Genomic DNA, 71,433 nt, shown 5'->3' with positions numbered 1-71,433 from the left:
TACTGTGCTGTGTTATTAGGCAACTTTATTAATCTTCTTAATTCYAAAGATATTTATTAGATCCAAGCCTCCAGAGGTGCTCCATGGACATAGCCCCTGGCAACATAATCCTGATTAATGCAGGAGATGGACCTTCTTAAGAGGCAGTCCAAGGCTCTCCTGGAATTAAAGATCAGTATAAAGCTCACCRCCATCTACAAAGGTGAGGCTGACTTCTTCCACTTTTTATTCTTGCTAATGTAAACAAATATTACAGCATGAATGTACCTAAACAATGCAGCCTTCCCCCTCAAAAATATGTCACACAAACATTTTTTGCTAGAGTAGATCAAGAGACGAAGAAGAAAATGCAGACAGCAGTTGTGAGCTGCATCATGTAGGGTTCCCTAAGACCAGGAGAGAAGAGAACAGAATTCAAAGCAGAGTCTCTTGATCTTGAAATTGCAGTGTCTAAGCTGAGACTGCACAGTATTCAGCTCTGAATGGAAGTAGCCCAGTTTGGGCTTGTTTAAATTACTGCTATCTCCATGTGTACGCTAGCAAGGCCTGGTTTATAGTGATTCTAAACCAACAACATAACTATAATTACAACCTAAACTAATCAACAGGGGGGAAATGGCTGTTCCTTTATTGCCACGTCTGCAGAAACCATTTTTAGTGTGTTATACTGAGACAATAAACTATAAAATAGATCTGCTCTGCTGGCTGGCTSTGCTGCGTTGGATTCAGCACTAATGGATGATTATGTTGTGTAGTCAGATGGGGACTTTTGTATGCAGGCTGACTGCGTGCTCTGAAAGGGATGCACATGCTGCTTTAGCCAGGTTCAGTTTTCAGCTCTGAATGGTAAGTAGTGGCATGATCTTGCATATCCAGTCTCCTGAGAGAAATTTCCTTCTCCCAGAAGACCTCATTAAAGTGAGTTGGTTGAGCAATGACCAAAAGTAGGCCTTGTCCTGTTTCGAAGGACGTGCTCCTGGCGATGGGTGTGCTCTGTTACAGGCCTGGATGTTCTCTCTTCAAGGGACGTGCCCTGCAGAGTAGATGTGCCATCCTCTCCAATTTGATTTTCATCCTAGTTTGCAAAGCACATGACTGTAATATGACAGGGCAAGCATCTGGTTTTACAGAACCTTGGATGAGAGGAAAATGCAAAAACCCAAGCTTGTCCAGGATTTTCCTTGTGTTAATTGGGTACAAAATACTAGATTTACTCCTCCGTATTCTGAATGAATCRCAGTTGCAGCCCAGAAGGAGACTGTTTTCCATGTACAAACGTAGCCTAAGGACTCAGGATTTCCACTCGTCTTTCCAGCACTGGCCAGTTTTGTTCTTGAGATAGAAACTGATGGAGAAAGGAAATGTTAAATTTGTGTGGGAGGTGACTAGGACCTATTGAGAGTTGGGCTGGGAGTTTTTCAAGCAAAGCCATAACTGCAGCTCCAGTGATAACAAGAAACCTTAAGCACATCACTGTCTTATTGGTTTAAAACCCAGTTAAAAATAAAGCTTGTTCTAAAGAGCTCCATTTCATCTAAGCTACTTTGTGGCCTTTACCTTGCCAAGAGCAGGATGGTTCCAGCTCACCTTCATGCTATATATTCATGTTTTCACCATGACAAGTTTCATRTAGGTGATAAATACCAAAGTGACCACCCAGGAAAGCTGGATATGGTGTTGCAAGCTTCTCCCACACTGTCAGCATGCCTCTGACGTGTTCTGGCAAGGCCCTTTCATTTGGCAAGCGGAGAACATGGCAGAGTCTCTTGCAGTTCAGTGTGGGAGATGCAATCTATTCTTCTGGTTTGAGATCAACTGAAGTAAGTATCTGACCAGATATTCGCATGATTTTCTTTAATGCAAGTATGAGGTTTTTGTGAGCATTGGTGGGTGTTAGCTCCCAACGGTTGGGCGAAGCAGGGAAACCTTGTTCTGCAGATGTAGAGCCAAGGCCAGAGCTGCATGTGTGCTCACCTATTGCTCCCCGCCTGCCCAGGGCACYGTCTCGCCCCCGGCTCGTGCAGGACGTAGCAGGGCTGTGCACCCGGAGCAGGGGGCACTCYGATCCCGCGGTGTGGGCACAGCCAGAGAGCAGACACGGCCACCCGGGACGTCTCCACTTGCCTGGAGCACTGCAGACGAGTTACTGCGTCCCGGTCCAGCCCCATCTGCCAGACCGTTCTTCAAAATCATTTCAACAAGACAAAGTGTTGGACGGCCCCAGAGRGAAATGGGTTTGGGAGCCTGCCTGCCTCTGCAGGGCTTCTTGGCAGCGGGGCTGGCTCTGGGCAGACGTCGGCCGGGGCCGTCCTTCCCTCCCACGCAGCGGGCCGAAGGCGTGCTGGTGCCGGGGAGAGCGCCGGGTGCGCGCCCGTCCGCTGCCCCCCCTCTGCCTTGGGCACGACGGGCCGCTGCCAGGGCTGCTGCCTCACGTCACTCCCAGCTCCGCTTAAACACGTGCTTCCCTTAACACATTTCAAACATGTCGAATGAGCTATTGAGAGATGACTCCGGTAATCTGACTACAGGGCACCGCTGCTCTCGGGATGTTCTGCACAGATCTGCTGAAATGGCCTCATCTGTCACCAAAATGCACGTGCCCAGCCTTCTAGCTTTCATCTGGGGCTTTGTACAGCGGTAACGACTGACGTGGGGCTCTTCCGCGGAGGAGCTGATGACCCACTCAGGTGCAGGCAGGGCCCTCACCTCTTCTCCTCTCTTCTTTGGGAGCTGTTCATGCCTAGGAGATGCTCTGCACCTCAGCCATTATTGCTTAAATGCTCTCAACGTTATCTAGGGTTGTACTACACATTCTAAAAAACATTTAAGTCAGTTGAGTGTGTGGTACAGTAACCACAACTATATATATCACATATATCTATAAATATAAATGTGTGTACATATATATAAAGAAAGAGAAAGAGAGAGAGAGAATAGACTTGGTGAGAAAGAGTACAAACAGCAGTGGGAGAGTATTTAAAATCCACTATATTGAAATCGATTTAAACCATGAAGCGCAACAGGAGGAATTATAAATATAACAATTAGCTATCACAGCCAGCTTTGAACAGAGCTTTGGGAAACCTTGCCCCAATTTCTATATGTGTGTGCCATGCAGCTTAGGAAACGTATATTCGTTTCCCTGAAATGCCTCGATATTTTTTCCATGTGTTCCCGTAGCAGAGCGGGGATGCAGTGCCGGAGAAGCAGGCCTGGCACCGTATTAGATTACTAAAGCATTCCAGCCCTGTTCTCACCCACAGAAATGGTCTGGTTCCTTGAAAAATTAAAACCACTTTATTTTATTTCTTCTCTTACGTTCCCCCTTCTTCCCCCCTCCGCCTGCCTCGGCTCTGCCACTGGGACGTGTGGGTTTGCAATATTGCTGCCGATTATCCATGCTCACTAATGACACAATAGGCAAATTACACGTCTCTCTTCCTAATGAATTGGAATTGATGGCTATGGTGAGCTAAGAGCTCAAAAGCAGCAAGAACCTGTCAGGGTTACTAGACTTCTGCTGTCACCAGGACAACATAACACGGCAACGACCTGTGGCCTTTTGGGTAACCCGGTGACACCTGACATCATTTTTCAAGCGCTTACAGTTCCTGAGACCTCATTCCTCTCATTCCCTCAGTCCCTTCTCCTCCTTCCCCCCCCCGCCCCCCAACCAAGCCTAACTCTCCTGCCTAAGTGCTCTTCTACATGAAGGTGCTACACGGATTTTGCTGCAGAGCTATTAAGTTCTTTTAGTTTCCCTGTGGATCCTATTAGCCAAAGAATTTGCTCCTTTTTCAGGGCTCTTTTTATTATTTTAAGTGAACACACTTCAAAATATGTATATATATATATATACTTTTGCTTTGAGATGAAAATTTCTGAGTTGAGGCGATATGCACACACACTTCTGCCTCTTTCTCCCTCATACACTTATATATGTGTGTGCATATGTGTATATATATATATATATATATATATATATAAATATATATAAAAATAAAATCGTTTATTCAATTAAATTCCCTTTATGCACTGAGCTCCCTGGAACAGGCTGTTCCCAGTGGAGTCAGGGCTGTGGTTCCTTCCCCAACATCAGAAGCCGTGTTTCATGTCCGTTCTCCTTTATCTGCTGTTTCTCCCCAGGTCCTCTAGAGGAAATGCCARCTGATGACACGAGTTGGCCTGAGCTTTGCAGAGGAGCGCGGGCGGCTGCGGGGCTGGGCTCAGCCGGCCGGCTCCTCGCGCAGCCGGAGGGGGTTGACGAGAGCGTTGTCGCGCCTTGCTCTGGACGAGCCTGCTGTTTGCAACTGGATGTTCCTCTTCCCCCACTGAGAAGCCAAACACATGTCCATCTCTGAGGCACTGTCTGTAAAGCACAAACAGATTTATTTTTGTGGCTGTTAAATCTCAGCCTACRTRCAGGGGGCTCTTGGGATGGCTGYGTGAGCTCCATCCAAAAAACCAGCRTCCTACCATCGTGCACCTTGTATTTTTCTGGTCCAGTTCCTCTCCCGTCTTCTGCTCTGCCCCTGTGCATCATTACATATGTCCCGATTCCTTGCATGGTCCAGGTCTGAGAAAGATGTTCTCCAAACAGCCACCCTGTAGACCACACGCCTGGATCTCACAAGCTAAAGGCAATGCTTCCACTGGGATGGAGGCTCTGAGCAGGACGGCAGAGACTTCGGGCCTCGAGGAAATTCCCGCTTGTTGGCCAGACTTAGAAACTTCCTGGGAGGGGAAACCTTCCGCTTCCCGAGGAGGGTAGAGAAATAATCTGGGAAGGATGCGAGAGAAGGCTGGAGAATCCACACCAGGCTTTGCGTACAGCTCGGCATAGGCTGGGAGAGGACTGCAGGAGTTCAGCCAAGGCAGACACCCAGACGGGGCAGCCATCATCAGTAAAACTCACAGCTCAGTCTCTCTGTCTTGATTTAAAAATTTTCCACATAGCCAAGAGCTAAAATATTGAAGTGCTCTCACGTGAACGCAGCTAGTAGGATCCTAACTGCGTCCAGTAAGGGGTTAATGGAAGGTTACAGTCAGAGATCCATCTCCTTTTCAATGCTTCATTAATAACTTTGTGGTGAAACAAAGCAAAACCATCCACGTTTGGTGACAATTTTCCCACAGCATTATGCAGCTCTGATTCATTTTCATCCACAGATTTAAGTGGTAATGGCCTGACCACAGAACATTTCCTGGGGATTAATCATGGCTGGGAAAGGGCTGCAGTGCTGAACTGTGGTCCAGGTGCCCCCAAATTCTCGTTCGCTGTCAAGAATTAGCCGGTAGTGAGGTCGCTATGCTCTGACTTGGCTGGTGCAATTATAAAACTAATATACGCTAATTTAACAACGATGTTCAGACGTCAAGGTGGCTTAATCACAGTGAAAGTCCATCTCTTGACCTGTCTCCAGGCTGTGAGTTACTTGCTCCTCTTTGTTCCTAAGATGCCCCAAGGTGACTGCTGGATTGACTGGCTGATGGATGGGTCGTTCTTTCTTTTTGAGAACCCCTGCTTTCAGACACCCCACTTTCCTTCCAGCGAATGAGTCAATACTGGAAAATAAATTCCGAGAACATCATTCAACCAAAAGTGCCCTTTTCCCACACATGAACAAGAAAYTCCCCGTCAGAGGGGGTAGGGCAAGGTGCGGCTGCCCGAGGCTGCCGGCCGCGCTGGGGTGCYCTGCGGGGAGCCTGCACATTGCTCCCTGCGAGGGGACAAAGCTGTGCAGGGCAGGAGCCGCTGTCCCTGCTTGCCACCGCAACKGGCTGGGGTTTCTCTCTGCACGCCGGGCGATAACGGGTTGTTAGGGCTGGTTTGGAGCCAGTCCGCTGGCTCCGTATGGGCTGAACGGGACTGAAGATGTTGCCTCTGGTTCTCCAAAAGCGCCAAAAGCGGGTGAGGTCTCCCACCGCCCTCCTGCTCCTCGGCTCGCAGGTGTGCTTGGTTTCAAAGCGCAAGGAGATGGCCTTGCTCGCGGGCCGGCCCCCGCACGCCCTGCGCCTCCGCTCCCCGGGCCCCTCGCCTGCCACCTCCGTGAACTCACAAGAACTTCAGCTGGACAGGCAGCTGGGGCCCTGTTTTCCGGCTGCGAAATGAAATGCGTGTCTCCGGCTCAGAGAAATATTCATCGAGGTTCCAGTCCGGTTAATGATGGAAAGAGCAGCCACCAGCACAGGCGCTTGCTGAGCGCTCTCCGTCTGGGTGACAGGCGCTCCTGGGACCCTTTGCTCCGCCGCTGCAGCGCGGCATTTCTGCCTGGCACGAGCAGACCAGGGCATGAGGGTGCAATCAAGGAGCCTGATTTGCCACGCTTCCTTGCCCTGCCTCCAACTGGACGCGAAGTGCAGAAGTATCCCAAGAAAGGGAGCCYGCAGGGTATTTCTGAGCTTCTTTCAGGCTCCTATCGTAACGCATAAATGCCAGGRGAACAAGCCAATTTCTGCAGGTTTCTGGCCGCGGCGATCCGAGCGCGAGCAGCCGCAGACAATAGCCGCGCCGCTGCCGCCGCGGCCGAGGCCAGCGCCGGCTGGGGTTCCCCACTGCCGTTCCCATTGCCGGTGCCACATGCAGGCGGCTGGCGGCCAGCCACCCTGTCTGAGGGGAATGAATGCGGCCGAGTTTCCGCACCCCGGCCCTGCCAAATAGCCGGGGAAGGGAGGGGAGCCGAGGAGCCTCCGCCGCGGCCCCCAGACCCGGCAGCCGATACGCCTCGCGCCGGCGCTGCCCGGCTGCTGCGGGCGCTCGCGGGCTGCAGGACGGAGGAGGCTCGTTTGCGCCTCGTTGCGCGGCTTTTCCTACCCGTGCAGGGCTGTTTTACCTGTTCTGTGCAGTCTAGAATTAAACGTCTCACCTGTCCCTTTGAAGGCACTTTCCCACTGCCTAGAAGATACCCCGAGCTCGTATCCYGTTTTAATTTCCACAGGTGCTGTTGCCTCAGAGCATCCTTTAAAATTGCGCGGCATCCTGGAACAAGAGTACGTGCGCTCGTCTCTTGTGCAGCGTTTTTGAAATCGGTACTCCAACACCCTGCGTGATCAAATCTTTTATTTCTGATTAGAGCTGTCAACGTTTCCTGCCCTGGTGAAAATTTCAATTAAAACAAAACAAAACAAGAGRGAAAATTCTTTCCTGCATTGCGCTAAAAAAATAAAAATATCAACATTTTGATTGACTTAAATATAGGAAAACAGTGTTAGTACAGGCTGGTCCCAGCTTTTCATTTCTGCTTCAGCCTTTGCCTTTCCTCTTTCTACTTTTTTATTATGATTGGCATATTTTTGGAAACACAAGCCCATGTTAAGCAGGAAGACCAGGAAATTTTCATTTTGAAAGTGTCGAAACAAAAACCCTCCTGGCAGATTCAAAGGCAATTTTCCCCCCAACTTTTGTAGTTGAAATGGCCCGTCCAAACCAATCCCTTCCTAGAAAAAAAGAAAAAAAAGGAAAGTTTCTGTTTCAGTGAACTAGCATTTTCCAGCAACAACAAAAATCATCATGAAATTCCCAACCAGCTTCACATCACTCACRATATCAATTATCGACACCTTGGCAGAGAGCACCCTCCTGCTTTGCACATTCTTAATAGTACAGACTTCTCCGTGAACAATAGGACTAAAAGGGAAAGAGGAAAGGACAAATTAAAAAAGCATGCTGTGAGCTTAAACTAAAAGCTTGACACTGTCAGCACGGCCCATATGGAAAAAATAGACCTTTTCCATGGCGTGGCAACATGTTTCTTCATAAAAGGGATTGCACACACATGTAAAATATATGTGAGGATGAGGAAAGTGCACATGTAATAGATACGGCATCGCTACAGTGCCAGGTAGTTTCAAAATTATGAAAGCTGGGCAATTTGGTACGGATATTTTATAGACTGTTGCTTGGAATAGCTTAAATATATTGTGTAAGAGAAGATAGCCAAGGCAGTAATGTTTGCAGCCAATCTTGTTAAGGTAATGAGGAGGGTAACTGAATCTGTAAGTTTTAAGGGGTAAGTTGTTTGTCGGGGGGTTGAAAAGGGATATTTTTTTCCAAAGACGGCTGGCACGGGTGGCTGTGTGAGTTATGGAGTGGGAATGGTTGGCTCCTACGAGGTAGCCACCGCCAGTGGCAGGATACCAGAAACAATGCCGTAATGGTCTGAACTGGTAAATGCAGTAAAACTTGCATTCCTGTTACAATTATATGACCTCCAGTATGGCACATGGTCCCTCTGCAGCGGAGAAGTGTCCTGTTGGGGGATGTACGTGCGCAGGCACACGCTCCTCTGCAGGGCAGAGAGCAATGCGCTAGCGCATTCGAACCGGTGCGGTCGGGAGGCCGCAGCAAGCAGCGAGAACGTGGGAGCTGCGATGGTCCCTCAGAGCGTTTCTGCTGGCTGGCCCAGTGCCGTCTGCCCGCCGCCCTGGCTCAGGTAAACGGTCTTATAAAGCCATTTGTCTGTCCCCAGCAGCAATCAGGAGCAAACGCTTTGAGGAAAGCAAAGTAAAACCCTAATGCACCTGGCCGGTCGTCCAACTGTTTGTATACGGAGGGGGAAGATTAATCCTTTTCTGAGACTCTGTGGCATTTAAAGGTGAATGACACAATTTTCATTCCAATGCAAATGTTTCCGAGCAGGAAGGGAAAGGACTGGAGGGCAGGTACTGTGTGGGAAGGCTGCTCYGGTCCCTTTGCACTACAGCGCACGGTGCAGATTTCAGGGTAGGAAAATATGAGGCAGTTTGTTCTCCCCGCTGACCTCGGTGTCATAGACAGAGTGGCTGTCAGGGAACGTCAACCCCATCAGCAGCTCTGTCTTGTCATGTTTCTTGACCCAGGTGACCGCAAAGCAGCATTCACGACTTCTGGGTTTAATATACATATTTATAGTACATGTGCATTTATTTAACAGGTCTGGCCCAAAGAACCAGCATTTGCCAAAAAGAGACAATCATCCTTCATTTCACAGCTGTGACATCATCAGGTCATATTTCACGGATATGATGTCACTACTGCGCAATACGACTTTTTATTTTCAAAAGGTTTTTATTAATGCTGAGGTTTTTGGGTTTTTTTTTTTTCCTCTGGTCTGGCCAGAACATCTGGAGCCGGGAAACTTCAGAGTCCAGAAATATTCACAAGATGTAGCAGACAGAATTACAACCCACAATATTTCTCTGAGAGAAAGAGAACAGATAACAATGTGGGGAACCAGTAGTCACAAGCAACTGTTAAAAATCAAAGCACAATGTAACATGGGAGGGAGAGGGAGGCAGGGAGATATATCAGGCCAAGGAACTGTCTTGCAAGGGCACTTGGAAGAAGCCAGGGCAATCCTGCTCCTTTAGAGATGGAGCGCCAGCCGTTTATGACCAGATTTATAGGACGCGTTTGGCTGCAGTAGTGGGGTGGGACTCGGTGACCCGGGAGGTCCCTTCCAGCCTGATTCCCACCATGTAGACACTTAACGCCAAGCAGACCCGGCGCTACGAAATTTGCAAGAGGGAACATTTCTTTCTAGGCACCTAGGGACTAAGCAGATCCGCGGGTGCTTGTCCCTGGTGTGTCCACACTGGGGACCTGTGCAAAGTCCTGGCGCACCTCCTCCCCCATGGCTTCCCAGATAACCGTGAAGCCCAGGAAAGTAGGAGCAAGGAGGGAAAAGGATGCTGAGGAGAATAGGATGTCTGGGCAGAAAGGATCCACTGGAGCCAACAGATGGAACTGGGGGTGTTCCCGGGAGTAGGTGGGACAAAAGCTTTTGCCCAGCGAGGTGAAGGAGGGCAGGATGCTACTCCAGGGAGGCCCCCACAGCCAGACGCAGGAGCGAGGCGGCGAGTCCTTGAGACATCGCAGTCTGCACCCTTGCCGGGGCCGTAGCCTGCAACCTCTGGGGTTCGCGGCGGCTGCACGACGTGCGTGCGTTGCTCCTGCACAACCTTCGGTCCGCAGCGAAAGCTGTGCGACGTGCAGAGCTGAAACAAGGTGGTAAAAGGACTTGGGTGACTATTCATCTGGAATCTCTAATTAATATATTTCAGCTGCATCCCTTTTGGGTTCTCTTTCCAACAGTGCTCATGCAAGCAAGCATGAAGAGTCCCAGACAATAGATTTTAAATGCTTTTTCCATAAGCCCTCRCAGCAGAAGCCGGAACGCAAAGGCCTTACTGTCAGGGGAAAATACCATGCAACTATGTGACCACTTGCAGCACATCTCAGATTCCAAGCAGTGGGTCACCTACCACGTGCCAATCCCGATAAATGTCATCATTGCCTAATTTTGAACAATGAATAACGTTCTGAAAATGGCAGTCTTTGTGCTGCTCTGTTCCGTTTTGTTTTGTCAGCAGATGGGCTTGTTACAAACGCTTTGGTCAGCCGCAACRGTGGTCTCCAAACTTTGCTCAGTGGGAAAGTGTTTGCTACCTTGGGGAAGACCCATGCTAAATACCCCAGGAGCTGTAAAGGATGCTAAGCAAATCCCGTTCTAGGAGGGCTCAGTGCCTTCTCTGGCAGAGCCAGGGCAACTTAGGTGGCTTCCATCTACTCAAGAGGAGAGAAGGGTTCCAGAATTAAGACTGACAAGCTGATGAGATAAACCGGTCAGATAAAAGGATGACAGAAATAATTTTACACGGCATTACTGTGAAAAGCTAATTTATACACAGATGAGTCCATGACAGACTCAGTGGAGGGTGGCAGACGAGCAAGGAATGAAGAGCACTTCATTTATTCTCAGAAACAGGAGGGGGAGTATTGGGAGCTGGCTGCCTGGGACATCTTTTCTCCTCCCTCTCTCTCTTTCTCTTTTCAAAGTTATCAAACTTTATCTGGTTGCTCTTCTGCAAATTGGCAAGGCCAGAAGAGAAAGAAAAACACTAAATCTGCCAACATTAGTACTTTTTTCCAAGACCATGGGTGAGAGCCCTGATTTTCTCCTGCAAAACAAAACAAAAAACAGGAAAGGCAACCATATTTTTGCTCCACATGGGGCTTTTGCTCTGCTTTTAAATGGAGCCAGCATCACTCTTTCCCCCTCTTCAGCTTTTTTTGGCTTGCTGGGTTACTAGGAATTGAATGGGTCTCTTCTTCTGGCTATGTCCAGGCTAGGTCTGCAGCTGCTTCTGGATGCCTTCAGGGCCAACAAAGAAAATCTTTCTCCATTCCTGCATTTGCTCTCCTCTCTTTCCTTCCCCTTTTCCAACAGTGCGTCCCCGTCAGACAGGAGCCTGCAGGATCCTGAGCGCTGGGCCTGGAGCAGCCCCTGCCAGGCCCGTTCGGTCCAGGCCGCCGCAAGCTGCAAACCCACCTGTTTGGCCTCGGCGCAGCTTGCGACTGATCTACGGCAGCGCCTGCCAGCAAAGCGCGGCAGCCAGCAGGCCCCTGGGACCTCGGGGGCTACCTGTGATTGCCGTTTTCTGGATGTGACCGTTTCACGTTGCCTGGCAGGGCRACAGCTCCGAGGGAGCCAGCACAGCTCCAAGAGCTGCAGCCTCCGGCAGCCAGAATAAGGCCGGGGAACATCTGGCACAGGCTTGGTGGGGTGGTCCTGGCTGACAGCGACTGACTCCAGCCGGGGCAGACGGAAACCAACCCCTTGCTCAGGATTGCAGACACGAGCCCTGCCATGAGGAGGAGACGCGAACCCGGGTCCCATCTACTCCGTGCACGTCCTGCATCGCCAGGACAGGCTGCACCGAGCGTGACTGGTCCGTGTGCCTGTCCCAAGCATCCCTGCACCCTCCTCCTTCCTGCACCCTCCTGAGCAATGCCCCGGTGTCGCTGCCACCTGCGGAGGCAGCCGGGCCGCCCCTGCTGCCCCACGACCCGGGCTCACGCGTCGGGGCCAGCGGCAAGGCGAGCTGCCCCGAGGCAGCGAGGAGGTGAAGCCGGAGCCTTGTCCACTCAGCTCTGTGCCATGCCCACGCTCCCCGCACCCCRCGGGATCGTCCCGGGGCTCCTTTTAGGGGGCTCCAGACATGATAACGGGGAGAAATTGAGTGAGCTGTTTCTGCGTATCCTAAAAAAAAAAAAAAAAGCCAGTTTGTAGTGAAATGGAAGGGGGAGATTTCATTTCGTGTTTTATCCAAACCTGGCAATTTCAGCCCTCTTGCTTTTCTCCCAGGGAAAAAAGCTGTATCCAGCCCTCATCTACGACAGGGACGGGGGGGAGCAGGAAAGACCCCCCTCCTACGAGGGAGGTCCTGGCTCCAGCGAGCCGCAGAGCTGCTTGTCCCCCTGCTCCTCCCCGGCTCGCGCGGTCTCGCGGGCGGGAGCGCAGCCGCGGTGCTCGGGAGCTGCCTGGCACGGGGACCTGGTCTGCTGCGCCGCGCTAGCTTTCCTCGGCCGTCACCAAACAGGCTCGCTGCTCTGCAGCTGCCAGAACAATAGTAATAATACTAATAAACCCCCTTCACGCTGAATACTGCGGGCTGTTGGCAGGTCCTTCTCACACAATTAGCATTTCTCGTCAAGCAGGGGGGTTCGCAGATTGCACACGCTGGTTAGTGTTTTGCAGAACAGACTGAAATCAATATGGCCCTCCCTGTACTCTCAGCTAAAAGCGGCTTCCCACCAAGAGCGGCACGGCACCGCTTCCAGCAGCCCGGCCGGAGGGAGGGAGACGCCTCCTGGCCGCGCTCCGCTCGCCGGCACCCCTCGGGACCCAGCCTGCGGCAGCGGCCACGGGCAAGCCGGGAGCTCTCTCGTCTCCCCGGAGCACGCAGAGACGTCTTAGAGCGGCTGGCGCGCGCAGGTGGCGCGTACGGAGCGCTGGGGAACGCTGCCGGCYGGGCAGAGCCCCAAGCGGCGCGGTTGCACCTCCCCAGCGCTGGGACGCCGCGAGCCTTGCGTGCAAAGTAATTCCTCTGCCTGGGCAGTGAAACAAGGGGCATTTCGCAGGACTGACTTTCACCTGTTTGGGGACAAAGACGGGCTTGCAGGTGGCAGCAAAACTGCTGAGCARATGACAAAAAAATGACTTCCTCTGCTTAAGGCCATGGGCTGACCCTTTCCTTCCTTAGGAAGGAAAGAAGCTAATATTGGTGGGATGCGGAGACTGGAAAGAGGGCTGTGACTTACTGAGAGCCGTGAGGTCAGGTCTCCACGCACGACTGTCCAGGTTTRAAGAGGGCAGAGCAGGTGTCTGCAAGTTACCACTGCTTATAATATTACTGCTCATATGTTTAACGAGGATAACTAATCCTGCGTGGACTCTGAGCCTGCTGCAAATGCTGACTCAAACAGGTAAACCAGGCCCGTGACTTGCATGCCTTTGACCCCACAGCTGCAATGGGCTAGACATGTGCATCCAGTTAGTTAATGCAGCTCAGCTGATGTGTAGTAACTCGTTAAACCAGAATAACCCAAAGTCACACTACATTCTCAAAGTGCAACTCAAAATGGATCTCAAACCTGCGTCTATCTGTGTAGGCTGAACCTGTAAATTTAGCAGTAGATGCTACACCAATATCCCTGCTGCTAAACCAATATAAGCCCATCCAGACGGTAGCGTGCACCATGATTAATTGCCTTGCTTTAAAATTCCTATTTATAGACAAGCGCTACAAGCGCTGCGCAAGTGATAATGTGGTCTGAGAGTCTCCTCCTCTGGCAGATCAGCAAAGCTCAGCAGCTAATCCCATTAGCCTCAGGCTGTCCCCGGGGTTCCTGAGCAGCTTCAATTCACTTGCCCACACCGCAGTTTTCTGTCTTTTAACTCACCTCCCTGCCTTGTCTCACTGCGCAGACTGATGGGGGGGACCCAGAACAGCCTCCCCGGAGCTTAGCTGGGGCCTGGGAGAAGCCGGGGGCGGCTGCGTGAGTCAGGTCTCCGCAGGGCCAGGAGCTTTGATCGGAGGGCAGCACCCCGTGAGCGGGACCCAGGGCACGTGCGATCTTTAACCCTGCGTCAGCGCGGAGCCAACGCTGGCGTCCGCCCGYGTTTGATTTCCTGGGAGGTTCAAGCACCAGCCCCGTCCTTCTCTTTGGCTTGTCTCATCCTTCTCTTTGGCTTGCCTTGAGTCGGTGCTGGGGAAATAAGCTTGCAGAGATGCTGGAGACCCGCTAAAGAAGCAGATTTCAGTAAGTGGCTAGGCGTGCTGTTCAGAGAACAATGTGTTTGGGCAGCAATGTTCCACATCAAACAGGTTTCTACCCTACAGACATTTTTCTTTACCCTACGTTTTTCTTTAAAATAAAAAAAAAAAAAGGAGAAGAAAGAAATCCATTCCACCCTCTGCTTTTATTTTCTCTCAAGCCCCAGATCTTATCAACAAAGCCTCCTTCCTTTCTGGCCCGCCTGCGGGACGCTGAGTGACAGCGCCGGGGATGAAAAGGACAGGTCCCTTTGAATGCCAGCAGCTGAAACGCGCCACGCTCACTCCCGAGTTGATTTGCGCAATATGGGTTTCTCCTTCCTTTCTCACCGCGGTGGATCCCACTCCGGTGAGCAGCGCCCGACGCGGCGGAGGATGCTGAGGACTGCGCTGGCGCCCTTCCTCCCGCCAGCCCCAGGGCTGCCGCCGCCGGGACGGCCAAAACCCCTGAGCAAAGCAGCGGCTCTCGGGCAGGAGGGAGCGCGGGAGGGACGGGACGGGACGGGGAGCAGAGGGTCTGCTYGGACACTCGGAGCTGGTCGAGGTGGCGCAAAGACGTACCTGCCGCTTGCGGCTCCGTTCGCCGGCAGCCCCCGGCAGCGGCCCCCCGTGCGCCCCGGCAGGTCGGGAGCAGCTCTCGGGGCACCGGCGAGGGCCCCGAACCGGGTTCGGCAGCCCGAGCCCCGAACGGCGCAGGGTGTCCCACGAACCCCTCTGACAGCCGCACCCGCGGCTGCGTTTCCACCCCGTGGGTTTGTGGGGAATAAATACCCTGTGTTGGTGCTGCTTGGCTGCAGTGGGATACGAATGTGTCCAGTGGGGAATAATCCCCCCCTCCCATACGCACACACGCAGGCTGAGGAGGACGGGGCGGGGGGGGAGGGACCCGTTCACACACGCACAAAACAATCCCTATTTGTCTCCTAAGACAGACCCCACCGCTGGGTTTCCTGGGGTCACGCAGCTGCACGAACATGTGGAAAAGAAATGTATCTCTCCTTAGCACTGGACATACATGTAATTCAATATATTGCTCCCATGTGCAAAAAAATCCACCAAACTGGCCCCACTTCAAATCACAGGGAAATACAGAGTATGAGGGATGGAGGCAAATCCACTCCTAATTCAATTTTTTATTTTGCTTTAATTAGATTGGAATTTGACCAAGGCGACGGAGCTAGCTCCAGGACACCGAGGGAACCCGGCACAGCGGCGCTCTGAAAACGCAGGTAGCCAGAGGTGAGGGGCAGGAGCAGCTTATGCCCCTTCCAGTGACGGCTCCGTTGCGCGCAGGGCTGCGCCGTGCCTGCTGTTCAGCCACGGGTTCAATGCTGCCTGCAAGGCACCACGGGGACCTAAAACGAGGTCTCTTGGACACTGGAGCGGGAACCCGCTCACAGGCTGGTGAGGGACTCCCGTGCCTCATTTCGTGCAATTCGGACACCTCCGTCTAGAGCACCGCGTGTCGGATCGGGGCTGCACAGGGAGGGAGACCAAGGGGCGAATACCCAGAGAGGCCACCGCGTCCTTGCTGTTTCCGGAGGGGCCTGGGTGAGCGCAGCGACCAAATCCGCCCTGCCGACAGCCAGTCTTTTCTATGGAAAGAAAAGGGTTCAATCTGACTATCAGTGTAGCGTCTCCCRCAAGTGCTAAAAAGCCTCCCGCTGCAGTTTGGTACCTGAAGATAACCTTCCCCCTGCACCCTGGTKCCTGGACACCTCTGCCTCGCACAGCGGCACGTCCCTCGGACGAGGCTGGGCTCCGCTCRGCAAGCCGGCGAGGAAAACCTATTTGACTTCCAATAACGACACGATGAGGACATGAACTGCAGTTACCTCATCTGAACGTTAAATGGATTTTTCCATTAAGAGAGGATTTTTTTGTCTTGTTTTATTGAAAAGGAATTTGCAGTAATTAGCTCTTACGGGGGATTTCACTGTTCTCTCTACTCCTCTAAAGCATAAAACACTTATTACAACACATTGTTTAACATGATATCCACTCCYAGAGATTTTTCTTTCCTTGTGTGACGATCAAACTCTGCCTTTGGACTTCAAGGCCCTAAATCTTCCTGCAGACATGAGCCATGCCCTGGTCCCCTCTGCCTGGATCTGCGTTTATCTCCCCCCTGCAGCCTTCTGTGTAGCTCGAAACGAGTGAGCTTGTAAAATGAGGCTTTTTTTTTTTTTTCTTTTTCCCCCTCTGCTTTGTTGAATTACTGTTAGTAGGAACTTTCCATGTCCGCTTCCACTGTCACCAGGAATGCAGCCCGCCCATCGCTGAGGCACGGGCGCTTTCCCGGCGAGCACCCACCCCTCCCACCTCCTTCGCCTTTGCCACACTACCCTATATTTAGGTTGTTGGGCTTCGTTTTCCTCCTKAGAGAATGCACTGGGAATGGAGCAATAAATCCATGCCCGCTGGCTCCTGCAGCCGGTGTCGCAGAGGGGAGGGATGCAGCTGGCACAGGCTAGCCTGCGTTTGGGGAGGAAAGGGCTGAAAGGGGTTGGGTGTAACATAGCACGGAAGGGGTCACAGCTGGAAGGCCGTGACGCAGCCACCTCCTGGATCTGGCTCTGTAAAAGCAGCATGTTTGGAGAGCAGAAGCCAAGAGTTTGGATTGCATCGCTTGCGGTCCCCAGGACCGCAGACCCCGTGGTCTCTGCCTCCCTCTCCTGAAGCCGGTTGGCACGAAAGGCAAGAGAACTGTTCCCCCCACACACACACTTTCTCTCAGTTTAGTACAAGAGATTTCCAGCACAGTTTAGTAACTCTTTTGCTTCCATCAGCCCCCTTCATCGCTGCAGCCAATGCAACCGAGCAGCATGGAGCAAGAGGGAAAAACTGGTGAAAGAAAGTAGATGGACTTTTCACCATAGACACAGTCCCGTCATGCCCTCCCCTGAATTTGGCCCMTGAGGGAATGAGAAGAGGGACTGCTCTCAGTGGTCAGAGCAAACCTATCCGAGAGATGCCTGTGCCACGAACACAAGCAGATCAAACCTCTCGGAGCCACCTTGGAGAAGGGGCCGGTCACCCCTCGTAGGAGTAGCCCGCGGGACAGGCTGCCTGGGGTTAGCCCAAGCATCCCTGGCCCTGCCAGCGCTGGAGAGCACAGGCTGCACCCTCGCTGAGGGTAACGCGGACACGGCCCCGGGCACACCGCTTGCAGGCGGTCAGGCTGACAGAAATGACCTGGSTCGGGGCTGCTGAGATGACACAACATAGGGACAGTCCTGTTTTTAACTCTGTGTATGTTTCCRTAACTCTTTTGGAGTTCTTCCATTTCTCTTAATTAACTTAAAAATAGGAGGCCTTGGAGAACGCGGGACGCTTCACATGAAAGGGCTTTCTTCTCTTGCTCCAGCTCTGGCTGCGGTTTGCCAGCCCTCAGCTTCTCGCCCAAGGTTGCCTTTAGCTGGTACTGAAATTCGCTTTGGAAGGAAGAGGTTGGTTGTGCTGGCTGTAATTGCAGCCACGGATATTCCTTGCTTACAGTCCACAGCCAAGAAGACAGGAGACACCACGCATATCCCGAGASCCTAGCCGCTGAACCCCTGCCAGGGGTGTGCCGATGGGTCTACTGGAGCCCAGTGACGCAGGATGACCATCAGCACCCTTTCAGGGCATCAGCGGGGTAAACCGGGTGCCCAGACGTCAGTGATACCTTCACATCATCACAGGCACCTTCTCTGCACTGTCAGCGCTCATCCAGCAAGACCCAAACCTTCTCTCTCTCTCTCCAGCAGCCCCGGGGAACTTGTAACCAGCCGCCCATCCCACACCAACGCTCACGTCCCAAAGCCCTTGAGGAGACCAGTCCTCCTAGAAACCTGCATGTTACCACAAGCCGTCCTGTCCCTCCTGCTCCAGGTCTCCATGATGTCAACAGTCCCTCATTTATTACATTGCACTGCCGGCAAAATTTCCCTCATATTCAGCCTACGTTTTCCTTTTCTCATTTCCATGCCTTTATATTACTCGTTATAGCCCCTTGGGCTAACCTAAACAATTCCCCTCCCTCCTTGGCATTTACGCTCTAAGGAGACTTGCAGATGGTTCTCATATCCACTGCTGCTATCGGCTGGCCATGCTAGATGTAGTTAAGTTGTTAATGCAGTTGGGCGTAGTATACGTTAGCTTCGTTTGAGTGCAGAGATGAAAAACACTATGTGCTGCGAGCGCTTATTATTGTTGCTATTATGCAGCCCTTTTAATCTTGCCATATAAATCATGCCCTCCAGCTCCTTGATTATGTTCCTGGTTCTCGTCTGAACTCTCTCCAATCCATCAATATCGTTCCAGGAGCGAACACAATATCACAGGTGCAGGTGGGGGGAGCTTTTCGGAAAGAGTCTCTCATCCTCCTCAAATCCCGGTGCGATGCCTCCGGCACGCAGGCCCAAAGCACGCRCGTGGGGTGGCGAGAGGCCCTTGCCAAGAGGTGAATCCACCGGCTGCAGGAAGGCGCCCGGTCCCACGCACCACGCCTGCGAAATGATATTGTTTCTAAGGCAATTTCAGACAATGCTTTGACGTTAACAGCTTCTCTGGTTGCACTGTCATTTCCCATTAGAGGCCTCGGTAACTAGCACTTCATGAAGCTTTGCAGAATAATTTGTATGTTTAATACACCTCGAAAGCCCATGTTGGGCTGCAATTAAGACGGGGGGGGAGGGAGAAGAAAGGAGAGGAAAAGTCTACCTCCCGCTGATTGCAAAGAACCTGCTGCTTTTTGCAGAGGGCTGTTTCAATTGAGGATGCCAGGGAAGCTGGAATTAGAGGCAAAAGCATAATTTGTCATTTGCAAGTGTAAGCCAAAGGCTGGGCTGGTGAGAAGAGAAATGAGAGACCTGGGAGCTCCTCATGGGAAATTACCATTTAAAGAACTGAGTTGTCCTGGCCTACTGTCAACTGCACAATAACTCTAGTGGCCAGGAGCCTGGGAGACGGGAGGGCAGCGCGAGAAGGTGAGACAGGGAATAACCAGCTGGATAGAAAGTTCTCAAAGGTCACTGCCGAAGAGATGCTGCAGCCTGTCCCTAAAACCAGCCCTGCGCTCAGTACAGGGAAGAGGAAATGCATTTTTCTTAGCACTGCTGGGCAGCTTTCCTGTGCTTCTTTTTTTGCTTTTGTTATATACAAACATTAGAGAGAGTGGGGGGAAAAAAAAAGAAAAAAAAAAGAAAAAAGCCAATGGCGAAGCCCAGCCTCCCTCCCCCTACTCCACTTCTCACAGATGCCAAATTTCAGATGTGCGCACCAGCATTTATTAGCACACCCAATCAGCGAGCAGAGGAGTGCCGGGAGATGCAATCACAGGGAACCCGCACAACTCTTACTGTTATCAGTTATTTCAATAAATGCAAATACTGCTTCACACGAGGAATTATGAACTGCTGCGAGTAGAAAAGTCTTGAGTGAATTATTCAGTGCAAATTATTCTCTTAGTTCTACACCAATCCAGATCTATACTACGACAGAAGGGAATTTCCGCTAATTCCAGCTAGACCAGGCCGGGAGCCGTGGCTTGAAGGCGGTGATGCCGAGAGCGCCCTGCCCGGCGCCGCAGCCAGAACCGCCCCCACCTCCCGCTTTCTTCCCGTCCGCTCGGAAGCCCCTCGGCCACGCCACGAGCTCCCTTTGCGCGCCCAGAYTGCAAGCGGTCGTCGCGTGCAGACCCGCTGGGTGCCCGTGGTGCAGCAGCACGGACAAGACCAGGGATAGCCACCTCGGGTGACGGGGATGCTACMGGTCACCAGGAGAGATTGCTGCAGGAATAAAGTTAAACCCTCATTGCAAAACTGTGCAGGTGAAATATTTTTAGAACCTAATCAGCGGTAGTGGATTGTGGGAGCCAGGCGTCCTCAAAAGCAGCCAGAAACTTTCCCTTTATTCCTTCAGGGCTATTGGCATTGCACCGACGTAAAGGTAATGCTGCCGTTATCTCCTCAACGCGCTTGGCGTATGGTCACRTGTCAAACTGGGACTCGTCAGCCAGAGACCTCGGGTTCTTCCCTCCCTTGCCAGGGTCCTGTGCTAGCGGTCCCGCTGGTTGCAAGGTGTCTGCTCGCGAGTAGGCACCGCTCCAGGGGTTCAAGGGAAGCAACTCGGGTTTCAGCGGAGGTTTCACCGTGGAAAACAGCAGTGGATGTTTTCACTTTGCTCGCTTTCATTGTGCCTCCATCATAGCTCAGATCTTGTACCTGGCACCTGGGTGTAGCAAGTGTCGTTTCCACAGTTCGTATTTTCTTTTGTTTTGCTGTGGACCAAAACCAAACAGACCATATTCAGGGAGCGAGTACCATCCCTCCTGGAACGAGTCGTGCTGAGAGAGCAGGTGAAGTTGTGTATATTCCACTATGGCTGCTTGAGAAACACAAAGCTCTCTTCTTCTGGGAGCGTATTTTACTGACACAAGAATGAATCCCCTTCTTGGCCAAATTTCCAGCTCTGCAATCAAATTTCTAGGCCTTTTTCGGAAGTTGAAAGGAGAGCTAAATATCTCAGGTCTCGTCTAGTCGCGGCTCCCCATCCACTGTCGGGGTTGCTCCCCGCAGACTGTTCCCAAGGCTGTGGAACGGCTCCTGCCATTTCTCAGAGGAGTCTTTCCTTCTCTAGCCCAGGAGTCTTCACCAGGTCTTTTCTACATGATTTTTTTCTCCTTTGCTTTACTTATGTCTGTTCCTCCCAGTTAATCTCCCAGGACTGCCCCACACAAATCCCCCAAGCTGTGATTTATACCCCTCATATTCTTGTAGATGGTTATCATGTCTTGCCATAGTTGCCGGTTAGCCTAGSTAGGCAGATTTAGCTCTTTTAATCTCTCTTCATAAGTCAATCCCTTCAGCCGTTTAATCATTTTTGTTGTTTTCCTCCAAATTCCCAACGAGATGGTTTGTCTTGCAAGCGCCTGATGCGTAGTCATATATTTACCAAAACTTTAGCAGCTTAACATAAAAATAATACTGCACAGAGCAGGTTGTTTACTTGCCTGTAACCCAAAGAATCGTTAAGTTCCTGATGAAATGCCAAGTGGCAACACACTCCACTGCTGTAGGTCAAAGTGTCTTACCAGCTTTCTGGCGAAGGCTCAGCTGCCAGCATGTGGAAGCAGGACAAAGTTCAGGAAAGTAAAATAGCACTTACGGGAAACTGGGCCTACTCAGTCCTTGCAGACAAAAGATCTGCCTAGCAAACAGCAGTTCGTGGCTACAAAACCTCCCCCACTGCAAACATCCTTGAAGACGTCTCAACAGCATGCCCAGGGCTCGTGGAGCCGTCAGCACCAAGCTCTGCTCTCCACTGCCTCCGAGATGGGGCACCTGGGGCAGGCAGCAAGGGCCTGGCATGTGCTTGTGCAGGCAGGATGGCAGCACCCAACCCAGCAAAAACCATGACCCAAATAACACTGCTGTCTCTGAACCCGAGCCCCGTGCTCTAYGTGACCGGGTTTAGCTGGTGCACTCACTGCTAGGACACCTTGTGAGAGGGTGCGATGGGTGAATTTCTTTCTAATTGCTTTTCTGGCCCAGCATTATTGTGTTTCTTTTAGAAGTGGGAGGTCTGTGGATAGCATTTGAAGGCTGGGGAAAGCCACCTGGCTGAGGGGCCCATCTGATAGGAGAAGGGCATATGGAAAAAGTTCAGGCAGGCTTTGATCCTAATGGAGCCATTTGGAGGAGGACAGACCGGTGGTGGGAGTAGCAAGAGGGGGAGGGAGYGAGGACTGCCTCTATCCTCGCTCCAGCTCCTCGGAAAACATTTTTAAAACTTCGTCATCAAAATATTCCTTCTGCCCCCAAATTCCCCAGTTAGCAAACATGTTAGTACTTGAATTTACAACCAAAAAGTCYGTGGGAAACGGGCTGAGAGCACGTGCACCTGCTCTTGCAGGAAAGTCTTTTTTCAGAGCTCCAAAGCACGATGGGAAAGGTGCAGATTCTAAGAAAAGGTCCCAGCTACCCAGCCTGAATCGCTAAAAGAGTTTAACGCTGTCCCAGGGCACTGGCAGAACGGAGCTTTAATGCACGAGCCTGGAGGGAAGAAAGAGTGAGAAGAGATGTCCAAGTCCTGGAGTTTCCCCTAACAGAGTTTGTTAATCTCAGAGCCTGGAGAAGACTTTAGTCTGCTGCCCCGGTTTCCCAGCCGGAGCATCCTGGGCAGCGGAGGTGCYGAGGCTCTGACACTTGCTTAGAGCAAGGAATCTCTCCAACTCCAGCTCTCAAACACCAGGTCTGCAGGACCCGGAAGACAGGAACTGTCATAAACCGAGAGCRCTGTAAAAAATAAGGCCGAAAGCAAGAGATGAAGTGTGGGTGTGTGGAGGGAGCTCCGGGAGAAGGCGAGCGAGGGAGGCGCAGCGTGGCGGGAGAGGGTCCGGCGCACCGCGAAGAAGTTCTTTCGCAGTTTTATAGGTCACTGTGGCAACCTGCRGGGTGATAAAAGCAGATCTGAGAGCCTGGAAGCGGGAAGAGCAAGAAACCAAAGCTCCCTCTTAACTCCGCTAACGCTCCGGCTCCTTGAGGTCAGGGGGGGAAGAAGATGCAGTGAGAAAAACAGCCCCTTTGCTCCTGCTCCGGGCAGCATTTACGAGGTTTGCAGGTTTAAGGGCCTGTGCGGGGCCGGCCCGGGGGGTCCCCCTGCTCCCCCCGCGGAGCTGCAATCCCGTCCCGGCTCGGGTAACCAGTCCCCGAGGCGTTCCCGCGTTTCGCTCCGCGGGGCCTCCCCGGGGCACGCGCGGAGCCCTTGGCAGCGCCRCGGAGGCGAGCGGAGCTTCTCCCCGTTTCCGCCGGGTGATTGCTTCCGCAGACCGCGGTCCGAGCCGGCGCTCGGCCGGCCGAGTTCACATTTTTCAACAGCATCCCCCTCCCTTTTCCTTCTCTGTTCCATATTTATTATTTCCCCTCATAACGCCTTTTTCATTACGAGATAAAAAAAAAAAAACCTCTCCCACTCCCCCTAATTGGAAACAAGAGCTACCCGGCTGCTCGGGCGCAGCGAGGCCTCGCTTTCGATAAGCTCCTGTTACAGCCAGCGCTCCTGCTTCCCCGCAAAGCCAGCGGCTGCTTTCATGCCTCTCCGGATACGCGGTGGGAGTCGAAGCGGGCGTTTGAGTAGAGACAGGCTGCTTAACGCCRGCGCAGATACCCTGTCTGTCTGTCTGTCTGCCCGCCTGGGGAACCCGCGAGCAGATGCGAAGCATCGCAAAGTCTCCTCAATGACACGAGTCTTGGGATCTCGACTCTTCGCTCTCAAATTCGCCACTAATTTTGAAAGGCAAATTATAGGCAAAGGAAGGAAAAAAGAAGAAGAAGAAGAAGAAGAAAAAAAAAAGCTTCTAGTCTTGGAGGCCCACCTGGGCTTTCTACAGAAAACCTTTAAGTGATGGGTAATTTCCTGTTTTTCTGAGAGGCCAGAGCATGTTAGGAAGAAAACCCTTCCAGGGAAGGTATGCCTGTGTGTAATCCCATAAACCATGTACCATATCCCTTCAGATCTGCTCATTAGCATTCACACCTCCAGACCTCTACAAAGGTCATTGGTGTCATTTAACAGGGTTGGCAACAGAGATCCAGGGAAGAGGAGTGGTTCATCCTGCAGCTGTGGATGCTAGCTAGATCTTCGGGGCCCAATTTGCCCTCTGGACCAGGCTGCGAGCACTAGGATCAGGAATAGTGATTTAGTATTATCCCTCCTCAGCAACGACGCAATGGCGAAAAAACCTTTATGCATGATTAAGAGCAGGCCCCAGCACTTCATACCCTGGGCTGCCGTGACTGCGTTTTCCAGCTCTGATCTCCTTCTCTTGGAGCCATGTTAGGCTGGAATAGAAGGCCCAGAGCAGATTACCGGCAAACCTCTGCACTGATTTTTTCATTTTAGCTGCCGAGTCCTAAGCTTGATTCTCTCCCTTCCAAAAACCAGTTCAAAGGTATTGCTTTCCTGAGGGCAGGAGAGAGCAGCCAAAGCAAAAGCCTGAAATATTGGATGGATCTGACTCAAGTCTGAATAGTTTCATGACAGATGCAACCACTCCTGCCATAAAACACCACCACCACCTCAGCAATAGGTTGTGTTGGCCATACAGACGCCCCCTCCGATTCTCCTAGGACCCCAGCGTGGTGCTCACAGCCAGGAAGGCTGTGGGATCAGTCACCCTTTCTGCCTGAGGAAGGAATCATGTCCTCTACTGGCCGTTTCCTTCCTCTCTAGAGACCTACAGGCTGGGGCGCTGCAGACGATGGAAGGGGACACCGTAGATGAGGAAGGGCCCTTCCCCTCAACTGATGGGCTTGCAGCCAGCATCAGGGTCCTGCTTCCTCCTGCCACAGCATGTGGACATACCTCATGAGATGGTCAGGAATCAGCCTCCCAAATGTTGGCCTGGTGCTGTTGAGATCAGGCCGAGCGCACAGCAGCCGGGCAGGAGGGTGGCCAGACAGGGAGGCCCCAGCTTGGGACCTTTAGGACYGGGCTGGCATGGGAACAGAAGTCCGGGTAACCTTGTGGGGTCCCAATGGCCAAGGCCAAGCTGCATCCAAGCCGGGAGGCTGGTACCAGCACCAACATGGCCCATCGCCATGGGTAGGGCAGGCATCAATGTGCGGTGATGCTCACATCCACACCCACCCAGAGCACGAAAGCACAGGCACACTCCGATTTTGGGATCTCCGACCTGAGCATACAGGGTTAAGTTGCACACTTGGGAGCCAGGGCTTCCTGACAGAGGGGCTAAACCAATACAGTCTCGGACCAATGGTTACCCCATCCGGCTATTCCCTTTCCCAAAGCTGACAGCCCCCATCAAGCAAACCTTCCTGCCCCCTTGGGAATCCAGCAGCCAGACTCCGAAAATCCGGCGAAGGCAGCCTTGGGGAGCTGGGAAGCCCCCGTAGCTCCATGATCTGCTTCTTCTCCATCCTCATCCTAGCACGCACAGGGGACAGCCCCCGCTTCCCCCAAGTCCTCCATCGCATGGAAACTCTATCTCCGCAAACACTTGCTCCCTTTATATCTTTCTCCTCTTTTTATTGGGAGGCCTTGGAGGAGAGGAAAACGGAGAGGGCTGGCACTTTCTCCCCCTCCCCCTTTTCCCTCTAAAATAAAGGGATGCAGCTGGTGAGGCAGCAGTTTCTCTAGCAGTATGGATGGGGTGAGAAAGTCATTACCTGCCTTGGGTTTCACTGTGGGAATGGCGGCACCTTTCACTAGGAAATGCTTGTGTCTGAGGGAACTTCAGAGGGGGAAGAAAGGGAGGGAGAAGGAGGAGGTGGCAGCTCAGGGGAAAAAAAATAAATCTGTAAACAAAAAAAAGAAAGGAAAAGTTTTCTTTTTTTTTTTGCATGTAGACATGTAGAGTCTGAAATAAATTACCTGTCTCCCAAAACAGTGCATTAGGAGGAATAATCGATTGAACACGCCACAAACTCTTATTTTATGGCTCTGTGAGCCTGRCTGGTGCTGGAGAAGTGGAGAAAGAGAAGAGCTGTTTATACACAATAGAAGGCAACAGAAGATACTTCAGGGGGATGATTTTTTCTTTTTCCTTTTCCTCCTTTTTCTTCTTTTTCCCTTTCTCTTCTCTCTCTTTCTTTTTAAACCTGCCCTTGGGGCCTTTCCCTTTGTTCTGTTGTGGGGGGAGAGAACTGGCTTGTGTTTCTTCTGTTCCAAGCAAAAAGAAATGAAATCAGCCCAGTGTATTTAAGCATCTCTTCACTTCTGCGCTCCTTACCCCTTCCCTTCTCTGAGCCGTTTAGTAATTTAGAGTTTAATGAGGGATTTTCCCCCCACCCTATTTTAAGGGATTGTGAAAGATGGAAGCGTGGGCTGGTGATGGGAGAGATGGACACGTGCAGGCTTCCCCCCTCACTTGCAGAGGTCCATCGTGTGCATGCCCAGTCCCTGGCTGTCCCCGCTTTCGGGCCACCCGCGGCACAGCAGCCCAGGAGCGGGGACAGGACTCAGGGTTCCTGCTCCCCCGGGGCAGCATCCCAGGGACCAGATCTGAAGGAGAGCACCCTCRAGCCTCAGCAGGACAGCCCCCACCACCCTGCAGGCGGTGTTTCACAAGCCCTCGCTTGCATCCCCACAAACCTCCGCGTAATGACACGTTTCAGTCTCCTGATGTGAAATGGGGTAGCCACCGAAGCAAGATGGAGCTACAGTCGCAGCTAAACACACGAGTACTGTGGTGCTCGGCCCTGGGGGGCTGCAAAGTGCCCCTGGAGACTTCCCTGGCGAGAGGGCAACGAAACAAGAGTCCTGAGATGGCTCAAGGGCCTGGATTGAGCGTCCCTCACACCCCTACCGCCAGCCTGGGGGGAAGGAGCCCGCCGAGCTGCCGTCAGCCTGGCTGCAACGAGGACCCTCCTGCCCTGGGCAAGGTCCTTGCGTGATGGTCAGCGCAGCCCGGCCGGCTGCAGGCACGCAGTCCTGCTGGGCAAAGCAGTCCCGGGTTCTCAGGGACCAAGCAAAAACCCAGGCCGTAGACCCTGGTGGGCTGGCGGAGGCCTCCCCCGGCTCCCCGCGAGCTGCACGGAAACCTCCCCRTCTCACTGACACGGCGGCGGGAGCATCCTGGCTCCCGCAGAGCCCAGGAGCGGCAGCACATGCGTCTCTCGGCAGATTAGCTCCAGCTTGCCTTGCCCAAAGCACTCCTGCAAACGCCGCTGCCAGCAACTGGGCTCTGCAAGTCTGGTGTCTCCTCCAGGGCCCTCGGCTGAACCGTACCAGCACCGCGGGAGCGGGGCAGAGCCGCCTGCCCGAGGAGCAGGAGGAGGCGGCTCAGCCCTTGCTGCCCCCTCGTCCCACCTCTCCTCCCCGCGCGCACCTTTGAGCCTCCGGCGAGGAAGGCAGGCTGGCGCCGGGCTGCCCTCCCCTCCCCAGCCCCTCGGCTCGGCTCGGCTCAGCTCGGCAGCATCCCGCGACAGCCCAGCCTGGCATCCTCACGAGGAGGGAGCCGTTCCTGCCCCAGCAGGTCTCCGCACCCCCAGAGCGGGGAGCCCAGCAACGGCAGCACGCGGAATAGAGATGAAGACACGCCAGAACAGAAGGGAAGAAATTAAAAGATCAGTTCCAGACCCAAATATAAATACATGGGGAAAAAAAAAAAAAAGAGCACCAACAGCAGCAGCAATCAAGGAAACTCAAGGATTTCTGACACGTTCCCAGCCTAATAGTGATATTCACCAGGAGGGTCATTAACTCCTCAACTGGGAGGAGACATTTAGCTTTTTCGGAAGCCTCTGGGTTATTTCCTACGGTTTTACTGCTTCCCCAGTGCTCCATTAGAGCACCCCAATGGGCCAGGTTTACAACCGCCTCTGCCCCAGGGAGGCAGAAGCTGCCGCGGGCCGTTGCTAGCACTTCTCTGGGCTCTCTCGTCGCAAATTAGGTTAAATGATATCACCCTCGCTCTCGAGGGGGTGGAAATGAAACAAAAGCGCACGAGTAAATGAGACTTTCCGCGTAAGCCCCAGCAACTGCTGCTGAGGGCTGACATTGCTCCACCCCGATGCTGCAGCCCTGTACGTGTAAACCACAGTCTCCGTTTCTCGTTGAGCACCAAGGGAACAAATAGCCATTTTCCTCTGGTACACAAATGGCACAAGCAGATATCTAGACTTTATTGTCCACTTCCCCATGATTTCAAAGTCACCTACCAAGGTTAAGGACCATCATCGTGGAAAAGCGATGGCAGTTCCCCGGCTAACGGGGATTTGGGAGAATTCACAGCTGCAGTGGAAGTGCTAAAAGCAACTGCTAACAGCAAGGGCTCAATAAAGGGCTTCTAGCCACAGGGAGAAACAGGTTTGCAGCAAGCTGACTATGACTTTCTGTAGCAAAGAGCAAAGCGCGCTAAGCAAGTCCTGCCTGAATTTCTTCTCTGGTCTTTGTCAAATCATAAATTTGCCTACTGTTTACTCAGTCCAAAGGCTGCAAAGCTACCAGTATCCAGGGGAACCTGAACGTCAGGCAGCTTCTAGTTACTCACCTAACCACGGATTTAGGGACGTAATTTCGCCTAGTCTGGAAAGTCACTCTTGCTGCCTCTGCAGCAGCGGGGGAGGCAGAAGGGTTTGCCTTCCCCCAGAAGGGGCCACAACCAGGCGACTAGCTAATCCTTTGCAACGCACTACGTATTTGTTAAAACTCACTAGAAGTGCGCAGAATTGCCTTTTGGGGGCCCAAAACCAAGGTCACAGATGAACTGAGTAGTTCACCGAGTAGAGTCAGCTATGCCAGCTGCAGGTCAGTCAGCTGCACTCAGAAAATCCCATGCATTGCCCAAAAGCAGCCCACAGAAGAAATCATTAACCTTAAGGATTCAGCTGACTGGAGTCCCCTCCCCCAGACCTGCTCCTCAGTCCCCTGTTTATGTTATCCATAATTAAAGTTGCACCAAGAAAATAAATCTTGTTCCCCACTAATATGACAGAGGAGCATGTTAAATTATGGCTCAGTTTATCAAATGATTGCCCAATGCAGCTACCTTCTTTAATAACTTATGATAAAACATGTCATAAAATGATYTGGGAATTAATACCTACTGGATGTCGCTGTGACAAACTGCTATAATATGTTTTGCTAGAGAAAGATGTGAGTTCTTGTTTTATTTAAAGAATCTGGAAGCGGATTTAGTATTCATGTAAATAGGGGACTGATTGACAGGCAAAGGCTTAAGAGAGCATAAAAATGGAAGAACCGAATCGCCCTCTGAGCTTTGCCAACGTTACCTTTAGTTACTCCTGACTCGCAGCCCCACACTTTTCCACCAATGCCTAGAGGACCGTTTCTGTCTTGTTCCACCCCTTCCTCCCATTTTCCCCTTGACTCCACACCTACCTCTGACAGCCTCCAGGACAGCAGCGTCCGAGTCAGGTCTGTCCTCACCTGCCGTCAGCGATTCGCAGACTTGGGACAGCACAGAGCTCTGCTAACGGACTGCCGTTACTGCGTGCCCAAGCTCCCCGTGCCCCACGTTGAGCAGCGCTGTGCCGCTTCTGCGGCGACACCTCCCTCCTCGGCCTTTCTGCACCCACTGCAGCCGAGCTGTAGCACAAGGGCGCGTGAGACTTGGCTGCAGCATTGAGGAGGGGAAGGAAGAAGCCCGAAATTCCCTATCTGTGTATCTATAATATATCTATTTCCCTAAGGCAGTTTATGAACAGGGCCCACGCTGCGTCCTCGTCTGGGATTCCCCTGTGTCTGTCTCAGGGAAGAGCAAGTGTTGGGATTAGGTGGGCAGAAGCCTCCTTGCAGCCGACATGGTGCAACAGGGAGTCGCTGGTGGCCGGGGGTGCTGCTGCCTTGGGTGCTTCCGTGGGGACCTTGCTCCCCTGTTCAAGCTGGACAGACTTCATGCTTCGGAGAGAGCTACTTGCACTTGAAGTCAAGTCAACAAATGCAGGTGGACATCTTGGTTTCTATCTCATCCTTGCTTGGAACTATTTACGAGTGGTTTTCGAATCTTTATAAAAATATAACACTTGGGAACCATCAAAGATGCCAAATGGAACTCAAAAGCGAGGAACAAATAAATAAAAAAAAACATGAAAAAACATTCTGTAAAAATAACACTGTTACACAGGTCACACTTGATTATCTCCTCAGAAAATTGAGTTCTCAGCGGGAGATGTAAATTTTTCACAGTGCAAATCTGCTGTCAGACACTGCAGGGATTTCCCCTGAGGAGTCTTAAACGCAGGCCCACTCCGACTCCTTGCTAAACCCATCAACAGCATCCTAAGACTCTGCAAAGGAGCTTACAGCCACTGTGCTCCCTCACAAACACCCAACGTCAGCATGTCTGGGAAAGGCACTTCCCGAGCAAGGGAGATGGAAGCCCTGCATTGACAGTGGCACGGTGCCCACGCAGCCCACGCATGGAGTGGGGGAAGGCAGAAAGGTTTCCTGAGCCGCAGAGAAGTCACAGCATGTGCCCAGGCAGAGGAGGGACACAGGATATGTAGGGGAAGACAGAGAACTTCCTTCCAGATGGAAGAGCTCCATAAGTCACATTCAACTTCTCAGGTAGATGTCACAACCATGTGTTTCACCAGTCATGACCTGTAAACCACGTCCACTTTCTTAAAAAAAGAAAAAAAACAGTAGTGAGGTGCCTGAACTGGAACTGCATCTGTCCTACTAATCAAGTAACTAGTGACCCTGTTCTGCATCTACCGACATCCTGCGCTCCTGAAACACACCTCTGATTTCCCTTCGTGGGTCTCTATGGGGACTCCTGAAAGGGCACAGATCCCCGGGCTGCTGCTCTCTCTGGCTTTGTAGCAGCTGTCACCGATACTAGAAACGTGAAAAAAACAACCAATGGCACAGACAATGGCGTTTCTGCCCCAGAAACCAGCCTCTCCCTCTTCGAGGCRTCGTACTCAACGTCTCTGCTATAAGTCCCTCGCTCGGGCCTCAGAAGAAGCCAGAACGCATATTTCTGAGGTCAGGAAACTCGCTCAAGAGCATCTCGGTGCTGAAGCTGAGGAAACAGCGTTGCACAACAACAGCTCTCAGCAGGACAGTAGTGGCTGCCAGTAGCACCCCTATAAAGCTGCAAAGCAGTTTTCATAATGAGCCCCTGTTTTCCCACTCTCATAAATGTCCAAAGCATTTGCATTTTAGACTGAAATTCCCCATGTTTAATCTCTGCCTAAAGGGGAATGTCTGAGGGAAAAATCTGAGCAAATTTCCTTCATCCATTTGCAATTTACCAGCAAAAAAAAAGGGGGGGGAGGGGGAACCAACTCTTTTTCTAAAGTAAAAAATAGTCTAACCACACTTTTATTTAAAAAAAAAAACAAAAACAAAAAAAAAAANCAAAAACAAAAAAAAAAAAACATGGCTGAAGCAGAACAGCAAGAGCTTGTAACTTGAATCCTGGATAGAACCACAAGCTTTACAAGGTGTGTGGGGGGGGAACGACACACTTGAAAAATAAATAAATAAAAAGSCCTACATTATAAACTAAATTAGATAAATACCACAGAACAAATATTGCATGTACGTGAGTCCTCAAACAATTAGCTTAGACCCTGCCCAGTGTCCTGTTTTGTCTTTGTTACCCATGAAAATTCTAGTAATTGTGCTTACTGCCAGGGATTTTAACAGAAACAGTTAGATTTAAGTAAATATTGCAGAATATCCATAGGAAACACATTTCAAGTTGATAAGCACAAGTATAAGCACTACTAACCTCACTCAACAAGTTGCACTCATCCACAGATGACACAGAAACATGCAACGTGACTTACTTGCCCAGTAAATCTGCTTGAGTTTTAACTGCCAAATACTTGAGGTAAATTGCTTACAAATGGGCCCTAAAAGGATAAAAGGTCTTTGCTACAGTCACTCAGTAAAAAATTTTGAATAACTACTTTAATTAAAATCACACTCTGCAGACAATTCATGGATGAGGGAAAAAAAACCCCAAAGCATGTACTTGCTGAATGAATCAAATGCGTTATTTACCCCAAGCTGGTTATCCAGCTGGAGCAGTCGTTCCTAGGCAAGCTCAGTGAGCATCGGTCATGCACAGGGCTCTTGCTCTGCTGTCTCATTCCCTAGGTCAGGAGATTGCGTCCACCTGCACTGCATGAGGACTGATTTCTCAGGCCATTCCTTTTGATTTGTGTGAGACAGAAGAGAGAGACCTTGACCTGCAGGCTTGCGTTCATACCACCCGGTGATGGGTACCCAGCAGAGGCTGCTGTGTCAGGGTGGTTACAGCCCAATCTTGACTGTCTGTGAACTCTCCCCATCTCCYGGCAGACCCCATGGTGGGAATCCGCCCCCATGATCCAGCAGATAAGTGAGGTCACTGTGATGCCCAGGGCTGCAGAGGGGACCGGAGGAGGGGAGGTCACCATGCACTGCTACTGAAGGAACTGGGGAGAAAACATGATGCTGAAAGCTAAAGGGGGTACAAGAATTGCCAGTACGTTGGCAGGGGAGCAGGAGGCTAGGGTGCAGAAGAAGAAGAAGCAAAAGGCAGATGGGGAAGAAAAGGTGACAACGATGGCAGAAGAAGCCTATGAGCAACCCCTTTGCTGCCCAGATCCACATCTGTGGTCAGGAGCCTCAAAAGAGTCTCTCTCTAGTGGCAGTGTAGCCTCTCCAGGCACGTTCAGGAGGAGCTGTGTTCTGGAGTGACCTGTCACCACTTGCAAGAGTATCTGTACACTGGAAGTAGAGAGGGTCAGACATAAGTTGGCTCTTAATGCAACCATCTCAGTTAAAAGTGTAAATGGGGTGGGAGGGCTGCAGCCCTTCCTCTATAACCATGCAATGTACTCTGAGTGACACCAAGGAAAACTCGCTCGGGAGGAGTTTAAAAATAATTTAAAAATAGCCCTCAGTTGCCAATCCATCTGATCAGGTGGAAGGCGCTGGCGAGCAAAGGCCTACAGTTCTCAGCTCCTGGGTCCTGTGGGGCTCATGGGTGGTGAGCTTGCCCACGGCAGGTGTCCTCTTCCGACGGAGGTGGTCCCCGGTCATCTCTCATGGTAAGCCCCACGCCAGATGGGAGGTGGCAGGCTGGCCACTTGGGCTCTCTTGCCAGCAGTCGACACACAAAACAAAGTCACACTGAAAGAGCAACACAAATGACTGAGGAACTGGAGGGATTGACTTGTGGCACAGGATTAAAAGAGCTAAATAGATATAACTTGGCCAAACTTTAGCCAAGAGCAGATACGATTATTGTCTACAAAGCATATGAGGGTAGTAAAGGAGGGAGAGGGACTGGTGGCCTGGAGGAATATGACTAGGAGTAATAGGATAAAATCAAGTAAAAGAAAATATAGGTTGAGTAACAAGAAACATTTCCTAACAGTGAAATCTAGTAGATGATGGAATAGTCCCCCAGGAGAAATGGGGGAACTCCTCCGCTTTCACTATTTAAGGTAGACTGAAGGATATACTGCAGGGTCGATCTAAAGACACGGCTGGTAGCTGGGGCCTGATTGCTCGCTCTCTTGAAGACTGCTTGCATGACCGTGGCGAAGTCACGCAAGCACAGCTTCACGAAGGCAGCGTGTCCAGGCGCTGCTAGCAAACGGGCAAGCGTGTTTTTGAGAGCTGGCAGCTAGTCTCCAGGTGGCTCAGTTCCCAGTCAGAGGTGTCGCAGGGCCCTTGGATGTTACGGTAACAGAGACCGGATGCAAAGCTGTGTCAATGGAGCAACTCTGCGCCAAGTCTCCTGAGGAAGAACATATTCCTGCATGTGTCTGGGAACATTTTCCAGACCAGGAGAGTGGAAGCAGGGCTGATGTGAGGCCTCTTCTTTCTGCAGGGAGATCCTTACGGCTGGGTGACTGCCCCACGGCAGCTGGAAGGACTGATGGACCACCAGAGCCCTACCGGAGCTCGTCAACCTGATGGAGGGGGAACAGGAGCGGGTCCAGCTGGACCCGCCAGGGGTGAAGGGAGGGGAGAAGCTTCTACCAGGCTGATACATACCTTTCTAGGTGGATTAAGTAGAGGATGTAGGATGCAGTCGTGGAGTTAGAACTATTTGCTGTTTGCTAAGTTAGAAATGAGGAAGAAAATCAGGAACATTTTTTACAACTTCATTTGCCAAAAAATTCTCCCCTCTGTCTTTCATCTGGGGAGAGTTTTGAATTTCCATGCATTCGTTTCCTTTTTACATTCCAGTCCCCTCTCTCTGGTGTGTGCCTCGTTGCCTGGACGCTCTCGCAGATCGCCTAACACATGCAGCACATGCAGTGTCTTCCTGTGGGACACATGGACCTGTCCCCTGTCCCCTGCCCCGCTGCCACCGCTCCCGGCCGCTCGCTGCCTGCCTCTGACTTCGCTCTCCGCRAGCACGAGGGGAAATACCCATCCCGTCTCCTCCTCGGCCCTGGCRATGAAGCAGCACTGGATGCGGGCTGGGTTTCTCTCCCCGGACGAGCTCGTGCCCCCAAGGCTGGCGGAGGCAGAGCCAGCAAGCCGTGTGCAGGGTTACGGCTCCCCGGGAGGCAGCGGGCTGCTGGGACGTGTCTGGGAAGAGTGGGGAAGGAAGGAAAGGAGGTTTGGAGGGGARCGAGTTGGACAATAAATTCCCCACTCATGTAGCAGCGTGTGGGCACTGGGTCCTGGTGGGTGTCAGAAGAGGCGAATTCCCTCGGGAGGAGGTGCTGGCCCCTCYGTGAAATCCCACCAGCTGGAGAGCAAGGGGGAAGGAGAGAAACCCCAGGCACAGCCCTCAAAACCCTTCGAAACCTCGTTTCCCCACCTTTGTGCCTCCCTGCTGCCAGCTGGGGAGTCCCCCCCCCCCAAAAATCCAGCGGCGCCTCGCATGCCCACCTGCCCGGCCAGCACCCCGATGGGGCGATTTGCTCCTGCCACCAGCAAGGGCAAAAACGAGTTACTTTATCCCTTAGCCTCAGGACAGCAGGAGTTCAGCCTCGCCTGGAGCRCTAAGGAGTCTTGCGAGGGTGGACGAGACAGCCAGGGCACCAGCCCCTTAAACCAGCTAATTTCACAAGAGGACATTTGAGCACTGGCTAAGACCATTTAAAACCTGATATGATCCCATAAACTCTGCCTACCTTAACTCACATTAAACTGAATTGGCTGAAACTGTGTTGTAACTGAGCTGTAAGTCAGTTTGTCTAACTCCCTCCCAGTCTCTTCTAAATGGGGGCTTAGGGGAAAGAGAGCCATCAAGGAGCTAAAACTAGTAATAATGGTGTTATGTTGCAGGAGAGAAAATTAAAGTAAAACATTAGGGAAACCTTTATAACTCTAACTAGAGTTCAGATGATAGAACAAGCTGCTCAGGGAGGTTGTTGAATTGCTTTCCCTGGAGATATTCAAGGATAAGGCTAAATACACATCTGACAAGGATGGTTTACCGGCCTGATGCAGAGGATAAAATGGAGCAGGTGACTTGGTAGAGGTTCCTTCCAGCCGTAATAACTCTTGTGCTCTGTGTAATCAATGTAGGGCCCCTCTTCACTAGAACATAATAAAATACACCCTCATTTTTCACAGTCTCTTGCACAGAAATGCATTCTCAGGGAACTTCCCAGCATTAAGCAACACAGAAACAAGTATCAGGCAACCCAAATACTCAGTGGCCAGCGCTCAGGAATTCAAGAGGACTACAGGAAATGTAACCGCTCAGAACAAAAAAATGCATAGTAAAAAATGCGTCTAGGGAAATTSTTGAATGATGGGAATGCCTCCAGGAGGACTTTAAACCTTTCTGTCCAGAAGGCTGCACTGCTGGGACAGCGGAAGCAGAACCAGCAACCCAACATTTTGAATAGCTAAAGATTTTCTCATGAAAGTACTTCAACAAATATATAGTCCATCTGCCTTCCTGTCTCTTTGTTTATAAGCTGCAAATACACAGTGCAGACGGAGGTCTGCTGGAGCCAGGGCTGCAGGGGTCTCCGCTCCTCCAGCCAAAACCGCAGGTCGTCCCTCGTCCAAGCAGCCTCAAGGGCCACCTGCTTCTTGCAGCCGTGAGAGCCACTTTCTGGACATCGGCTGCTCCAGCCACCCCGTCCATCTGCTCAAGAAACCCTCCTCCTGTCCGAACTGGCCACCTCCATGGGCTCAGGAGGAGAACAAGGATGCTGATTTCTCCATAAAACACCAACTGACACACCTGGAGGCCTGTCGTGCTGAACGAGGGCATGTTTGACTGCAAGGAGATGTCATCTATCAACACCAAAAAAGATGTTCTTACATTAAAGAGAGAGGGGAAAGAAGAAGGAGAAAGAGAAYGGGATGCTTCAGAGAAACTTAAAGACACGTCCTGAGCGTGAGTTGAAATGCTCCCAGCTACATCGGGGTAGAAGGCCACATGTACCAGGAGGGGGCCCTAGCTCTCTTCCTCAGGAGGAAATCTTGGGTTACCAGCAGAGAGGATCGGCTGCCGATAAGGTGGGGGCCAGAGGTGGAGGGTGATGGGAAGAGACTGGAACCAGCAGATAATCTCTCAATCAGCCCTAGCTAATTTGTCAGGCATTACTGAAATGTCGACTGTACATATGTTAGTGTTAAGTCAAGTGGAAGGTATGCTCAAAATGTGATAAAGAAGTGGCTCAAGGAAAGGGGAGGAGCATGGAAGATAAAGAGAAGGACCCAGGGCCCTTGCCATGCCATGACTTTAAGTGCCCGCTGACAACGTGATGGGGATTTTGCTCAGGGATGCAGCTGGGATGTCCCAAGGTCCCGTCTGGCTCTCATTCCTGCTGTTTCTGGCATGGGCAGACCCAGGAGGGATCCTTGAATGTTGTTCTTTGCCTGATTCCTCCTGGAGCCAGTAGAGTAGCATAAGGGACAGCCCAAATGTAAGTGAAGCACAGCACAAGCGGCCAAGTGAATAGGAGCATGGCTGAGCTCTTATCTTCCACATTGCTTTTGGAATATTTCCTCCCCTATGAACTTTCTGGTCAATGAGACCCCCAGCGTAGCTAGACAAATCCATGACTGGAGCCAAGGTGCCCTATGTACATTCCCTACGCCGTGGAGCTGCAGGAATCCCTGGTTTGGATTTATCCCAATGCAGCGGCTTTGAAATGCTGGGAGAGAGAAAGGGAGAGCGAGAGAAGGATTTGCCTGGCCAGCAGATCTCCCTCAGGACTTCAAAGCCTCTTGGATTTTTCCCAACACAAAATAAGATTTTTTTATTTTTTTTTAGTTTTCCAGCAGGATAGGGGGAGAAACCTCCTTGCCAATCTCTGCTGAGCACCTTTTCAGAGCCAGGGAGCTGGGTAGCTGCTTGCTGCTCTTTCCCCGCATCTCAGAAAGGGAAAGTGCATGGTCTGCTCCTTCCTCAGCTAAAAGCAGACACAGCAGATTGAATGCCAGAAAGACTGGCAGCAGGAAACTGGATTTCTTCTTCGTTCCAGCAATTTGATATATACACGTGCAGTCTGACTTCGATTTCGGTAGCGCCGAGATCCAGCGGTGGGTGTGCAGCCCAGCTTCCAGCTGCTATGGAAGCAGGAGAGCGCTTGTGTTTAATGGCTGTCATATTAGCAGTTGCTATTTAATATTTGATGTTTAGTCTGGTTTGTCTGCTTTTCCCTTTAGAATCAGGTCTATTCCAAACAAACAGAGCCAAAACAGGCTTAAAAAGGAATCAGGTTCAAAGATAGACACAAATTGATTTCGGACTGGCCAAGCAGCTGACGTTCCTTCCTACCAAAAAGGGGGTTCAGCTTCTGCCTGGGGTCTACTGCTCCTGGGCTCCCGAGACACCGAGTGCCGTGGGGGACAGCATGTGGCTCTGTGCTCAGAGGCACTGGAAGCCGGGGTTTGAGTCCAAATCTGGGACTATTTCACTTCCCCGTCTGCAGACTCATCACCCTACGGAGGCATCAGATGGAGCCCATGGTGGGAGCTGTTTGCCGAGTCCTTCCTTTCGAATGGAGCCACCCACACTTGGGGACTGTTCCTGGGGCCTATTCCCTACTAACAGCTATGGATACCAGTTCCTGCACAAGTTAGCAGTGCCAGATATTTCCTCCCATTTTTAGAAACCATCTTTAAAAAACCCACCCTGCTGTCGCTGGCATCTCCCTGGCAAGGTGTGGAGGTGTAACATTAGTGTGTGTTTTACAGTTCATAAGCTACAGACAGCTGGAAAAATAGTTAACGTTCCTGTTTTACATGCTCTAGCCTGGTTTTTGCAGGGAGCAGGTCTAGCAGCTGAACTCTGCCAAAACACGCAACTGCAGGTATTTAACTTAAGGCTGAGCCCTGGACCACAATGCACCGAGGTCTCTGAGGTTTCTTGACAGAGCAGAAATCACAGGGCGCCTCTGGTCTCAGTAGGCTCAACTTAAGGGAATAAATGAGCCTAGTGCCCCGTGTTTTAGCATGTGGCATGGAAATGGCAGAAGTAGGGATAAATGTGTCGGTGGCAGGGGACTCCTAGACCCGGGAGAAAATATCACCTTGTCCCTCACAGCCTGAACTACCCCCCTGCTGCCCATAAAGCGGGATGTCTGGGAACACATAAATGAAAGGAGGTTGGCTCGGAGGATTTCCGCTCCCCATCGCCCATGAAGCGAGGGCGCCCAGCTCCACCGCCCCGCGCTCCTCGGGGCCGCAGCGAGGGCTGGTCGCCGGCGCAGGGGGGCAGGAGGCAAAGTCAAGGTGCACGTGGTCTTCTCCCAGCACCCTGCACTGCGTTCAGAAGTGGGCCCTGCTCAGCTGCGAGCCTGAGCTGTTCCTAGGGGGAAAAAAACAGCTGGGATGAAAGAGAAAAAAGAGAGAGAAAGAGAGGAAAAGAGAGAGGAGAGAACTAAATAAAAACAGAAGTGAAGAGCCAGGGCAGGCACACGGCGTGGAAGGGAGGTGTCCGCCGTCYGGGCCCTTCCTGCCTTCCCGACGCAGCCGGCCCGGGCGCCGGGCTTGCACTGCGGCGTGCGTGCCCGCGGGGAGGCACGGACACGCCTGGCTTGGCATGGCATGGGAAAGCCGCCGGCTCTTCCCCAGGCGCAGCCCCGGCCCCAGCCTCCCGCGCGTCCCGCGGCGGAGCGGCACATCCCGCCCTGGAGAAGGACACCAGCAGTTTGCAGCTCTGTGTTGCTCAACCCCCTTTTTCCCTACCCCTGCCTCCTCGGACCCCAGGGGAATAGGGAGGCAGACTTATTTTTTCTTCCCTAAATGAAGACCAGGGTAACCCTAAATTGACCCCAGATGCCTGTGCTGACCTCTTCACCCAGCGAGCCTTTCAGCGCTGCCGTTAACCAGGAGCTCTGCAGCCGCAGCCAGACACCCAGGAGCCGGAGGTGGCTGGGGGAGGATTAGGAGCCAAAACGTCCTGACTCCAGCGGCGGGAACGATGCAGCAGGGACCGCGGCCGGCGAACTCCTCCGAAGCGCCAGTGCCGCGGGAGCGATGCCGGCCTCGCCCTGCGCCTGTCACGGCTGCGTCGGGGCTCGGACGAGGGGCAGCTGTGCAGGGCGCTGGGCTGAACACGATGCCTTTCTGACCGTCGGCCGGCCCCGGGAGTCAGCCGGCTTTGCTGCCGCCTGTAAGCACCGCTTGAAATGCAAAAGCCAGCCAGCCCCTTGCTCTGTCTTCACAGCACAAATCAGGCAGAGCGGGCATGTGATTTGGGTCTAATTCTAGTGTTTAGCCCTGGTTAGTGGCCAGGAAGAGGCAGGCGAGCCTGGAGGCACTTCCTCAGCCTCACTCTGTGCCACGAGTAGTTGGGTGGTAGATCTGGGGGCAGTTCCACACAGTCGCCTTAGCCTGGCCTAAATCCACGGCGGTTGCATGGCAGGCTCAGCTGTTCCTTGTGAATCAGGGTAGGGAACTGATCCAGCTGAAAACCATCCTGGCAGAAGATGATCGGATCAGATCGGTTTGGGTTGGATCAGATCGTGTCGCTGTATCAGCTTGCAGTTCATCTGCTCGAACACTCCTGCCAGCTCAGGGAAAGCAGGAGCGATGTGCTAGGGAAAGAGAACTAGGTGGGACCCGCATGTTCGGCAAGAAGCTCACGTCAGGTGGCTGTAGATCTGCACCCCCACGGTTTGGGCTGTTCCTCCTGCTCTCCCGTTTCGGGCAGCGCTGTTGCAGACGCCGGGGAAGATGCTGGTGCACGCACCGGTTCAGCGGCATCCGGGACGGGGCACTGCARGGTCGCTCCTGCGGCAGCACCTGCGGGACACCTCGGCACTGCCAGGCCTGTCGCTGCCGTCATCCCAGCATGGACACAGCAAAGCAGGAGGCAAGCGTGCGCAGGTTGCTATTGCTATTGTTATTAACGTTAAACATCCTGGCAAATAGTGTTCGTCAAGCAATATTCTCAGGACAAATCAAAACCAGAACATGGGCAAACAGTGCAAAGAGCCCTACAAGGCTTCAAGACCTGGTTTAAAATAAAAACTACCCTRGGAAGCAGCAGTATGAATCATAGTACATTTCAAACAACGAAGGGATATATTTAATTTCCAGTTTATGAAGCCAGTTTTATTTATTTATGGTTATGTTCTAGTGTTTAGCTTATATACAAACTAATGACTCATTCCTGAAGCAGCTACAAGTCATATTTGAAGTAGTACATTTCCTCCACAAGGAAATGAAAAAAACAGTAGTCCTTGCTGTACCATCATCTGAGCATCGCAGGGGAAAGCTTTGACATTTACATCAGAAGATGGTTTCCCTTGCCACGTACCTATTCGCTACGGAAGCTGCTTTCCTCTAGGGTAGGAAACTCCTATGCTGTTAACTAACCGTGCTGGGGAAAAAAAATGTGTCAGCAGTAAAATTTGGCCTCTAAGTATTAACGCGACAAAGCAGTCCCTTGACGCAGCATCGGCCRTGCCGTGAACGGGCCGTGATGCACATTACGGCGTGGAGCAGGCAGCTGTTGTTGCTGGTGGACCATATTCGGAGCTGCGCCACTGTCCGGCAGCACGGTCCTATTCGGCACGGCATTTCACTTAAAATACACGCCTGGGCCCTTGCCGTTTATCGGAGCTGCAGGTCCAGTGCCTTCTCCAGCGGTTTGCAGTGCGGATATGTGTGACGTTGGCTCGGCGCGAACAGGAACACGTCCCATCGTTTTCTTGTGCGTGGGTTTCTGCACGAAACACGCTCCAGCGCTTCGCTGCCCTGCGGCCTTGTCCAAAGGCTTTTCAGTTTGCCCCTGCAGTTGTAACAACTAATCGCGCAATTTTCCTACCGATTAAACTTCTCAATTATGAAAAATAATATTTTAATGACAAAAATTAGGTCCTGTGACAAGTGCGATCTTTCGTTTCCTCCGTGCCGCAGTCCGAGGTCCAGCGCATGTCCCGGTGGGATGCGATTAGTCTGCGTTCGAGCCTTCCCTTCTCAGCTTTGTTTCCACCTCTTTYGCTCTCTCGTTTGCTGCCCTTGAAGCACATGCTTTTCACAGGTTTCGCCCTTTATCAGAGCTGTGTTTTCAAGAGCCTCGTTGCATTCTGGAGAGGCTCTGCGTCGCTGCATGGAAATAGCTGGACTTCAGCAGGTCTCCGCTCAAGTGGCGGGGCCGTCGCTCTCGGCAGGCGGCCAGGGCCGGAGCGGGGAGCCGGCAGGGCCGGAGCAGGGAGCCGGCGGGATTGCCCCGTGCCTCCCGCGGCGAGGGGCCGGAGCTCGCCGAGCGCGCGGCGAAGCTGCCTTCGGGCGAGGAGCCGAGCCCAGCGGCCAGCGGGGGAGCTCCCGTAAATACCCTGGAGGGGAGGGGAGCCTCGTCCTCCCGCTCTGGGCATTCGCCAGCCGTCAGGAGCCGCTTTAAGCTACGGGCGGCCCGCACGCGAGCGGCGCCCGGATGCCATCGGGCCAACCTGACGCAGACCTCGGAGCCCTTCCCGGGGGGGGGGGGGGTGCATGCATTTTGTTTTTAACTGCAAAGCAAGCGAGCAAGCACCAGCGTCCCCCTCGTGCCGGTGTCCCCCGTCGGGAYGTCCCACCTCGGAGGGGCTGACCCGGCCCGCGGCCCGCTTGGCATCGCGGGACGTCGCCAGGACACCCCAGGAGTCAATGGCACCGCCACACCGTGGCCTTTTCCGCGATGCCGCTCGGGAYGGTCCGCGCCGGAGCCGGCGGTTGCTGCCCCGGGGCGAGGGAGCTGCTGGAAAGCTCTCAAGGAAGCGCAATCAGGCTGCTATTTAGGGCCCATTATCTCGGCGCTGCCACCGGCTTCCTGATAATTCCCTGAATTAGCCGGGCAGCTTTGTTCTCGAGTGTTTTTGTCAGATATATCTTGGACTGCACCTCAGGGAAGGGGGTGGGATGGGACGGGGCGGGGGGGGGACGGGGACGGGCACCGCCGCCGCCACCGCCTGTTTACAAGTTCCCAGGCAGGAACTACAAGGCTAATTAATTTCTCATTAAGAAAGAAGTTGAAGGATAAAGGAATATAAAACCAGAGCCTTGGGAGATGCTGCGGAGTCCAAAGACACGCAGACGGTTCCTTCCCTTTTATCCACGAGAATGAGATTCCTTTTATACTCCAAACGCCTTGTTTGCTGACTCTCYGCTTTATCATTAACGCTCCGAGTTCCCAGCCACCTCCGCTCTAGCGCATATCTTAGGGGCTGTGGAGCGGGGCGAACTATTTCGGGCTGAATCAGCGCAGCCCCAGGGGTCAGGCGACGGCAGAGGGTGGGAAGCGCAGRCCGGAGTCCCCGGATCGGGGTGCCGCTGTCGGTGCGGGCGGCTGGCCGAGGCCGCGTCCGGCCTCCGGCATCGCTGCTCCAGCCGCCCGGGGAGCGGGGGCTCCTTCCCAGGCGGTTTGGACCCTCGGCACCCCTACAAAAACGGTGGAGCTCCGTGAGCCTTGCAATGCTTTGACTGGAAAGAGTCACTTGGATTCGCGTTTGAATTCCCATTTGCCGTGTTTGTCCCTCGGGTGCTCATCCGGCCCCRGGGGGTTTCCTTCGAGGAGTGGCGGTGTGATGCAACGTGCAAAGGCCACGTCATTCACAGCAAATTGCCGAACGTTCCCAGGGAAGCTGCGCCTGAGCCAGCTGCAGGGTGGGGGTGACGGCCYGGCTCAGGGGTGGCCTTAGCTGGCAGGTGGTGGCCGCGTCTGCAGCCGGGGAACGATGGATCTGGAGATGGGAACGGGACGCAGGTGCCTCCTYGCTGCCGGCCAGGCGAGATTTGGGTGCTAAAACAGCACCCGGAGCAYTGAAGACTGGATCTCATTTTATGCGAGTTTGTTTTGTTGACTCACTCGAAGGCCAAATCCCGAGCGCAGGAGGACGGCGTCGACCCCTGCTCCTGCCGACGGGGCTCCCGTTGGAGCAGCCGCGGGAGCTCGAGACGAGCCCCGGGCACGGGCAGCCCCGCGCGCCCCGGCAAACGGGATGCCCTCAAAGGCCACCGAGCCGGGGCCGGCTGGCCCCTGCCCCAACCGATGCATCGGTCTTGTTCYGGAAGAGGAAAACTCTTCCCAAGGTTTTATTTCGCCTTTCTGTTGCCTTTGTCGCCRGTCCTCCATAAACCACCCAGGGCTGCTTGGCTTTTCTGAGGTGGGTAGAGGCCGTGGGACGACACAAGCGTTTAGTGAGGCATCTTTCTTCTCGATGGGATTTGCCTCATGCCGTAGATTTTAAGTACTTTGAGAACTGGCCCATTTTGCAGTGTTTGACAGACTGTGTATTTTATAAGATACTTTTTCTCAAATGCATTAACTACGCAAACAATAAATTTTATCAAGCAAATAATGAATGTGAGGATATTGGATGTGTATTTCTTCCTTTCGCTGCTTGGAATATGAACGGGGAAAGGGGCGTTTCCTGGGCGATCGCCGGGAGGGACGGGGCCCGGGGGCCTCGCAACCCTCCCTCCGCGACACGGGGCGGAAGAGAGCCGCCCAAAAAGGAGCAATACGGGGATACCTTCCCCCCTCTGACCCCAGCCCTGGTAGCTCGTGAGCACATGTGCAGAAGTCATACAAAACAATTTCTTCTCTCGTTTGCAGAAGGTTTTTCCCAGCTTGGAATTTATTAGCTGCAGTGTTCACGCACAAAGAGCCTGAACCGGCCAGCGTTCGGAGAGGTCCGGCCCTTCTCCGCTCCCCCAAGGTACGGAGGGAAATTGCACAGTTCATTTTTTCTGGCTGCAGAATGCCTTTTCCTTTGCATTCTTCATCTCTCAGGTACTTAATCACCGTGTTTCCTATTCACATGTCTGGTCATTTCACTTGTGTCAGGGCTCCTTAACTAGGAAATATCAAGATGTTTTCACCCTAGAAAGCTGAGAAGCGTATAATTAGCCACCCAGGTAATAAATTACCTGCACTGGCGACAGCCCACTAGGGGAACCTTTATTCTCCATCTCATCCTATTATGCTGAGCCAATTTAGCACATCTGTAGTTGTTTTAAAATAGTAATTTAGACAGAATCATAGCAAGAGGAAGCTTATTAACAGCTCGGCTGCCAAGGGAAAGAYGGAAGGGACAGAGGCTGCCACGGAGGGCGAGGCTTGTTCCTGGCTGAGGGAAAAGGCTCGAAGGGGAAGACAAATCGTGCTGGTGCCTCTGGCCCCTCCGCTTGGAGCTCAGCACAGAAAGTCGCCGTTCCCGTCTCCGTTCGGCTCAGAGCCCTGCTGACGAGAGCTGCCGTTTTGTCTGCAGCCAGGGCYGGGAGGCACCGTGGTGGCACCGGCGCGGGGAGCCACGCGGTCGCTTGGCCATCGCATGACCCGGCGCGCACCAATTTGCTCGGGACAGTTTTGCCCTAGACACCCAAGCAGCCCCTGCTGCACTTGGCTGTTCCCAGCCCCAAAATACAGAGCCCTCCTCACCCTCGCTGGCCTAGCCAGAGCTGCAGGGCTGGGGGCACTGCTCCTGCGGCGACCTGCTGAGCTTGGTACCGCCGCTCCAGGTGCCGGCTCTTCAGGCGAGACCTGCGGTGGGGCTGGGACCCCTCGGAAAAGAGCAGCTGCTGAGAGGAGAAGAGCAGCCCCAGCTGGGAGGGAGGAGAGAGGGAATTAATATCAGTGCACGTGTAAATAAAGGCAGCCAGTTTCTGCCTCCGCGCCGCAGAGCTGTAATGCCAGTGCAACCATCTAGGTCAATGTTTGCCATGAGATCACAGTCTCCAAGTTCCTCTCTAACAGCCTCAAACACGGAATCTCTGAAACACGTTTAGCAGGAGAGGCGGTGTTTGCTCAGATGGGCACTTTGTCAGCCAGCATCCTTGCCTCATACACTGCGCGCATCATCTGGGCAAGGCTTCGTTCCGAGTGCTCCATCAGGAGCAACAGGAAGGTTTGCTCAGCAATACCTGAGATTCCCAGCCCTGGCCACAAATGCCAAGTGCAAACCCAAGGGCTCTGTGCCTTGGCACTGTCTCCTGAATAGACAAAGTGTTCATTTCCCGGAGCAAGCCTTCCCTCCTCRTTCTCTTCACATCCATCATCAGAGCGCTGTGCTAGGCACCCTCCTTCCTTGTCGCAATAGCCAGGACTGTCTCTTGAGAGCCCTACAAGCTCTCTCCACCTCAGACGGGAACGAGTGTGCTGCTCTGAAACCTCCCTGTCCCACCTTCTGTTTGAAATTCAGTTTGTCCCCATGCTGCTATGGGGCCTTTCGTGGTTATGGTAAGATGAGGGGGAACACGCATCATTTTCTAGCCTAAAGTAAGGGACAGGAGACCCCTCAGCTCCACTTTGAATCTAAAGCAGACATTCATATGGACGTCACCACCACTGCATACATCTACACTAGTAAACAAAGTTGGCTAGAGACCTTTCTTTGGCTCCGAGGCCCCTTCCACAGCTCAGTCCATCCGTGCACAGTGAAGCTGTCTTGCCATCCAGAACAAGGTGGTTGCACCCATCTCCTTGAGAAATGGGTGAGCATTTTCTCAATCCCTTGAGAAAAGGGATTCGGTTCAAGATCTGGAAGAGAGACTGCAGCAGAGCAGGACACGGAGAGCAGGTTTGGCAGAGCTAGCGCTGCCTGCCYGCACACCAGCCCTGTTTAGGGACACTGGAAGCCTTGGAAAACATGCCTGGATACCCCCTCCTGTCTTCCCTGCCCACACGCTGCTGGCTCTAGCCAGGCCCCCCGGTAGAAGAGCTCAGGCCCCCTGCAARAAGCTGTTCCCGTGGCTCTTTTCCAACAGGACAGTTAATCCTAGCCTGACTCCCTGCACCAAGGACCAAAACCCACATGAAAGAGACTATTTTTCCAATTTCCTTCCTTGTCTGGCGGCCTAGAGAGCACATCTACTTTGRATAAAGCATCCTGGCATTTCCCCTGCTATCACCTAACCGCTGAGCRCTGCTTCAGCCCTCTCCTTGCCTCTGGTTGCCGCTCCTGGAAGCTCATGTCTGATGGAGGACCTGGCACAGCTTTTGCCTTCCAGATAGATGGGCTATCAGTCACTGCTCACAGCAGGCAGGGCTCTGAAGTTAGCACACCCTCCCAAGGCCGCATACCCTTCTTTTTTCCCACAAAATCAATACTTGGCATCTTTTTTTTTTTTCATTAATCAGGAAAAACAAGATTCGCAAAATATTTCACTGCAGCCCTCTCCTCTCTTGCCACTATAAGTAGACAGAGTCTGGCTACTGCTGCCGAATGCTTTCATAAAGGGATCCCCCATGCCATGGAAATTGGATCATCCCCAGGTGGTAGCCCTAGCGTGAACTGGTTCATGGCTTGCTGGAATATCCAGGCTTAGGGGGAGCTTGGATGCGGTAAGAGTAAGAAGCAGATTTGCCTAAAAAAGGCAAAGCACATGAAAGGAAGCTGTTCCCTGCAGTTTTATTTTTCCTTTCTTATTTCTTATTTACACAGGTTTTTCAGGCTCCAGTCTCACACCTTTGCCCTTTACAAAACGGAAGAGAGTAACACAACATGCTGAAGTCCTGATCCTGATTTACTATGTGCAGTATTCCTCTGTAACCGTCCACCAAGCCCATAGCCAGCTAATCAGCTCCCAGAAAGCCAGGTCACACAGGAACGTCTCTTCTCTAGGCTCAGATTTTCATACCTTTAGAGGCCCATTAAGGCCCCTCCTCCGTTTAATTTAAGTGCCTTGACTGTGTTCATTTTTGTGGACTGGGGCCCAATCCAGCCAACAAGCAGGAGGTGTGACTAAGGCCTCCGCAAGTTCACCTCGCGTTACAGAGGTGCTCCGTCTTGCAGGACTGGCGCTTCCACTGCTTCTTCCGTCCAGATGGCTCAGTGCGGCAGCGTGTTGTCAAATTACCATTTTTTGGATCTGTTGAATATATATCATTTGCCTTATGCTTTCATTGAATGGATCATTGAATTCACTTTTCATCATTGTCTTTGATTATCCGAGGACATCCCATTCTCTTTATTGCACAGAGCTCTCCAGAGAATCCCATCCTTTCGACACACAAACCCAAAGCAAGTATCCTGTCACTTTTCTGGAGGTCGGGATATGTCCCTCTGATGAGTCATTTCTCTGTACACAGTTATTTCATGTAACTGAAGGACCAAGAATGGAAGAGTGGTTGTGGGTTTAGTCAACTGTAGATTCATGAAAACTGGGGAAAAAAATCTGCTTGACTCAAACATTAGTTAGCAAATCAGATTATTCTCCACTTCATCTATATTATTCAGGCTTAATTGTATTACTGGGGCTGTAATAGAGTGAAAATACAATTATTGGCAGAGAGATTGCAAGAATGGCATGTTTAGAAAAGCAGGAAGAAAGGGCACTTGCTTGGTATTGATGAGGAGGGGGGCTGAGAGAGAACCTGGGCCGAGACACAGACTTCTCCCTTTCAGGGATTCCAGTTCACATTTTAAAGGGGGTCGGAGCTGATGCGTGTTGAGGGCTTTCCATAGCTGCCAGATTTTATCTGGTATTACTGAACTGCTGTGCGACCACTGTGATTTGGATGCTGGAGAGGACCAGAGTTAGACAGGGTTTGTTTTACAGAGCAGATGCTGTGCTGAACAGCCCAGGTACTGTGCCGATAAACATCCTGCTCTTTTATAGCACGCCAAAGACCATGAAACACCCCCATCGCTCTTCCCCATGCAGTTATTGAACATGCCATTGATTTTGCCATCCTAAGCACCATTGCACAAACCATTCTGTCTCGCAGGCTTCACCGCAGCATGCGGTCTTCGTTACTTATTACTGTTCAGAAACTAGCAAACTTTGGGTTATTTTCCGCCCCAGCTGGATGTGCCCCTCCTGCAATTAAGCAAGGGATTGGCAAATTCCACAACATCTTAACGAACGAACCGCCTGCCAAGGAATGACACTAGTTTGCATTGGAAAAGGGGTTTGGCCCTCAGACCTGCCCAACATTATGCTTGCGACAGCACCTGAGAGCCTCTTTTAAAGTCAGATGAGAATTTACTCTTCAGAAGTTTAAAGACAAGTAAGACTCAGAATAATTAAAATCCCTTCTGCAATGCCATTAAATATAAATACAAATGGTGTTAATATCTCTGGTTACTACAAGAGCATTCCCAAGCACCCTCTAATTGTCTAATTAAATCACTAAGGGCTTGGGTTAGTGACAACGTAATCCTTAATGGTGCCTTGCTTGTACATTTATATAAGGTGCAGTACAAGATTGTTGTTTATCTAATTAATCCCCAAGGTCAGATTCAGAGCTGGTGTGCAAGGTAATGTAATTTAGGTCCCTTGCATTTTGTCAGGCTTGCGCAGACCTACTTACACCCATTTGCTGCGCTGAGGGAGGCGAAGCGGTGCCACGCCAGGGAGCGGACGGCAGCCTCGGAGCACGCGCGGAGCAAGGACGCCGTCGTCTCTGCCCCGCTTTTGCTCAGCCCCTCGCTGTCCGTTTCCCCCTCCTGCCCTCTGCCAGTTTGTTGAACCTTTGTGGCCACCACGTTTGTGAGATGGTAGATGGATTATTCTGCAAAAGCCTTTGTCACGGTCACCTATGGCTGCTTAGAGAAGGTTTCTCAACATTCAACAGCTCAGAAATGGAAGACRAGTAGTAGAAGCTGAATCTCAGCTTTCTGCATAGCCCCATACACAGGAGAGACGACGCTATTAGCAGCCCACGAGAGAAGGGCGAAGAGCAAAAGCTGGTCCTCCTGCAGAGTTTTTCCAAGACAGGACTCGGCACCTGAAGCGCTCTGAAATCTCCCAGCCTTCACGGCCAGAGAAACCAAAGCAGCCCAAGGGTGCCAGTGCGGGGGCTCCCACCACGGATCCCGCGGAGCCCCGGGCCGGGAGGAGAGGTCCTCCTGGCGATGAGGAGGGAGACCTTGCACCGTCCGCCCGCCACCTCCTGCCGGCCGTCTGCAGCACGCAGCTGGCACTCCAGACAGAGCCGAAGCTTTGGCAGGGGCTGCTGCTGCAGAAAGCGCTCCACGGCCGCTGCAGGAATGAGGCGAGATTTAAAAAACAGATAGAACTGGAAGGCAAGGGAATGTCTGAGGCCAGCGCACTTCTCAGCTTTGAAGCGCGCAGCTCCTGTTGCTCGTTCTCCYAAACACCCCCTTCTACCAGATGAAGGCAGGCTCTAACCCCACTCATCAGAAACGCCAAAAGAAAGAAAAAAGAAAGAAAGAAGGCAACTTTTCTCCTTTTATTTCTTTCCCTTTGAAATTATGATTCCCCTCCCCCCTCCTTCTAATGTTGGATCAGACAATGTTGATCGTTTTGGATAGTAACCGTTCGGTCTGAATTCCTGGGCAGGCTGTCAAGTTGTCACAGATTGTACATGTGCGGCGAGTGGATGGTGCTCCATTGTCCACAAATCGGGAACAGATGTGAACATCCTGCCAGCCACAGGCTCCTGCTGCAGGCTGCCTCGGAGGAAATAAAAGAGAAGCCGAACTCCCAGAGATGTGGCGATTGCTTCCCCCTTCCCTCCCCGCTTCGCACAATGAAATATGCAAAATGTTAAGAACAATGGGAGCGTTATGAATAAAGATGTGCAGCTGGGCAAATAATAGCCCCCTCCCCACCGATGCCAGCCTTGACCCCCAAATCATCCCCAAACGGTGCTGGCGGCACTGCTGGAAAATCCACCCCAGAAAAGGGGAACCGAAGCTTGTTCCCCTCGGACCCTGCTCCCTCCGCTCTCCCGGCTTGGCTTGGGAGCCCTCTTACGTGAAGGGCAGTATATCCATCACGTGCGTATAACACCTCATTCAGCGCGGACCCCATCCTGACTGAGTGCTGGCTGCTGCTGTAACAAATTTAACGAACGAGCAGAGGATGCTGCCGCTACCCTTGCTCAAGGGAAGTGACTTCTGGTCCCAGGAGACTGGTTCAGACGCCTGGTCTTACCCAGCGAGAGTTGCCAAGTCAAAACTAGGCCCTATGTAACTGTAGCTCAGCTGATGCTTTAAGAGCTGCGGTGCCAGGGCTGCATCTTCATTTCCACTGTTGGGAGGTATAATTCTCTCTTACATTCCTAGGTTTTCTGCTTTCTTCCCATTTACACCATTTTAGGTTCTATCCACTCCACCGAAGCCTGTAGCAACACAAACACTGTGTTTGCAAGACCTTTTTAAGAACTTAGTGTCTTTTACCAGGATGCAGAAAGCAGATTTCTGCTTGTATTTGTTGTATTTCAAACAGAAGCAAATGTTTATAGCTGGACTGTAAACCACGATAATGTGGGACAGATACGTTACAGAAGCTGTACTTGTAGACAAAGGAAAAATAGGATCCGTGGGTTGACTTGAAAACTTGGCTTGCCTCTGCRATGTTTCTCCCGCTTTAGACACATTTACCAAGCATCAGTCATATCCCACACATTTATAAAATTACACACGCACTGAAGTCATGCACTGACAAAAATACACATGCACTGAGTCACACTTCTGTGAAATTTAATTTGCGTCCGGTCCCACATTTATGAAATTTCACACACTCATGAATGGATATCCTGGCAGCATAAAACCCATCAAGAGAGACTCTCATCCCTTTCAAACACGAGCTTGCACTGGAGCAGACAGCTCCATGCCACCTGCACTTCGTGCATTTATGACATTCAGCTTCGAGTCTCACCTCTACAAAATCAGGTGCACGCTTACTCCTGCATCGGCCGAACTGGCGTCAAGGCACATTGGGAGATGGCGAGATTTCGCCGCCGCCCTGCAGATCAGGGAACCGCGCTGGTGGGAGATGGACACGATTCTCCACGTGCCCATCAGAGCGCCAAGTACCATCACCCCTCGCACATCTGCAAAATTGGAACTGGCGCATCACTAATTCCTGCTGTCTCTTTGAGACGTTCCCTGACAAACAGTTTCGGTGACCCAGGAATGTTATCTTAGCAAATCAAAAGTGTAAACATTTAGGTTCAGGACTGTGCTGAATGGATTTGAAAATGAGTTATGGTAGGAACCAGGCAAGGAGTCTGAGTTTGGTTTGGCAGTTGCCTCCTTTGCCTGGAACCTGCTTTTCAAGAYTAAATACGATACTCTGCAATACATCCAAAATGTCAATTACTCCAAGTCTCTCAGGTTTGCAATTACAGAATGCAAGTCATGTTCAGCATTTTATGAAACTGCTTTTTTTGGCATGAACCATCTTTCTCTTATTGTAAAAAATAACTTTCAAATCAAAGCATTAAATCAAGSCAAATACACTAGAAAGGGACGCTTGGCTGAGGCTGTGCTGTAAACTATTACAACACTGTAAATGGAAGGGGCTGAGGATGGAGCGAGCGGGTTTCTGTTTGGGGGAATGAGAAAGCCGAGTGGCAAATCAAGGTGAAAGAATGTGGAACCGTCTTGGTTCAGAAACGCCTAATCCCACCATCATAGAATTAAATCCCACATTTGCCTTATTAAAAAGCCCCRGCGGGACAGGGGGAAGCAAGCCCCGAGAAAACACCTCTCCCATCTCGCTGGAATCTAAGAAGTACTGTCATGTCTTGGGTTTTAGCATGCTACGGCAGCAGCTGCAGGCAATTTCTTTCAGGCTTTTCCAAGCTTTAGGTCTTGGCTGCCAAAGACACACTGACCCCTTTCTTCCTCTGCATCTGCAGGGTGTGGAGGTGAGGGGAAGGAATTTGGGAACGCTGACCCAGCCTCTCCTTTACAGCACGGAGCCCGGGCAGGCCACTCGCTCGCAAGTGGCTGCTCCGTGTCCTGGGAGCAGGACACACTTCCCTGCTGAGGTCAGGTGCCTCTTCACACAGACACTGCCTTCGTTTTAAAGGAAAAGCGGGACTCCTTGCAAAGCTGTGTTTCAAAGGGAGCATGCTGGTCTCTGAACAGGTGAGTCGCCTTAGTGTGAATCACCTTCTTTCGATTGTGTTTTCACCTGCAACTTCCCAGCCTTTGAAATCTTGCCAGATCTTCCAAGGTCAGGGGAAACTCAACTCTGGAGCTTTAAGGACACTCATTTGTGTCGCTCCTGAGGAGAAAAGCCAGCAGGCCTCCTAAGACCTGCGCTTCGGGAGGCACCCTCGGCCAGACGCAGTGTCAACCTCAGGAGTTTCAATGAGTGCGGACACGAAGAGCCACCCTGCCTCCCAGCAACCTGACCAAATTCCTGGTCAGGGCAGGAGCTTTCACTGCCGCTCTGGTTTCGGGTGTATTGATATTCCCTTCTCTGTCCCGGCCGGTCACGCTCTGCTGCGGCGTGGGGCTAAGCCAGGGGCGGTTCCACGCCAGGGCTGGGCGCAGCAATTCAGGCTCTGCATAAGCACGTTTTCGTCTGTGCACACGTTCCCTTATTTTTCTGACTAGGAGCTTCGGAATGGGATTCCCAGAGAGCCATAAGATCACTCTTTCCATGGTTCCGGATCAGATCCGGTTGTTAAAATCYCATCAGTAAAATCACTCTCTCCAAGCGCCAGCCTCACACACGGCATCACAAGCACCAGTGCTTGCGCGCGGCGTGCCGGGATAGGCGAGCCACGCCGTCGGCATCCCCTCACTTCGCTGTCCTGGGGCTTCCCGAGCTGTTGGCTTGATGCTTTTCCACAGCGCAGAACTCACTCACCGTAGGATAATTGAAAGGGAGAGCGTATCTGGCAAAGGCACAGTAAGGAACGAACCAGAAGTTGAGTGAGGACTGAAGCTGGCCAAGGAGTCTTAAAAAAAAACAACCCAAACCTCACAGTTGGACCTCAGAGCACCATTCCTTTGGATCCAACTGCAGGCTTGGGCCCCTTCTTGGATATTGCTCCTGGAGACGCAGGTGCACGGTGTTAAGAGATCATTTCCTGTTTGCACTGCAGCTTTGGAGGATGGATTTACCACTGGGCTGAGTTCACCCTCCTTTGCTGTCTTAAGCTCCTTCTCTACTTRCCTCCTCCCCTATTCCCCGCAAGCACCTAAAAACTGGGCAGACCTGCTGTAACACTGGAAACCATCCTGCTCAGTTGGGAAAAATCCAGATGGTTTCCCAAAAGGAACGGTTCTCATCAAGGGAAGAGACAAATAGCTCCACTACCAGGCTCTTGCAATAGATAAGGAACTGAGGGAATATTAGAAAATACAAAAGGCAGAGCAAGCTGAAGGAGGGAGATACAAACTGAAAAACAGGCAATAATTCTCTCAGCTGAAAAGGGTTTTAATTGCCAGTCACACAAAGGTGATCTGTAAAACCAGCCTGAAGTGGAGAGTTCATTTGAAACACATGCAGTGGCTGTTTAAGTTGCCAATGGAAGTGCAATTAAGCACAGGAGCTGGGGAGTGGGACCTGCTGGAGCCAGTACAGATGGCCCTGCATTACCAATGCTCAGAATAAAAAACTCTCTAATTGCACAAGTTAAGGGAAAGGGAGAGATTGGCCCTCTGTTTTCTTCTGGATCAGCATGAACCTTTGAAAAAAAGGTTACTGAGAAAACTTTGGTTACCAAGTCTAGTGAACACCTTGACTCAGAAATTACCCCAACTTTTATCTGCCTCTTGTAGCCTTTTTCTGCATTTCACCTGTTGCACGTGCATGAAAGCGACAAATACTGGTCTTGCAAAAGGAAAAATTTGTGAAAGAGATTCTGACCTCTGTGTCAGATGGGCAAAATCAGTACAGTCACACACTCAGGGATCTCGCATTTTCTTTGTCCTTTGACTCTCCTTGCGACTTCAGCTCTCCCATTGGGAACCATTTTCTTTTCTAATTAGACAAACATTTTAAATACTTAAGCCTGGTCACTCATCTGCAACRGTACCTCTGTATTGCTAGAGCAATGCAGATTAATAACTGATTAATATCTGATTAGAAATGAATTAATATTATAATAAGAGTCCATCATTTACATCACATTCTAATTTAGGGTGTAGTTAAAGAATATATTAAGGGGTGACATATAAAAGGAAGTAATTTTTATAGTAAAACTCATCTGAAAGCTTTTTAGGTGTGCCAAAGGAGGAAGAAGTCCCCCCAAATCCTCTTTTTTTTTTTTAGGTAAGGGAGCCTGGGTCACATCATGGGCCTGGATCCAAAGTCATGGAGCATCCTCTGGGATTTGGGAGATGATCTCTGCAGGCATGGCTTTGCCCTCCTGCAAAGACATGTACCACAGCTACCTCCTGGAAACGGGATAAGGCACTTGCTTCCCTCCCAGGCTTTCCCGAGAAGCACGGCACTGCAGCCTTGGCCCCCGCATCATTGGCTCAGTGGGAAGGACGGCAGGACCCACGCACAGGTCGAGTACAGCCGGTGTCTGAGCCCACCGCTTGTGCTGAACCCCCCTTCACTTTGACGTGACTCCACCCTGTCTCCCCTGGGGTGCAGAGTCCTTCTGTCATTCACCCTGGCTGGTCTCTAGCTCCTCAGGTGTCTCCATCCTGCAGATTCCCTGGGAGCAGGGAATCCTCCCACCGGTCTGGAAGGAGCACAGCCCTTCTTCAGTCATCTCCCATCTCTACATGGGCCTTGCCCCCATCTGGCCTCCTCTCCCTCCCCTCTTCAGGTCCGTTGTCCCTTTCAGGCTTCCTTGCCTCGTTCTGAGCAAAGGGACAGGGCTCTGAAGGTTGGCAAAGCTCCCTTGGGGGGTAGGATCAGCCCTAACGATGGTGAATGATGTGAGGGAAGGAGGAGGTGCTGTAATTACCTTGTGGAAATTTTATATTCTTGTTACTTCAGTCTCCCTTTATCAGCAAAGATTCAGGTCTTAACGGCAAAAAAGAGTTGCACTCAGAGGAAATTGAAACCCATGATAAAAAACAATGTTATCTCGCTGAAGAACAGCCCTCCAGCAGGGCACAGACCAGCAAACTGGTGGTATTTGTAAGCATGTAACATCAAGGATATTTTTTCCCCCCATGCTATCCTTTCTTTTCTTCAGCAGCAAAATTAGTACTGGTGAAAGATGACAGATTGACAGCCCCGGAGATGGGAGGCCTCCGCTCACGTATTGATCAGGTGCAGCGTTTATCTGTCGAGAAGGATAAAGTGTCCTTCCCTATTAGACGTCTGAGTGGGAGACGAGCGGTCGCCCTGCAGGACCACACGCACCTCCCAGCGCCGGCCAGCGGACACCACCACCCCACCACRAGCTCACTTCCAGTGCAACGTCTGCTCCTCAGCTTCATGCAATACTTTTGAACGGCTTCCTCCTAATAGAGGACTTGTGTCCACTAAGAGCAGCCTGACAGGCTCCACGGCTCATCTCCAAAACTGGCAGAGTCTGATACCAGCATGGACCTGGGGCAGAGGATCAGCCATCATTAGACATCTCTCATGGATGCTTATCTTTCTATTAAAATGACAAAAACAGGCAGTCTTCACAACCAAGTCCCACAAACCAGAGGTCAGGGATTCATCTTATTTCAAAAAGTCTCCCTTGACAAACCACCCGTGACAGCACAGAACAGGAAGAGGGGCTCCACAGTAGATTTCTAACTCAAAGTGTTGAACTTATAAATCTGGTGTTCTCCAGCCTGGCACACTGGGCAGCCCCCGCTTCAGAGCTCCCTCAAAGTTTGGTAAAGCTAAGTAGATAAGCAGTGGTGTCTTGTCAACCTGCAATTGCAATCTCAGGGTTATGGGAAGATTCTGGAAACTTTGTTTTAAACAAGGATGTTCTTATGGCAAAATTAGACTATGAAAAAAAGCAATTCCCATTCCATGCTGCATCTCCAGAAAGGCAGCTCTCAAAACCTACTACCTCAGGCCAGCCAGGACTGAAGCAGTGAGGTAAGCCCATCTTTCTGCTGCACACGTCCTCRCATCAACATCATTGCCATTAGCTGTTGAACACCATCCAACACTGCTCTAAGAGAAATGCCTAGAGCCTGTCACATGCAGCATGTTCCCTTCTCATTCACTCCCCAGAGATAATTGTGTAGGGAATGGAAAGCTTTGAGTAAGGCATTTGGGTTTTTTTTCCCTATATACGTGTTGCTGTGTTTTTATAGTGGGTTGGAGAGGGTGTATTCAAACAGTGGTATATTGCATTCACTTTAAGCATTTAATTGCTAGAAACTATATTGATATGCTAACAGGGGTTTACAGGGAGGCTATGATGATCCAGGGTTGGAGGAATCCAAGGAGAAAGAGTAAGAGCTGCATCTGCCTGCTTTGAGCAAGTGGTAGCTAGGGGGAGACAACAGCAGCCTGCAAATGGCTTGAGTGGATAAACACCACGGGAAAGGACCGCGCATGGCCCACGCTACAAAGAGCAAAGCGATCCTGTTAATAAAAGAGAAGAACTTAAGCTGAATATTGTTAAACTTCCTGACAGTGCAATTATGCCGAGATATCATCTCCTCAGGGAAAGAGATAAAAACCCCGTGAGAGGGGATATTTTGAAGTACACTGAACAGCACACCACACATTCAAACAGCCAGCCACAGCGGTGGTGGGGCAGAGCAAGCGGCCTTGATACGTGGGCAGGGAGGCTGCTCAGTCTGGGAGGAATCTGGAGGATTTCAGGGACACTCCTAGCCTGCAGCAATTTCGCTGTTGAGATTGGTGGTATTTTTCATATTTTTCATAACTTAAGAAATTACTTAAGGAGTAAGTTGCAGTATCATTGCAACATATGGAGGGATGCACTATTGCTTCTTAACATTCCCTTGTAATTCCACAGCAGTTTCAGCCCCCAGGGCCAGGCTGTCTATGAATGTGTCTTGCACTTGGTCGACTTTAGCATGCGAGAATGAAATGAACCCTTGAAATGAACCTGTGCTCCTGGTTGGGCATTTATAAGATCTGTCTCCTTCACACGCTCTAATAAAGGGTAAAGCTGGKCCACAGCTTTTATTACTAGGCGGCAGTTCCTTTCTCTTTGCCTCGACTACCTCTTCTCATAAAGCTGGTAAAAGCCTAATTATCTTTGACTGCCCTAGGGTCCTGGCAGGCTGGGTTGAAATCAGCCACCAGTTCATTAGGTGTTGGTGGGCAAAGACACAGATGCACAGGTTGAGCCCTTTGGGCTTCTCTCTAGAAAACCAGGCTAAAGTGCCTTGGGGCAAGGAAGATACCTGCCCCCGACAAAAGCGCAGCAGAGGCAGAATTGCAGGCGCTTGGGAAAACTTGGAGGCTGAGTCCACGTTCTCATTCTCTCTTCTGCTGACTTCATTTTCATTTTTCAGCCAAAAATTATTTTAATAAATTGCAAGTTCAATTTGAGAAAAATTCAAAGGAGAGATTTTTGCGCATTTGAATTACAGAATTCTCACCACTTCCTAGAGCTGATGAATTGAAATTAGTGATGCAAAAACCATATATACAAGGACAAAGCCAGCATTAACCCATCGTCCCTGAGCCACTCACCCTCCCAGGGACTCTGACGCTGGAGTCCTCTRCTAGATTATCATTTTGCTTTGCAATCCTACTCAGACTCCTTAAACACTATTAAATGCAGACACTGATACTGATACAGCATCACTGATTGCACCAAGGAGAGATTAATGGCTATTTAGGACCCTATTAAGTAAATATAGTGAAAGCAGGCAGTCATAAGGAGGTAATAAAAAAAGCATCAAATTATTTTTTATAGTTTAAAACTACCAGAAACTTCCTGTTCATCCCAGTACAAGTATTGCTCCCTGATGGGGAAGAGGTTGTTTGAAGAGGAGGGACAGCTGCTGCCTTCCACGCTGGTAACAGTTATGAAGATGGGCTGAGAGGAGTCAGGTAAAGGGAGGCGTGTGARAACAGTCAGGACAAAGAACCACTGAATTTGTCCTTTAAAATAACAAACTGGATATTGAAGCTTGATGTCAGAGACCTGACCCATCCATTCCTCTTACAGCTCTTATATATGTTCGTTTACAGCCCACTAACTGTAAACATGAATGTAAATATACCAGACGGAGTAAAATTTGGAACGGGGCTAGAGACCCAGGAAGGGCTCCTAGGCACGGCGAGCAAGGGCGCAGGGTCACACCTCCACCGCGAGCGGCCGGAGAAGCAGCAGGCACCCGGGCAAGAAAAGGATCTCCACCACCGGCGCACGAAGCGCTGGGCTGGGGCGTGCAGACCCGCAGCCTCGCTGGGGTCACGGCGCGCTGGCTGCACCGCGTCCCGTGCGGAGGCAGGGCCCCGCTGCCCCCRTCTGCCTGCACCGAGCCCCGCGTCYTCTCCCGCCCYGCGGGAGCTGCGCCTGCTCCCCCGGCGCCTGCGGCTCCCTCCTGCCTTCTGTGCGCTCAGCGCAGGAATTGCCAGCTGWGGTGTGAAAACTGCTCTCGCCCAGCCAAAGTGCCRTAAAGCCAAACAAAATTTCAATCAGCAGAAGCAAAGAATCAAAACCCATCTGATTGGCAGCCGCACCTCGGAGCGGCTGGCCTCCGCGATGGGGCCGATAAGATTCCTGGGAGGCGCTGCAAGAGGGGAGGTTTGCACGCCAAACGCAGCCAATTCCCGTCAGCCCGCTTCCCGTGCCAGCCAACTAACTGGGCGATTGCCACCAGCAACGGGGAAGGGGGCGAGGGGGTAGGGGGCACGATTCCAGAGAAGCCTCAAAGATGTAAAATCTGCTTAATTTATGGAGAGGAGGGAGAGGGCATAGACACCCTGCCCTAATCCAAAGGGACCTGATTACTGTCTTTGCTAATTTGGGAGTCGCTTGGCTCTCAACCTGGTGAGGCTCCATTTAACAGAAAGCAGGCTGGCATGGGGAGCAAAGAGCAGCTTAACAGTATAAGAAGCAACAGATGGGGTCTCCAGGGCCCCTGCCAAGCACCGATACTGTTTCCTCTGAATACTTTCTCTCTAAGATCTCTTCCAAAAGGGAAAGAGAAACAGTGATGACTGCAGCCATCAAAATCTGCATGGCATACCAGCTAACGGGGCAGGCAGCGCAGCCCCGCTGCCCCATGCAGGGAGGGGTGCTCAACCCCATGCACAGGCAAGGCAGGAGGGTTTGGGGCAGTCAGGGCACCCACCTCACCCACTGGCAGGCAAGAGGAGGGAAGAGGTGCTAAAGCACTTGGACACCACGAGGAGATTTCATAGCACTGCTGGGATATCAAGGGGGGGTGATCTTGGACATAAAGCGGCTTCCTGATACGCAGCGGCCAAGCTGCTGCCCTGGAAAACGTTCGATCTCAGATCTCCTCCCAGCACTAAGCAATGCTCTGAGCTGCAGGAGGCAGTTTTGGAATCCCTTGCTGCAGAAAGCCTCACTGGTTGTATATAGTTTTGGAGATTTCCTCCAAGATCCAGCAAGCCATCCTCTTGGGGGCAGTTATCTCCAGCTGTCTCCCCAGACATGCTGCTTTGGGTTTACTTAATTGCATGGCAAGGAGTCTTTAGGCACAGGCTAATAGCAAGCAATTGGCACGTGGTGGCAAGTTACCTGGCAGATTGCAAGGTAGATTAAAAGATTAAAACCATGCCAGTTATTTGCACGACAAAGAAGATGTGGATAGACGTGTGGCAAGTCAGATGCAGATCCAGGCTGGCTCACTTAGAAATGCACAGGAGCAGGAAAGTCAGAGGCAGCGCCCAATTTAAACACTAGACAATCCATTTATCAGGGAGGGCGAGCAAAGGCAGCAATAAAGCACCGAACAAAGCAAGCCTGTCTGTAGCTGGAGCTTTTTAATAAAGAAACAGTAAAAAGCAAATAGCAGAGCAGGCCCACTAACTCTTGCCAAGTGTTTTTAGGAATCACACCTGGCAGAGGAAAGTGGCTCAGACAACCAAGTCTCCTCTGAGCCAATGCTTTGAGGAGGGAAAGATATCATTCCCTTATACACCCATGCATCGGGGGGTAGATGTAAAAAATACTAATGTAATCTTTTTTCAAAAGTGAGGACTACCTTCTTTTTCACCCAGGAAATACATATGTCCACAGATCCTGCTTTACTTTGCCACCAGACTCTTTAGTTTATAACCAAATAAAAACAAGGAATGGCCATTGACTATCTCCCTTTTCTATTTGCATTTGGGAAGGTGTGTACATTAAAAAGAGAAGATACTTCTTGCCACTTTTTGCAAACCCTTCAAAAAACAGCTTTCACACAATAACAAAAGCAGTCTTCAAAGTGAATCAGATATTCTTGCCTATCTATTTGAACAGCGTTTTTTCCCCTCCCACCTTTCCACACAAATGTCTTGGGATTGACAGAACAGTGCCTGACATTTCCAAAGCCATCATCAGGTCCCATTAAAAGCCTGGTCTGCACAACGTTCCCCAAATCTGAGCCATTCTCAAGTGTGGAGGGGAGGAAAAAAAAAGAAAAGAAAAAAAAAAGGACAATGTCTTCCCCCTGGATATAATAGGTGGAGCAAGGCCAGAAGGCTTTCTCCTAAGGTTTCTGACATGGCAAGAACCACAGCTCTACGCCCTGCAATAGCAGTGCCCACCTCCGGCTGGCTTCCTGCAGTATCTCAGAGTTGGAACAACTCAGGGGTTGCCAGGCTTTGGGGAAATGCATCCAGAACTCCTTGAGCTTCAGTGGCCAAGCTGCTAGTTAGCACTGCAGAGAGGCTCGGTGAGATACAGAAGAGCTCAGCACCAATAACTTGCCCCTTCGTGAGCCTGGCATGCTGCTTCCTGCATCCCAAGCACTGCCGGGACCTGCGATGCATCCTCCTGTTAGTCAAACCCCACCTTTTGGTCTTTTTTGAACCCGTCCTTGGCATTTACATCTTTCCTCCACAAATGGGAGTCCTTTGGCCCACAAGGCCTTGCCGGAGTTTGAGCTGCTGCATGTCAAGGCTTGGGAGAAGTGACAAGCAGCAGCTGCCTTTGCAGGATACGCTAAAAGCAGGGAGTGCCATTACTTAATCCTAAATGAGATGCATGTATTTTTTAGAGCAACAGCAAAAATACATGGCTGTCTGATAGGTTCCCTATAAAAGGGCTTCATCATCGCTAGCTCCCTGGGAGATAAGGCAGTTGTGGGAAGAGGGAAGTGTTAGCAGGGGGATGAGGAATGGGCTACCCCTCACCGCTAGGCTTTTAACTGACAAGGAGCAGCTCCTGGCAAAGATGCCCTCTCCATGAGTTACAGACTTAACAGATTTATACACGCTCAGATAGCGTACACCAACGCACACATACCTGGCAAGTAATTTATGGCAGAGAACAGTCAGAAACATCAACAAGCCCTGCAAATGAATCTCTGTTCTCTAAGTGTTGGCTGTTCCATCATGAATGGCTTATTAAAGAAGTCAGTGGTGTTTCTCCCTGCAAGTAAAGTAGTTTATTACAAGTGATTTATTAAACTGCTCTGACTTGTCAGCAGCCACTTGAAACACATTCACTTTCTTTTCTTCCTTCAGGTTTGCTAATGTCTTTATAAATAGCTGAATAAATAGATCTCCAACACTTATATCTGACTGTCACGTATCAAAAACTCAATTGATATCAGCAGAGATTAGGAATGAAGCGAGACTAAACCCTCCCCACTTATAACCAGCCCCATCTGTTGAGGTGAAATAATGGGAGAGTTTCCAAATAAGGGATTCCCCCCTCGCCCCAGAGAGCTGGATTTGGCAGTTCCTAATTTCTCCCAGCTATGGCTTAGTTTGGAGGTGGTGGATCCCCGGGTCAGATGAGTGCCACTGTGGCACGTCTCTCTCCAGATTCCTTTCCTGCATCCTTTCAGACAAGATGTTCACAGACGAACCCTTCTGGCTTTGTAATCTATTAAGCTAATAGAGTTCAGATGCTCTCAGCACAGCTTCTGGTGGATGAATGTCTTTCCAGGACAGGACCCTTTTATATCATTAGTTGTACCAGTCTCAGCTCATCAGCCTATATTTATATGCTGCCAAATCACTGTTATTTTAATGATTTGCTCCAAGTTGAAATTCTTCTCTCCACTTCCTCCTAGAAGTTTTCCCCAATGACAAAAAGGCCAAAGTGCTACTCCTGCCCCAGTCACTCTGGTCTAAGCCTGTGGAGAACCGCAGCCATCTCAGGTCTAGTTCTGCATCCTATCTTGCACAAGTCAGACTGAGGGTAGGTTTTTCTCCTGCTTCCAAGAAATCCTTAAGCAAAACGCATGAATATCAACTCCCCATGTGGGTTTGTTGCTTCCAGCTAGCAATTAACCAGGCACACGGGCTACCCCGAGTCCTTTGCGACCTCTCCCCAGAGCCCAGGCGCAGCAGAGCCGGCTGCTCGCTCCCCGGCCCCGTTGAGGGAGCCTGCCGCGGCACGGGCTCCCCAGCCGRCTGCGGAGCGCTCCCATCTATTCTCCTGTCTGGGTAATTGAGCTCGGAGTTGCAAACCATATGCTCTGGATGCGCCTCTCTCCTTTTGCTCTGGCTCCTGCTGAAGTCCAGGGAGATTCTCTGGAAGAAGCCACTTTTAATTTGTAATCTGATTAAGCCATTAGAGGCAAATAGAGCAGTAAGTAACACAAATTACCGATCGTTTCCATCAGCAAATCCCCCCAATTAATCCCGAGATTAACCCTGATTACACACAGTAATGGTGATCAATGCACCCTAATGGGGTAAATCCGCCCACTCCACTTTCTTCCACATCCCAGAACGATCAATTTTAAATCAGCATGATTTATCTGGCAGGATTCAAGGGAGGCCAGGAGTGGAGATGGGGCATTGCCTGCATCTCCAGGAACAATCAGAGGAGCCTTAGCTCATTAAGCTAACTGGCTCCCTTGGGGAAAAGAAAACTCAACTCTGAAAGGGCTGAATACAGTGAAACAAAGAGCAGGGGAATGTGGAGGGCAGTGGGAATGCGAGACGYCTCATCCGCCTGCCTGCCGCACTCCCTTCCCTTTGAATCCTTCCAGCGCTAAAGAGCTCTGCGAGGTGATCAGACCAAGCAGCTTGGAGAGCAGGGCCGCACTTCTCGGGGATTCCCGACAAAAGGAGGGAGTCAGGCTGCAGAAGAGAACTGAAAAGGAAAAAACCCTTCCCGCTTTGAGATTCAAGCCTCTGTTCTTCCCTTTGCTACTAAAATCGGAAGTTACCCAGGACCATCCATTTCCAAGGATCCCCAAGCACTTTGCAAGCTTCAGAGCCTGGCTTAGTTTTCACTTAGTTCTGTGTTACTTATAGAGCATGTGAAATCCAAATGCCTGCTTCAGTGGGGATTTTGTCTTTGTACGGACTAAGTAAGAACTAAGTCAGAAGCTCAGGATTTGACCTTTGGTATACAGAAATCAATTCATCCCTCACTGAAACGCAGCCAYCTCTAGGGTGAAATGCAGCAGTGGTTTAACAATGCAGGGCAATAAAGCAGGTCGATTTATACAGCCTCCTCCTGTGGCGCCGATTTCTCTACTTTAGGAAAGTTTAAGAGGAATGAAGAGAACACAAGCTACTGGAAGACGGGCTAAGGCCCCACCAGGGGCTTTGGTGTCTCACTGAGGCCCACAGGGCGGCAGGAGCAGGAGCTCCAGGGGTTCTCAGCCTGCAGACTCCATGCCGTGTGCTCCCCAAGGGCTGGGCCAGAGCAGGAGAAGTCATGGCCGTGTTGCCTTAGGGGACCTCCAGCTGTCCCAGCAGTGTTTTGCAGGCTACTGTGCTGTGGGAAAGGCCACCTTGAGGATAAGGTCCTCATGCTCTGACCAAGGATATTTCAGATGGACCTTTCCTTATGTTCCCCTAGCAGTTTCCACTGTGTGGAAACAGCTGTTTTCCTCTCTTGATGCAGAACATTTGCATTAATCCGCATGTCGCTTCATCCCCAGAATTGGCTGTATTTTGGCAACAAGGTGAATCCTGTAGGAGGACTGTACTTTGTCAAATTCTCTGGGAGCCTTTGAGGCACAAAGGTTTTAAAGGATCATAAAACATCATTAACACTCAAAGTTATATAAGCCCTGGGTTCAAACCCTCTCTCACACCCCCAGGAGCTATTAGGATTATATATGGAGCCTGACAGGCATGAGAAATAAATTCTTGTCCCTAGCCTGACAGATGAGGGGGAGAGATGGAAGGGGCACCAGAAACACTGGAAAGCTGCCACAGCAGATGAGGGGGAGAGATGGAAGGGGCACCAGAAACACTGGAAAGCTGCCACAGCCCCTGCTTGGCTCTTCCTCCCATCAGGAGTTAGGGAAATGGGATGGGAGTTGCTTTGAAGCTTGCTGAACCCTCAAAGCAGTCCTCTCAAGGCCCTGTGACACAAAAAGATGAGCTACATTTTCAATGAGAGCAAGTTGCCTTTGCCTGCCCGTTGCATCTGGGCCTCGAGACCCTGGAGGTGTTGGAAACCCAGTGCTGGCACCAATGTCCCAGCTAGGTCCAGACATGCCCTTGGGCTCAGCTCCCCCTGGCAGGACCCACTCCTCCCTGCACAGACCTGGCTTTGCACTTCCCACCCGGGGCAAAACAAGGTCCCCTCTCCTCAAAYGCAGCGGGGATCCCCCTGCCCTGGCTCATCCCCAGGGGAAGAGGCTGTTTTGCTCAGCAGCTCCCACTGTCTGCTTCAGAAACGCTGTCAGAGGTAGGAGAAAAACGAACAGCAAGAAGCTGCCTAAGTATCAATCAGCGTTACAGTCCCCACGGGAGGAAGGGTTCAGTTGCCCTGCAGGAGCAGCAGTCAATAAACATGGCACATGCTTTATCTCTTGTCAAGGCTGCTCTCTCCTGTTGACAGGCCTGACACCAGCCCCACCAACAGGAGAAGAGCTGGGGCCCAAAGCCCGGCAGCACCTCGCTGCTCCACCTCGCTTCGGGCTGAGCATTGCTCCCGGCTGCCTCAGCAGCCCCTGCCGCCTGCAAGGCAGCGGCAGGTACCGCGGGGCAGAGATGCTCTGCGCGGTACGGCGTAGTGCTGCGGGGAACGGCAGGGCACAGTGCGCTGCAGAGCTCACGTGGCACAAGGGCGGTCTTGCTGAAAGATCAGCCAGCTTTAAGGTCTTCAGCAATGCAGGATGGATTTTCCTAACATTAATGTTAATCCGGTAAGTCTGGGGCACCCCAGCTCTGCTCGCACAGTTCAGAGGAGACGTGAGCTCTGATGCTCAATAATTCACTACAGTACACACAGAAATAGCGACCCCTCAAGCTCRGGGGCCAGTGTCCTGCTTGGCCACATCCCATACCTTCTCCAGGTTCTCCATAAATCTACATGTCCCTTTGAAGCTGACAAGAAGAAAACCAATTTTCCCAGTTTCAGGGGTAGGATCCTGCAGCTCCCTTCACCTTTGAGGACTTTCCACTGAAGGAGCAGGCAAACCTGACTGAGCTCATCCACGCAGTCCRTCAATCATTTGGATGGCCGGAGAGCTCCTGAGCAAATTGGAGCATCTCCTCAAGGCGGAGAGACAACAGCCAAGGGGCGCTTGAGCTGGGGGAGCAACACAGTGCTCCAGCGGAGGTGCTAACTCAGTGCAGGGACGCAGGCTCCTGGCTGCCTCTGGCTGCCTGGGACAGTCACAAGGAATACCAAAGCCATGGATAATGTAAAGTGAATACTCTGGCAACTTGGAAARGATGCGAGAAAGCCAGCCACAGACACATCTCCAGAGCCCTGCCTTCGCAGCCAGCAGGCTGGGTTCGCATCTCTGTGCAGGCACACGCATGCACACAAACACACMCAACCTCAGGGGGATGTTTTACAAAACACACCAAGGCTGCGAGTGTTTTCCAGCTACCCCTACAGTACCATCCACTGTAACATAAGGCATGGAGCGGACCCCAAACACAGACAGACACATACTGCACATCACGTCAGGCTGTGGTGGATATTTTTCTGCTGCTGCCTGTTGCCTGCGCAGGGGTTCCAAGCGCACATGCTTTGCAGTGAGGTGCAGAGAGCTTGGTGCCACCCCCTCTGCCCCCAGCTCCTGCCACCTTGCTGAGGGGCTTTTGCTCTCCTTTGATGTGCAGATGACTCAAGCCTCAGCTGTGAGAAGCCCAATAGATTTATGAACTCCTCCTCTGTGATGTCTTTCCAATCTTATCCCCCAGAAGAGCATTTGTTCTTTCCTTCCTCCCTCGCTCCGTCAAGCCAAGCATTCCTCTCCTCCTCCGTTCCCAGCGCCTCTCTGCTGGCTCGGAGCACGCTGCTGCTCACCTGGAGCACGCGCTTCACACCAAAAGCTCCATGCYGCAGAAGGGGCCACTGTCAGTTCATTTTATGTATTACAGCAGGTTTGATGTCTCCTTGCTGTCAGCCCCACAGAAGGTACTGCAGGCTCACTTGACAGCCAGAGATAAAATACTGCAATCCAGCCTACACCCACCCCAAACCATGCCAGGTCTGCAATTCTGCTAGAAGTTGCTGTAGACTTAAAAACAGAGGGACAAAACTGTGATGGAAACCATTCACTGGAGACTTCTAGGGGGAATTATACACCCACAAGGGGAAAAAGACCATTCAGAGGTGACAGGAGAAAACATTTGCATTGCAAGTCAAACCAGCTGGAGGCTAGGAGGGAAACATTGTGGTCAGTGCCCTCCCCAGTCCGATTTAATCAACTCCAACAATCAGCAAACCCTTGAAGACAGCCCCTTTAGCTATTTGACCCAGATCCCCCAAACACAGAAGGCTACCTCTGTATATAAGCAGATGTGGAGGGATGCAAAGGTCCCCCAAAGTTCGCCTCATGCATTAAACCAAGCACACACAAAAAAATCTATTTGTCYGTCTCCTTTTTAGCAGTCACCTCAACTTCTGAGAGCCATAACTGCATAGAGATTGCTTTGCTTGGCAAACAAACYGCGATTACAGTGAGTTCATTGGGAACATCTCTATTTAGTTTCTGGGCTGAGCATGCTGATAATGTGATGGCACATTTAACTTTCGCTGCTTGAAACAAGGCACAAGGAGATGAAGGGGACACAAAGACAACAGATGATTTATCTTTGGTCTGAAAACGCCTGTCCCTAAATGCAATCCGAGCCATACAGATGTAAGCAGGTGGGCTCCCGAATCACGGAGACAGCAGAAGCGCAGGACAGGGGGGGGCAAGGGCTAGCCCCGCTTCTAGCAGGGGGGGCTCACCCTCAAAGAGCGGTGGAACGAATCAGCCACAGGGAAGGAAGCCTTTGCACCCCGCTCCTTTTTCTCCTGCCAGAGCATTAGCACAGACTTCACCAAGGTTCAGGGAACAGGAGTGGTGAGAGAGAGGCTRGGAAAGGCCATGGCCCAGCCAGCTGGAGCAAGGACTCCCCATCAGCCGCCAGGGATTAACTGGCCTCTCATTGTATCCACACACAGGATGTGCTCAGAAGCTTTTCCTAACATTTGTACATAGGCTTGAGCCAGAAACACTTGATCTGAGACTTTGTCTTCCAGTCCCAGGCTCTGGATATTAAACACAGCATGGAAGTTTGCAAAGCTACCAACACATCCATCCTCAGATGGCCACACCGCAGGGCRCAGGGGAGAGGGCTGGGCAAAGGCATTAGCAGTCTCCACACAGCCAGTCCAAGCTAGGAGAGACAGTTCTCCCTGGTGGGCAAATAACATGAGAGGAAGGCAGTAATATACTCAAGTGACATTTGCACCCAGGTGCAATGATGTGTCATTCATCTCAGCCAGACCAAATAGCATCTCTGGGGCACCAAAATTACACAGCCAAGTAAATCCTACAAAATCCATCTGCCCTTTTCAATATTTGGAGATAATTAACTTCTCCAAGCTGAGATATTACAAAAGAAAGCTGTTAGTGAATCTGCTCAGCCACAGGTCTGCCTGAATACAGAGCTTGCTAGYGCTGGGGACACTAAAATGGCAAGGGGGGCATTTCCTATTCCTGTGCATTCCTGACTCCCTTGCAGGAAGAATACAAGGAGGCCTGAGCAACACAGCAGCCCAGAAGAAGGAAAGATCACAAGCAGACTTACCAGGACAGACAAGATGTCTACATCCCTCCACTGACACCACCTGAACCACAGTCACCACCAGAGATGTATCCAGGTCCTAYACATCCATCAAGAAATTTGGTTGCAGGGTTAAACAAAAAAAAATTAAGTTAAAAAAAAGACTTTACCTAAAGGCGGAGCAAATCAAACAGAGGTCCCTTTAGCCCAAGCAAAAGGCCAGGGTCCCTCACCTCAGAAGAGCAGAGCTTGCAGTGATCCTGCTCCYAACAGCTCAGCCACAGCCCCAAGCTGACTGACACCCAAACCAGCCCACAGCCCCCTTCCCTAAATAAATACATCACCTGCAGCTGGCCCAGCCCTGCCACCCAGCACATCCCAATTAGGCCAGTCAACCGCAATCTTCCAGCAGCTGGAAGGAGAGAGTTAACACTTTGCCTTCCACCATCACCCCAGAGCCACAGGCCCATCAGAGGGTGATGGCAGGGAAAGCGAACAAGAGATTAATTTTGCTCTTCTGCCTCTCCACTGTTATGCACTCATCCCATTGGTCTCAAAATACAGGAGATTTTCAGAGGCAAGAAGTACCTGTTGCTTGGGGGGGGGGGGGTGGCAGTGCTCTTGGTGGGTGCATGAAGCTGTAGACTGCTGCACGTCTCTGTGAATCTGCACAGATGTGCAGGCTTATCTGTAAACCAAAATGTGGGCCATTTCCCAACAAACAGGGCAGGAGGGAAAACAYGTGCCCAGCGTGACTGAAAGAGAGAGAAACCCATGCAGGCTGAGCAAGCGAGCAAGGGAGGAAGAGTGAGACGTGCAGAGCCCTTAGTAAAGCTGAGGAACCTCCCCAGGCAAACAATTTGATAGACATCTCCTGTTATGAATGAATCACRTTATTTTTGACACGCTTTTCTCCACCTGTGGCATAAGGGATGCGAGTCCCTCCCAGGTACAGCGCTGGGGCCGCGCGGAGAGCTGACGTGCTGCACTAACTCCGTGGGCTCGTGGGCTCCCTGTCCTAGCCGAGCACTGTGCACGGCACACGGCACGGTAAAGCCTGAGCTGGGACAGCRTGGGCAGGAGGCCACGCGGCTCTTTGTGGACCTTGCTTCTTCATCAGCCTGCTGGTGTGCGTCCCCAAACCCTGCGCTTGTCTCTAGCTCCGAACAGGCACGGCACAAAGCCGTTAGGAAGGAATCTGACGGACTCGGGACAAGGTGCTCAAACCAACCAGCGGGGATTTAACGCCCTCTGCTAATGGCCACAGAGAGGCTTTGTGCAAAGGCTTGAAATCCCCAGAGCCAGCGCAAGGCAGATCCTGCCTCCTGCAGCGGCCCCGGCCCGGCGAGCCCCGCGCCCCGGCCCGCCGCGCGCCGCCTCAGCTGCGGCATGTGCTGCTTCCACAGGTCACCGGGGCAGTAAATATTTGCACAGGGCCGGACAAGGAGAAAGCAAACAGGGTTCCCTTATTTATGAGCCTTGGCAGCAGGCTCCCTGGACAGCTCCGCCAGCGCCTCCCCGCTCGCCTCCGCCCAGCGCTCCTGCTGCTCCTCGGGTGCCGGAGCAGCGTCGCGGACGAGGTGGGGAACAGGCCGGCGGGAAGGGAAGAAATCAAGTAGGGATCTGAGGCCAGAAGTAGGGAAGATGGGGAGGAAGCATTTGTGAAGGAGAGAGGGAATGTGAGAGCCTGGGTTTGCAGAAGCGAGTAAAGTGACAGTGCATGGGTGTTTCTGAAGCTGTATTTATTTTACCTGCGGGCTATAAGTAGGGAAGATGGATGCATCTGCTGGTCTGGTTCCCTCACGATCCCCAGGGCTCCTGCGTGCTGTAACTCAGCATTGTGCAGAGCACATCGGCAGCACAGGCTCCGGAAGGGTTAAACGCTGTTATTCTGCCCTTGGTTTCAGCAGGGGGAGATTCCTGACTCAGAGAGGTTTCCAAGAGGGTCAGCGAGACAGCCAGAACCCTTCATGCATGGACACACATGTGTGCGCCAAGACATACACACAGAAGACACGCACACCCCCATACATGTGAGATGAACCCTGCACAGACACGCTCACACGGTCAGACACGTACACACGCACACGCGGAGCTGAGCACACACAGACCAAGGTTCAGTCCCTGCAACTGCAGGCAAACACGTCCAAGCTGCTCCCCTGACTTTGCGTGGGGCCAGAGCTTGGAAGAGTAATCCAGGAGGAAGCAGGACATTTGGGAGAGCTCCCGGTGTTTCTGGGTGGGAGGTCTGTGTCTACTGCATGTGAGCAGCGCCCGGAGCACTATCCTGCCCAGCCACATGCTCCTGAGAAAGAAACCTTGAAAATACCTTGAAACAGCTGGGTGTCCCAAGCGTGCCTCATCTGCTTCATATCATCCACCCAGAGACTGATGGCAGGAGGCAGAGGGGAAGGAGCTTGGGGTTCACTGACCCCTCTTCGTGCTGAGTGTCTGGGTTTAGGAAGGATTCAGACTTATTACAAACCCCCGGAGTTGTTGATTTCTTGGATTTCTGTCATGTCATGAGGAGCTTTCTCTGGGCCGAAAAGGGCAAGGGTATGTATCTTATTCCATAAACTCCTCTGAGACGAAGGTAAGCCCATGAGGCCAGGGGTTAAAAAGGCCTGAACCAGGCTGGAAATAATAATATGAAAGAAGAGGGAAGGTAGGAAAATGTGAGCAACAGGATCCTGGTGGCTCTTCAGAAGGGGTGAAGATGCTGGTTATGGTGGATGATGGATGATGCTTGTTGTTGCTTTGGTGCCCTGTGGGAGGGGTTGTGCYGAGACAAGCCCCCATCTCAAAATTTGCTAATAGCTTTGATGGATAGTCTGGCCTGGCCTGTCAAGCCTAGTGCTGCCCATCAGTTGCTAGAGACTAGTTAAGACAGTGCTTTATTTATATACTGTGATCAATGCAGAGACTGGTCAGTGCATTGGTCACTCTCAGCAGCACCACCAAGAGAATTTCTTCTGACAGAGGGATTGATGGCATCCAGCTGGAGGTGTCCATACGCTTCAGGATTTATCTTCTCTGCCAGGTAAGTTACGATGCAAATTGCTTCTTTTTCAGGTGGTCATTTCATGAACCAGGGAATCCTTGCAGACAAGTGCACTGGGTTTCTGGGTAAACACAACAACAAGGGGCCATGTGCCCGTGATGAAAAGTGGAAGCCAAAGGAATGTTTGCTCTGCTCCTCACGAGGTGCGATCACCTCTGAGCTGTGTGTGGAGCCCACCACTTTGTGCCGTGGCGTGCCAAGGGTGTCCCAGCTTCCAGCGCRGTGCCGTGTGGAGATAGCAAGCCAGCTCGCTCCTCCTCCAAGAGCCRGCTGCAGCATCCAACGCAGACTGGGAAGCAGCGTGAAACAGCCTGCGTTAGGGCTGTGCCGCCGCAGCCACCCTGCCTCTGCTCCCTGAGCMAGGTCCTTTCGACCCTGCAGCTATGGTGTTACCTACCCCTGGAAACAGCACCTGGCTGAGGGCTGGATTTCTGGGCAGTGGTCTGGGAATATTTGTGATGAGGATGGATGCTAGCATCTCTGCCAGGGCTGAGGGAAGCAACATCCCTGAAATAACAGTGGGAGCAGGCCAGGGTGCAACCAGATCCCAGGCTGGAACTAGCTGATTTGCAAAATCTCCAAACTGATAGTCCTGGCTGGGCCTGGCTCTCTCTTGCCTTGCTCCTTCTGCCGTAATTTATTCCACAGCAAAGCRAGCCTAAGCGGTTGCCATATGGATTCGATAGCGTTCTACACCTGTTTTCCACCGTAGATAA

This window comes from Apteryx rowi, unplaced genomic scaffold, assembly GCF_003343035.1.
Source record: "Apteryx rowi isolate R43461 unplaced genomic scaffold, aptRow1 scaffold_24, whole genome shotgun sequence".
In the NCBI taxonomy this organism is placed as follows: domain Eukaryota; kingdom Metazoa; phylum Chordata; class Aves; order Apterygiformes; family Apterygidae; genus Apteryx; species Apteryx rowi.
The sequence above is the reverse complement of the archived record's forward strand: the minus strand, read 5'-3'. Positions refer to the sequence as shown.